Below are 72,089 nucleotides of genomic sequence, written 5' to 3'. Positions count from 1 at the left end.
ATCAAAGCATTTCCAGTAGAAAATATGTATATGCACAAGACCTAACAAACTTGTCCAGATTATGCTCTCATGTGTAGTGATGGACGAATTTGCGCCATTTCGCTTCGCCGGAAAATTCGCGAAACGGCGCCGGCGTCTCGTTTTTGAGGCCGGCGTCCATTTTTTTCGACGCCGGCGAATTTTCGCGGGCGTTTCGTGAATTTATTTGCTGCCGGCGAATCGTGCAAATTCGCCACAAATTGGTGCCTGGCGAATAAATTCGCCCATCACTACTCATGTGCATAGACACTGTCAACATGATTACAATTTAAAGTGTTTACATTCTTATTTCTATGAAAGCAATACATTATTTAATTTTAATGCAGAAATATGGCACTTACTAGTCTATCTAAAAAGTAATAGCTTGGTCTGAAGCACAGGAAAAAAAAGTGTATACAATAATATTTTGTTTGCCATTATTATTCCCTTCTTCAGTTCAATATAAAGCAAAATAAAGGAAAACCATTCCTGTCTTCTTGTAAACGTTCTTATATTTCAACAGTACTCTCCACTGATTGGTGCTCTTCCATCTTCATGTAAGCATACAATGCCGAGAACATTTTGTACATATCTGGAATAGGCGAGGAAGGGAAGGGGAAGGCAAAAATAGAAACACTTGTAAATAAAAGCAACAAGAAAACTAACCCAAATTTCAATACTCATTCACTTTTCCATCTTTTATTAGCAGATCATTAATTTTACAAATCTGTCAAATGTCCTTCATGTTTCTGTTGACACATTTCACTACAGTATTGCAGCAATCAAATAGTTTAATGATTAAAATGTGCATCACTTGGTTTTATCAAACAGAAAGGTCCAACACCAGTTGATCAAAATAAAATGGCATTAGAAAATGGTTGCAGTGCTTGATAGCTGGACACAAAGATACCAAAGTCATAAAGATTGCATAAAGCTTTTTTGCTTGACTCTACAGCAACCCGAATAGTCTCTGAGCGATGAAAAAAAAAGAATACACCCAAAAAGTCAGGGCCTCTAAGAAAGGTGTTAAAAGGGGCCTACCAATCTGTTCTGGTGCATAAATTGGACTTCCAGTGTGCACATTCCAGCTAGGTGATCACCATCATAGAGAGAAAGCACTAGCTATGATATGGGCAACCATGGAGGCTACTAATACTGTTGTGCTGTTCTGCATTTCCTAAAGCGGTCAGAAAGAAGAGGAAGGAGAGGAAGAAGGGGGTACATCTAAGTCACCCAGATGGTACAGATCCGGAAGGGACAGACTAGCTAAACTATTTCACTTATAGGAAAAATGCTAATAAAGTACTTTATGCAAATTTAAGAAAAACATGATTCTGTTCCAAATGGAATGTTCCGTTTCTATCTGCTAATACTCCTATGTGATTCTCCATAATTTATTATTCAAGGCACTTACCACTTAATTACCTAGGGTTTATTAAAAGCATAAGAATAAATGTGGGGAAAGCATTTTGAGCAGATTTTTTCCTACAAACATTTTCTCTTGCGGATCAATTTACTTCATAAGGATCATTTCTGAACATGGTGCAGAATGTAAAGTGGGATTTTTGGACTCAGATCAACAGCAGTATTTTCCTTCCAAATGCCAGCATAATTGCGCCCTCACTTGCACCCGATGCATCAAAACAAATTCACAGTGCGTGTTTGCACGGCTGAAGCAAGTTGCTGCTAACATTTTTAAATTTGGGATCACGCCACTTCTGGGGCTCAGTGTTAAAACAACATTAACATGTGATTCTTATACCACAAGTCTGCGGCACCTATTGACTCAACCAACTTGTCACGCTGGCAAAACCTCCAGTATTCTCTGACACACATTTGCCTAGGTTGCATGGACACAATGGGGCAGATTTACTAAAGGGCAAAATGGCCGTCGCTAGCGAAAATTCACCAGAAATCCCATCCACAGGGACATTGCCAATTTACTAACAGGTGTAGAGGACAATTCGCTAGCGAAAGAGACCGCCACAAAAGTGGAATTTTACAGACCATTACCAATTTCGCCAGAGTTCCCTTCCCCAGGTTAGCCCTGGCGAACTAATAAGATGAATTTACATTCTCCTCAATCTTATGTCAGTGACATCATGCATCCTGTATGCCAAAAACTCATAAAAGTTTTAAAAAAAAATGTTAAACTTTTTTTTACCATTTGAGGTTCATGCCACATTTGTTTTAGGGTGGGATTATGTCTAAGGCATAAGAGGATCTCTTTTGCCTTTATTTTGCTTCCTTGATCATTTGTAATAATAAGTGGGCACTAGTGATGGGCGATTTTTGGGGCATTTCGCTGAAAACTTTGCAAATTTCCAGCAAAATTCATGTAAATGGTGAAAAATTTGCAAAACGGCACCGGTGTGTAGTTTTTGACGCCGGTGTCTGTCTTTTGGACTCCGGCGAATTTTCGTGGTGGTTTCGCGAATTTACTGCGAATTCCATCACTAGTGCCCACTTCAAGCATTTGCACCAACATCTTTAATAAAGTCATATATAAGAGCTATATGAACCCACCCTATTCAAAGTTCGCTCTGAAATGCTTGCTCTGATGAATTAATGCTAGCGAAACTTTGCCAGCGTTCGACTGCAGAGATGCAATTTAGCATTTTAGTGAATTAGTGTAGTGGTAGCCAATTTGTGCCTGGTGAAGTGGTGCAAAGTATGGCGATGCCTTCGCCCTTCAGTGAATTTGCCCCAATGACTCTAAGGGGGGTATATATTAAAACTAAATTTAAATTATTACAATACATTTTTCTTATTATTTTAAAAATAATAATTAACTCCCAAACATGATTTGGCTTAAATTACAAAAAATAAAAATAAAATGAAATCGTGCAACTTTTTCGAATTGTCGCCCAAAAACGACTATTTTTTCAGATATTCGAACAAAAACCAGAGTCAAAATGTCTGAAACCCATGAAGATCATGAAGGCAAGAAACATCTTCCAATTGTAAAGTGGACATCTGCCATTGACTTCTACGTGGCCTTGACAGGTCTTAGCTGCAATAGTTTTGGATTTGGATTTTTAGCAGCTTTGAAGCATTATAAATCTCAAAAACGTTAGTTTTTTTTTTCCTCTAAAAATTCTTAGAAGAGTAATTCTTAATGAAGAGTAATTACTTACATTGTCATCAAACAATTTGGAAGTTGCCTTTAGCTTAATTAACCTTCACATATGAGCCTTTAACAAGATGCATTTCTAGGAGAACACAACAGCAAACACACTTTATTAATCTATGGATGGAATTTCAAATAGCATTGAATGCTTTACAGATATGGGATCCGTTATCTGGAAATTTGTTATCCAGAAGGCTCTGACTTAAGGTCCCCATAGACGCAAAGATTTTCTTGGTGAATGACAGATTTTAGCAAAGTCCGGCCAATCCGTCAAATTATCGTTAAATTAGTGGGATTCGAATGATCGAACATCTTACGATTTTTCGGCCGACATCTGTCAGGAAATTGATCGGCCAGGTCAAAAAATCTTTGTCGGTCCCAGTGCAATCTATCTATGTTTGCAGGGCCAAGCAGGCAGCTCCCCTTCAGTTTTGCTGGTAATATCGCCTGAAATGGACTTTTTAGTTGATGAAACAGCTAACACAGTGTGAATGTTGTAGCAGGCAAAACAGGTACTGTATGTAAGCCAAACAATCTTCAATTAGATTTAATAAAGCAGCTGTAGCAATTTTTTCTTTGTTTTTGCACTGTTTTTGTCGCAACTCATTATTTCACTCTATTGCACTTTAGTAAATGGATGCCTCAGGGGCACATTTACTAATTGTTGAATTTTGAAGTGGTAAAACTTCGAAATTCAACCATCGAATTGTAGACATTCGATAGTCAAAGGTTTTTTTTGAGTGAACTTAGCCGTTTTCGATCGAATTCAAATAGTTCAAACAATTCGAACGATTTAATTGATCGAACAATTTTCAAAGAAAAAAACTTTGACTTCTAAAAACTTAGCCAAATACTGGCTATAGGTTCTAGGAGGTCCCCATAGGCAAACAAAACAATTCGGCAGGTTTAAGGTGGCAAAGTGTCAAAGTCGAAGTTTTTTAAAGAGACAGTACTTCGATTTTCGAATGGTCGAATATTCAAAGTTTTTTCAATTCAAATCGAATTTTGGCCTATTTGATGGTCGAAGTACTCAAAAATTACTTCGAAATTCGAAGTTGTAGAATTCGAAAATTCACTTCGAATTCACTTCGACCCTTAGTAAATGGGCCCCTTAGTGTCATTTTGAAATACAACAGGACTGCCTTAATTTAAATATCATCTATAAGGCCATGAATCTGAAACTGAAATCACCAGGATCACTGCTTTTCTCTAGCATAGCCCCTATTACAGTTTTCGGACTAGAATACCTTAAAGTTAGCATACATTATTTATCTTTTATTACTTGTATTTCTCTCTCTCTCTCTCTCTCTCTCTCTCTCTCTCTCTCTCTCTCTCTATTATAACTGCCACTGTAATCTACAGCACTTTTAATACCCCTCCAAATTGTGTCTGTAAGTTACCCTCCGATTTAGACTGTAAGCCCTTCGTCCTCCATCCATCCTCTGTCTCCTTGACACTGAGCACTTAATTTGTATTGTAATTATATTTTATATTTATGTGAATTGTATTTCTAATAATGCACTGATTGTTACTTATTATTGCAGTGACCCTTTGTTTGTTACTACTCAAGAAGCGATATACAAATAAAAATATACATACAAATTATTCCAAATTATGGAAAGGTGCCAGGTCCCAAGTATTCTGGATAACAGGTCCTATATATATATTGGCCAGATATGGGATGACTTTGACGTAGTTGGCCAGCTTAAATATATTGCAATATATGGACAAACAATCCCTGTTTTGCTTAAAGGGTAAGGCATTTTTCAGTAGCAGTATGCACAAAATGTCTGTCTTAAATATATTAATAATGGGTTGAGTGCAGAGGACCTCTTGTCTTTGTCTATAGATATATATATATATATATATATATATATATATATATATATATATATATACCAATAGTTTCCAAACCAGCACTTCCTTTAATGAAAAAATGTTGGAAGCAGATACTATGTAACAATAAAAATTAAAATTTTTCATTAAAGGGAGTGATGGTTTGGAAACTATTGGTGTATGCAAAATTACCATGCACCCCTCTCTTTTCTGTATTGCCTTGGAGTGCGGATACTCATTGGAGAATTATATATATATATATATATATATATATATATATATATATATATATATATATATATATATCTATAAAGTCAATTTTGGTGAGCGCACTCTTACCGGATTTCTTAGATGGTGGGTGTGTTGGTCAAGTTTTTGCATACATAGTAGTAAATGGACCCGCACTCCAATGTTCTTAGTGAAGAAAAGTAATGTGCTTTATTCACAAATGCATATCCAACGTTTCGGTCCACACTGGGACCTTTCTCAAGGATAAATGGCATGTGCACAGACAAGTGCTTAAATCCCTTTTGAAATTGGCGCCAAGTATGACGTCATAGATAGGAAAAACCCCATGTTAAACATTCAGAACATTCGTATGGTGGTAAATACAAAAAATGTAATACATACAATTCACCACTGGCTGTCACCATAGTGTCGATGGTGGTGTGCTCAATTTAAGCACTTGTCTGTGCACATGACATTTATCCTTGAGAAAGGTCCCAGTGTGGACCGAAACGTTGGATATGCATTTGTGAATAAAGCTCATTACTTTTCTTCACTAAGAACATTGGAGTGCGGGTCCATCATTTACTACTATATATATATATATATATATATATATATATATATATATATATATATATATATATATATACGCAAATAGTTTTAGTTTTACAGTATTTCATCCACTGTGCATTCCACTGGCAAGTTACAATTCATTGCAACCTCCAGCTTTACACAGGACTCTTTCTATTAGGTGGGCTCAAACTGACTTTACATGCACCAAACTGATTTTTGTTGGGTGGCAGTGGTTCTTTAAAAAAAGTTGCTGGAAGTTTGTCACAAGTTACTCTCATTTGATACAGAATACGATCACTTCATTTATCAGTCACAGGCAAGGCATTGGCAACAATCACAGGTAATACTCACTAGCAAGTTCCTACTCCTCAGAGCACAAGGTCTTCACAATGGTGCTTCTCTTGGGAAGCCAATCCACTTGAGTACCTATGCTAGTAGGTGACTCCCAGGGTAGTCTAACCCTTTTGCTTTCCTTGGTGGACCCTTTGGCTGCTCTGCTAACTAACCTAAACCTCTCACACCTATTATTAACTATAGCAGGATCTAACCTCACTCTAGCTTGTATTGCTCCTAATGAGGCCTTAGGCTCTGCAGCACTCTTCAACCTCCACCAATAAGTGGGGTCCAAACAGACACAGAACAAAATCATTTCTTCTTTTCTTTGTCCTTAAGCTTTAATATGCAGTGGTTCATTTTCCTCTTGCAGTAGCTAAGTTTTGCATGTAATGTAGCTAAATAAACCATTGTACATCTCCCCACATTATATTTAGCATTTGACTCTAAATATAATAAATCCGTGGATTTTAAACAGTTAAATTTGCGACAGTTAAATTTGAAGGAAACTCTGAGTGTCCTTCATGACAGATCATCTATAGTGTCTTAATTGTGCAGATCTTGCTAATTAACAGTACTATATGTAATATGCCCAAAATATGTATTAGGAAGCTGTTTATCTCTCTCCTTCTGTCTCTCTCCCCCCATATATATCTTCATATATTAAGGAACTGTATTTCTCTTGAGAATATGCACTGCATGTTATGTAAAAGAAACTTTAAAATAATTGTTATTATACTTTTATGTTTCTTCAAACACAGAAACACACACATTTCCTGCTAGTTCACATTAAAGAAAGTTTAAAAATCATTTTAACAACACAACTAAGACATACTCCTAATAAACTCCTCAGAACTCTGAATTCTTGCATACGTGTTTTATTCACTTTCCTCTCTCTTGCTCTAAATGACTGAGATTTAAATTGTGCCAATAGTTTGTTTATAAATAATGCATTCCAGAAAATATTAGGTGTGTGGCTATTGCCATCTAGTGGACTGTGAAATGAGTGCTATTTGGTAAAGGATTTCAAACTAGCACACTGGAGGACAGACAGGAAAGAAGAAAAAGGATCATTCACAAACGCAATGTGCAATTTTGAAATGCAAATCACTGTTTTTTACCCACTATGCAGCATCTTTTACAGAAATCCAGTTCAATTGCAGCCATGCAGGGAGTTGCGTCTGATGAGCCATAACAAACAAAAGAAAACAAAATTTTTACAAATCTATGCAAATTGTAGCTAACATTTTTAGAGTGGAGATTGTGTCATTCAGGGGCAATACTACCCCCTCTGCCGCCTCAGGTAGCTTTCCTGCTGTCGCCCCCCCCCCGCACTCACCTTTTCAGTCCTGGAGGGGGTCCAGGGGGGTCAAGGCCGTTGAACAGGATAGACACAATGGAGGACTATTCAATTGTAGAAATGTGTGTGCTTCAACCACCTCACCTGAACCCCTTTGGGCAGAGTGCAGAGCAGTCCAGAGACCCTTGCCAGGGGTCAAACATATACTAGAAAAGAATTGACTGCAGCACCTCTTCGTTGCAAAAGTGAAAAGGTTGTGTTTATTGGTCAGAAACCAACAGGCAACGTTTCGGGCTTCCTTTCGCCCTTTCTCAAGCCTGTCTGATAGTGTAACATACACAGCATTTATCCCCCACATTAGGAGGAGTGTACCATATCAGGACCCACCCCCAATCAAGTTCAATTCAATCGTGTGACAGTAGTGTTCAAATTACAACAAAGTCCAAATTGTTTTTCTTTTCGTGTATACCATCAGTCCATAGTTCATGTGTCGTGTTTTGATGCTAATGAAGAAATCTAAAATGTAGCAATAGTAAACACGGTTAAAAAACAATTATATAAGGTCATAGCGATTATGGTACCTTTTACCCGGAGAGGATAGTTCCTTGTGGAATCTACTCACTGCAGTCCGGGATCTTGTACCCATCCTCTATTGTATGTTTAAAAAAAATTAATTCGTTTAGAACGAAACAAAAAACACCAAGACAAATTATACTTTAAAATCACAAAGTCTTTATTAAGAAATAACTATTAACAAAACTCCGCTTCCGCTCCTCTTCAGAAAAGGGGATAGGGCGACCTGCGGCTTTCAACTTCTCCTCCCTGGCAATTCTACTGACAGTATGCTGCTGGGAGAGTCTGTGCGTCCCCTTGTCAAGCAGCGGGCTTCTTGCGGCTCTGCAGGATGGACATGGTGATCAGCGTGATGTACCAGTAGGGGGGCTTCACCAACGTGCTCCTGCCAACCCCGCCACCTTATACAGGGGTTATTCTTGCCATTATGCCACCTGAGGCAGCCTTCTTTTGCCATCCCCACCCCTCCCCACGGCACTCACCTTTACAGCGCTGGAGAGGGCAGGGGCGGTCCACTTCGCTTAGTGCAGAGAGCACAATTGCGCTCTCTGCACTAGAAGAGCCAAATTTCTCGGGTTGAAAACTGGAAATTCGGTTCATCTAGTTTTTTAAAATCATGCTTGAGAACTTCCACTACCCCTTCCTCTAACTCATTGGTACCTATGTGTACCCAGATAGCTAGATCTTCCCCAGGCCCTCACAATAATCTCTCTTCTTGTTCCACCACATGCCAAACCTTAGTACCAGGCAAGCAACTAACAGTTCAGCATGCAGGGCCCTTGGGACACATTATTCTATCCACCTTTCTAATAACTGAATACACCATAACTAAAACCTGCCTTTCCCTCCTAATCCTACTCCATGCAGTAGAGATGCTGCCACCCCCCCCCCCAGGATGCTCTATAATGCCAGTTCCAGTGATTTGACTAAGTTGAAAAACTGGGCAGCAAACTGGAAAATGAGGTTCAATGTTGATGAGTGAAAGGTTATGCACTTTAGCAGAAATAATATAAATGCAAGTTATACACTAAATGGCAGTGTGTTGGGGGTTTTCTTAACTGAGAATGAGTTGTTTTTTTTTTGTAGATAACAAGTTGTCTAATTCCAGGCAGTGTCACTCAGCAGCACTTGTGTGACAGTTAGATCCAATGTATTTTATAGGGAGGCTTCCTTTTCTATCAGATGTGTAAGAGCTCATGCAAATAACTGATTCCAGTACAAAGAAAAAATAACAAAATAACTGCCTTTTGCACAAATTCAGCATGTAGAGAGAGAGAATTTCTGGGGATTTTAATAGAGTGAGCTAACATAATTGAGCTTGCACAAAAGTCGTTATTGTAAATATGAGTATTAAAAAAATTGTTAAAATGCCCTGTCTACTAACACACATAGTTTGCTGATAAATGATATGCAAATATCTGTAGAACTGCATATAAATCATCCTCATAAATTAACAACTGTTCAAAATAGATATACAAACATTTGTGTATTTGAATATACATAGATCCTGAAATTACAAAACCATAGGAATTGTACTCATGCCATATCACTATGTAAGAAATCTTCCTAGCCACTCATTAATAGCAGAGATGTCCGAGCTTGATTTCCTCTAGTCTCAAGTTAATTACAAAACTCACCCATGTACACATCTATTGCATTGCAAATAATGTATTTTTAGAATGACCCAGTAGCTTTAAATAACATAAGGAGCCAGTGTTATAAAAATCTCTTTTTTCTGTAATAACTAAACACTGTAGTGATAAGCGAAAATTTTCATGCCCATAATGGTTGAAAAAAAATTGTTGTACTGTAATTCTTTCCTTGAGATGAATTAAAAATAGGAGTGTACCCATATGCACTGAGAACTCAACTCTTCATTTGCCAAAGAATTCATTTCAGTTGTCTAAGTGCTGCTAATCATAGCATGCTCCTATTATCCTATATTTAAAGAGCTGGCCATTCTCAAGTTCCCTGAACATGCAGGAGAAAGGTGTTTTTGTGTAAGCCTTTCCCATGTCCTTTTCACTACATTTGGGTCAAACAAATCCAGAGATGCAGCTCTCACATATTCCCGTAGATTTGCAGAACAAATAGCTTTTCCAAGGTTACTGAGTTTGGTAGTTGGAAGGAGTTCTTTATTTTAACAACTTAGAAACCCCATGTACTTCTGTTTTTGGAATAAATAGATTTATACAAAGGCAGAATTAAGTTTGCATCCCTTGAACCAAATGCCCTTTAAACATTCTGTTTGCATTCACATGGGCACCTTGGCATTGGTTGCTACAACCATGTTTGTTACCTTTTATTTTTCCTAAATAATGTTGATTCAAGAAATGTACAAAATAGAGAACTACAGTATCTATACAAAAAGAAACATTACTTTCTATACATATGTACAGGCATGTTTACTAAAATTTGAATTCTAGCATTTTTGAGTTTTTCCGAATTTGAAATAACAAACGAAAAAATAAATCGTTTTTCTCGATTGATAGCTTATTTATGAAGAAATTGTGCATTTTTAAAAATTCAATTGTGTAAAATCACATGGGATGGTAAGCAGTACCAAATAAAATACTGTAAACACACAATGCACCCCCTTCATTTGAGGAAAAGGCCACAGCCTGATTTATTAACCTAGCAATACATCTTTTAAGCTTTATATACATACATATATACAATTCCATAAACTTTTGTCACAACCAGCCAGCCTGGTACCATTGTTCCCAGGCCACCTTAAAGGACCAGTAACAACATTTTTTTTTTTTTAAAAAAAAAAAAAACAGTATCCGTTGAAAAAAAACAGCAAGACAAATTCAACTTTAAAATCACAAAGCCTTTATTAAGAACCTAAACTCTGCTTCTGCTCCTCTTCAGAAAAGGCGACAAGGCGATGATACATTGTGCAGTGCTCCATTTCCCATATTATACGGACAGCATGTGAAGGAGTGTGGGCTGGGAAGAGGAACAAGGGACACCAAGCCGTGCACCCCCGGAGCTGGATAGGCGTTTCTCCGAGGCACGATGACACCAACTAGCCATTGGTCGGGCAACTCCAAGGAGCTGTACCGTAAGCGGCTGCCACAGAGGAAGGCAATGTCAGCGGGCTCCCCATTGGCTCCACATTAGCTCCCAGGTGTCCAACAGCAGCAGTAGTGCAGGAGAAGAAGGTAGCAGCACCGGTTCGGCCTCGGCTCCCCCCACAGGCTGCACGTTCTCCAGTGTCTGCACAGTGTCTGGATGGGCTCCGGAGACCCTGGATTTGATTGATCCCTTAATTCCTCAGTTCTGGTTACAGTCAGCTTGGATTGTCATTCTATGAGCCGCTTTGGGGATGCTCTTCTGATCTGTGTCAGTTGCTTGTAAGCTTATCCTTCGCAAGTACCTTTCTGTGCCCTAGGAGGGTGGTTGTGTACCGTGAGCAGACCAGAAGGCAACACTGTGCTCGGCAGCGCCCGTGACTCTCCATGCATTGATATGGTTGGGAAACCCCCGGGGTAGCGCTTGCACTGGCCAAGGCATGAGCTTATTCCCCAGGAGAGATGGCTAGCGGCGGCTCCAAGAAGCTGCTGACCATCTGCGAGCAGTGTAAGAACAAGATGCAGCTGGTGGCCGACCTTCTTCTTCTGTCCAGCGAGCCACGGCCTGTCAGCCCGGAGAGTTTGCTTCAGTTCGGAGAGGTCTTTAAAAAGTGCCAGGACACCGTGATCGCTTGCACCAAAGGTCTGTCCATCTTAACTCACGATCTGCAGAGTCAGTTCAACATGGTGTCTGATCAAGCTGTCGGTGCACATTGCTTATCTGGCTGCCGTGGAGGTGTCTGGCTCTGAGGCCACTCAGCCCGGGCTTGTGGATCTCTACAAAGTGACCCGATTCCGGCACGAAGTGGACCAGAGCTGTGCCAACCTGCGGAGCACGTCCTTGGCTGAATAACCCTGCAGCTGCTCGAAGTCTCCCAGAACCTGTCCAGGAACCTGAAGACTCTGACGAATGCCAGCCTAGCAGCCAGCAACAAGTCCCAGGACAAGTTTGCTAAGGAGCAGTTCAAGCTACAAACACAGATCAGAAAAGTCTCCCAGAAGAGGCTCATAGAATGACAATCCAAGCTGACAGAAACTGAGGCGCTCCTGCCTTCCTCGGAGTGGCCCAACCAGTGGCTAGTTGGTGTCACCTTGTCTTGGAGCCAGGGGCGAATTTTCAATAAGGCTTGGGGAAGGCTTAAGCCTAAAGTCTGATATTCTCAACAGCAAATCCAATTTCCCCTCCATGGAGAGTTAAACTATGTGGACAAAATAAGTAGCATTGAAGCTGTTGCAGACGAGAAAGAAGAAAACTGACCTGTTCTGACGTATATTTAAAGTAACACACACTAACAGTCCAAGCACACATATATCTTAGACTAATAACTGCAGCAACCAAAATACTCTTATTAGATTTTTTTTACCCCCAACAGCCTTTGCACTAACAGGTCAGTTAAGGAGCAGTCAGTGTCAAAATAGAACACTATGGGGGAGAAGAGACGGTAGGGTAGAGAAAAACATTACAAAGAGCAGAAAAAAGTAGTATACGGAAGAGGAAGAAAATGAGTCACAGCATGTTATGGAAACTGCAAAGAAGTAATTAAAATACACAGAAAAGGAAACACATTTGTGCAAAGAATATGAAATTGAGAGTGAGTGGATTTGGGAAAAGTGGCTGATAAACTGGCAGATGTGAGAGGAGTAGGAGAAAAAAAAGAAGGGAGGTTCTTGTGATGTGAAATATAAAAAAAGCACAAAAATTAACAAAAAAATGCTGTAATAATTAATAGAAAATGAAGTAAAACAGGAGAGAATATGAAAATAGGGGGCAGGTAATAAAGTATGAAGCAACAAAACTGAATATGAGAAGGGTCATCTATATTTTTTGTACATCCATAAATGTATATGGATGTGGGCCTATGATTCATGCCTAGCATTGGCTGTGCTGTGGTGTTTTAGGTATCAGTAGTAGTGATGGGCGAATTTGCGCCGTTTTGCTTCGCCGAAACCTCATTTTCCAGTTTGCTGCCAGTTTTCCAATTTAGACAAATCACTCTGCAAAATGGCAGCATCCTGCATGGAACCTATAGTTCTGCACAATTTAGTATCATCTGCAAAAATAGAAACAGTACTTTCAATGCCCACCTCCAGGTCATTAATAAACAAGTTGAAAAGCAAGGGACCTAGTACAGAGCCCTGCAGTACTCCACTAACAACACTGGTCCAATTAGAAAATGTTCCATTTACCACCACTCTTTGTCTATCTTTTAGCCAGTTCTCTATCCAGGTACAAATACTATGTTCCAGTACAACATTCCTTAATTTAACCAGTAACCTTTTGTGTGGCACTGTATCAAATGCTTTAGCAAAGTAAATCACATCCACTGCCATCCCAGAATCAAGGTCCCTACTTACCTTCTCATTAAAAGAAATTAAGTTAGTCTGGCAAGATCATTACACATAAAACCATGCTGGCACAAACTTTATTTATAAAGTTTATTTATAATGTAATGTTTACACAATTGCTAATTGATCCTACCATCACACATTTTTTTGTGGTCTCAGGTTGCATTTTTTTAGGTTTATAAATAAAGGAGGGGAAATTATATAATTGAGGGTTTTGTATAGTCGTGAAAGCAAATTTACTAGATAAAGGGTCAACAGAGACAGAAAATTTATTGTTAGGAAAGATGCTACTGATACATCTTAGGAAAGATGCTACTGATTAGTGATGGGCGAATTTATTCGCCAGGCGCGATTTTGCGGCGAATTTGCGTGATTCGCCGCCAACGAATAAATTAGTGAAACGACCGTGAAAATTCGCCCGAAAAATTCGGGCGTCAAAAAATGGGGCGTCGAATGGGCGAGAATATTTGTGTTATTATTATAAAGTAATGACATTTGATGTGTATATTATACTATACTGTTTCTAATAGTAATCACTTGTTATCTATGTGACACGAATATTCTCTAGTTATGCCATTGTAGCCAGTCAAAATGTTACAGGCCAACTCTTACCAAATAAAAAAATAACAAAAGGGGTATCTAAGATAATCATAGAACACTTTCAGAACATTTTAGTTCCTTCTTCAAGCTGAATATGTTTCAGCAAAGCCAGCTACATCACATTTCTCCTCCAGAACCATTACCTCCAGCTGTGATTTTAACAGTCAGGCTTCTCAATTTGTAAACATAAATTTAAAACTGGTACCAGCTTGTAAATTTTGTACATAAAACTTGAGGCCCTCCATGCCATTATTGATCTCCCTAATCAAATCTTCACCCCTATTTTCCCTTAGTATAGCCACTACCTTATCTAACATATCTTCCACAGAATTTTTCACAGTACCTCCCCATGCCAAGTTTAAAATCGCCTCCAGCCATTCTCTCCCCCAAAGCAGCTGCACCATCATCATTGAGGTGCAGCCCATCCCTGGCAAAGAGCTTGTAGCCAATTAAAATATCAGCCTAGTTCTCCAGAAACCTATGCATTAATCTTCTTATGCTCCCACTGCCTTCATAACATTGCTCATGGCACAGGTAATATCTCTATCATTACATTGGAACATTGCCCTCCTTCTCTAACTTTTTCATTGGTATTTATGTGTACCAAGACCCCTGGGTCTTCTCCAGCACCTCACAAAAATCGGTCTACATGTTACACCATATGCTGAACCCTTGCACCAGGCAAGCAACAGACAGTTCAGCATGCAGGGCCCTTCAGACAGATTACTCTATCTACCTTCCTAATAATTTAGTCCACTATAACTGTAATCTGCCTGCTCCATACAGGGCGGTTCCAAGAGGAAATCCCACCTGCATCACTCCCAAGTAAATGCTCCATGGAACTGCTGCTCCAAGATTACATACATGCTTAGCAGCTCACTTAGAAATGTGAGGCAGAATCATTGTATTTAAGTAAATAGCTCCAATGAAGAGGCTAGAAGGGTTGGTACCCTGCAGTGTCACCAGTATAGGGACTCAAATGGTTAGGCTATCATGAACGGCACCCAGAATCCAGAACCAATGCTAGGCTCCCTGGTCTCGGCTCCTGCTTCCGTCTTTAACAGCCACCTTTCACCTCGGGAGGAGCCCTCGTGTTCCTGCTGGCCCACTAGACCACCAGGGTGAGTTCTCACATTACCCCTCAAGCAACTTAAGACGAACAGAAGAAGGGTTAATAAACCTCAACAATAGGATACAGACCAATAAACTTTGGACCCAATTTGAGAGAAGGGACCCTAAGTTTAATATTTTTTGTGGACAACCAAACTGGGTCTCCTACCTGATATTTGGGTGCCTCCCTATGAGACCTATCAGATGCCCTCTTTTGAGCAGCCGTAGCTGCAGAAAGGGAGTCATGTACCCCAGACCATATCTTGGCAAAATGTTTAACAGAGGAATTAACAGAAGGTACAGGGGATAAAGAACCACAATAAGAAAAAGCCTTTGGATGCAAACCATTAACAATAAAAAATGGAGATTGGCCAGTGGATGCATGAGATGCATTATTATAGGCAAATTCAGCCCAAGGCAACAACTCAGCCCATGAGGATTGATTATCAGCAACATAGCATCTTAAAAATTGTTCAAGGGACTGATTAAACCTTTCCATTTGCCCAGTGGTTTGAGAATGGTATGCAGTGGAAAAAGACAATTTGATCCCCACTACAGAGCAGAAGGAACAATTCAGCCAAAGTTTTAGCAGAAGGAAGGTGTGGAAGAGGAATAAAATGACTCTCTTGCTGAATCTATCCACCACTACCCAAATTACAGTCTTCCCTTGAGATGGAGGAAAGTCAACAATGAAATCCATTGACAGATAGGACCAAGGTCTTTCAGGAACAGGCAATGGCCTTAGCAATCCATGTGACAGGTCTCTAGAGGATTTGACCTTTGACAGACAGGACAAGAATTAAATTTTTTGACATCTTGTTTAAATGAAGGCAACCACACATTACGAGACAAAGTAGAAGTTTTAGAAATACCAGGATGTCCTGCCATTCTAGAGTTGTGAGCCTCACTAAGAACCTTTTCCCTTAGATCCTCAGGCACAAATAACCTCCTAGGAGTATCTAAAGGAGCAGAAGTTTGGACCTGAGATAAAAGTGTGGCAAGATCTGACCCTAAAACTACCACAATCATCTCTTTGGATATGATAGACACACAAGGTTCAGACATGTTTGACTCAAAGCTCCTAGAGAGTGCATTTGCTTTAGTATTTTTGGAACCAGGCCTGTATGTTAAAGAAAAATGAAATCGGGTAAAAAATAAAGCCCATCTAGCCTGTCTAGGATTCAACCGTTTTGCAGACCCAATATATAAAAGGTTCTTGTGGTCAGTATAGAACGTTATAGTATCTTTAGCCCCCTCCAACAGGTGTCTCCATTCCTCAAAGGTCCATTTAATAGCCAACAATTCTTTATTACCATTGTCATAATTGGCTTCAGCAGACGAGAATTTACTAGAGAAAAACGCACATGGATGCACCTTGTTGGTTATTGGATGCCTTTGAGAAAGAACTGCCCCTGCCCCAACTTCTGAGTCATCTACCTCTACAATAAAGGGTAAGATTGTATCAGGGCGACAAGAATGGGAGCAGACACAAATTATTTTTTTAAGAATTCAAAGGCTTGAATAGCCTCAGAGGCCATTTGGATCAGCACCCTTCTTGGTCAGATCTGTAGACACAACCAGAGAAATTTTTTTTATGAACTGACGATAATAATTCGGAAAACCTAAGAACCTTTGGGTTGCACATAAAGAAAGAGGCTGAGCCCAGTTCAATATGGCCTTAACCTTCCCAGGATGCATTTCCAACCCCTTAATAGAGATATTAAACCCCAAAAATTGGACAGAAGAAACCTCAAAGGTACATTTCTCTAATTTAGCGAACAAATTATTTGTCCTTAACCTGAGTAGAACCTCCCGAACATGTTGCTGATGGTCGCCCAGGTTAGAATAGAAAATTAAAATATCGTCAAGATACACCATTACATATAACCCGAGTAAATCCCAGAAAATGTCATTGAGAAATTCTTGAAACACTGCGGGAGCATTGAATAAGCCAAACGGCATGACCAATTACTCGTAGTGATCATCTCTGGTGTTAAAGGCCGTTTTCCACTCATCCCCTTCCCTAATACGAATGAGTGTGTATTAGAGGAATATTGTACCTTACTGCGAAGGCAACATCTAAGAAATTCCCAGCAACCCAAGAATCCACAAAAGCAGAGATTTTAACTGAACCTGTAGGCCAGGATAGAATGACAGGTACTAAGATCTTAGAGGAAAATTGGGAAAAAGAAACTTCTTGACCCAAATGGAGCTCCCCTCTCCATTTAGGCTTTGAAGTTTCCCGGCCTCTTAGGACACTGGTTAAGAAAATAGACATACATAGACCCTGAGACCGCCTGTAAGCCTTTTCCTCAGAGGATAAATGAGTAAAACCCAATTGCATGGGTGAGGGGATAGAAAGCTTATCACTAGTATACCCAGTAAGAATAAGTACGCTTTTCAGCCCTTCTCTCCCTTTGTCTTCGATCAACCTGGATGACTAAACACATTAGATCATCCAGAGTAGCGGATAGAGGGTAATTTACTAGGCTGTCTTTAACAGTTTCAGAAAGCCACAACTGGAATTGGCTGTAAAGATCCATATCGTTCCAACCGGTCTCTACAGACCACCGGTGGTACTCCTTTAAGGCCCTTTTTCCCTGGTGTAATTAAGATTCATGGTATCGGCTGAAGATGCACGATCCGGGTCATCGTAAAGTATTGCCATACAATTAAAGAAAGTTTCAAGGGAAAAACGGGCAGAATCAGAGGAGGTTAACCTTAGCGCCCATATTTGTGGGTCGCCTTGTAATAGGATGTTGGAGGTGCCATCCTCCTATGTCTCATGCACCGTGAACGTTAAAAGAGGGACCAGGTGTGCATCTGCACTTCGTTGGCTGAAGTCGTCAGTTTCAACTGTAAGAAATGTAATCAGGAAATGGAAGGCCACAGGCACAGTTGCTGTAAAACCCAGGTCTGGCAGGCCAAGAAACAGACAACCCAAAGATCACCTTCAAAGACCTGCAAGAACATCTTGCTGCAGATGGTGTATCTATACATTGTTCCACAATTCAGCTCAATTTGCACAAAGAACATCTGTATGGCAGATACACGCCACAAACAGAGTCACTTGTTGTATGCAAAAGCTCATTTAGACAAGCCACAGTCATTTTGGAACAAAGTGCTTTGGACTGATGAGACAAAAATGTAGTTATTTGGTCATAACAAAAATTGATTTGCATGGCTGAAGAAGAACACCGCATTCCAAAAAAATATCTGCTTCCTACTGTCAAATTGGTGGAGGTTCCATCATGCTGTGGGGCTGTGTGGCTAGTACAGGGACTGGGGCCCTTGTTAAAGTCGAGGGTCGGATGAATTCAACCCAATCAACAAATTCTTCAGGATAATGTTCAAAAATCAGTCACAAAGTTGAAGTTACGCAGGGGTTGAATATTCCAACAAGACAATGACCCTAAAAAAAGTCAAAATCTACAAAAGCATTTATGCAGAGGGAGAAGTACAATGTTCTGGAATGGCCGTCACAGTCCCACAACTTGAATATCATCGAAAATCTATGGGATGATCTGAAGCAGGCTGTCCATTCTTGGCAGCCATCACATTCAACTGAACTAGAGAGATTTTGTATGGACGAATAGTCAAAAATACCGCCATCCAGAATCCAGACACTCATCAAAGGCTATAGGAGGCGTCTAGAGGCTGTTACATTTGCAAAAGGAGGCTCAACTAAGTATTGATGCAATATCTCTGTTGGGGTGCCCAAATTTATGCACCGGTGTAATTTTGTTATGATGCATAATGCATATTTTCTGTTAGTCCAATAAACTTTATGTTACTGTTGAAATACTACTGTTTCCATAAGGCTTGTTATATATTAAAAGGAAGTTGCTATTTTGAAAGCTCAGCCAATTATAAACAAAACTCCAAAGAATTAAGAGGGGCTCTCAAACTTTTTCATATGACTGTGTGTGTATATATATATATATATATATATAATATATATATATATATATATATATATATATATATATATATATATATATATATATAATCAAACAGAATGGAATGCACAGCCATTAGTATGCTAGTCTGAGAAGTATGTAGACAAAATACAGGGATTGACAGCACTCCAAGGAAATACATCAAGTCAATAGTTCACATGAAAGTGGAGATTTATTGGTGATCCAAAGTTTCGGCTCCGCACAGGAGCCTTCGTTAGGGAAAGAAAAAAAGCCCTGACGAAGGTTCCTGTGCGAAGCCTAAACATTGGATCACCATTATATATATATATATATATATATATATATATATATATATATATATATATATATATATATATATAGATATACATATATATACATTCATATACACACACACATTATATTCTGACATAACAAGGCCACTACAATTGTACTCATGCATATCCCTATGTTAGAAGTCTTTCTAGCCACTCGTTAATTGAGATTTACACAGAGATGTCAGAATTTGTTTTCCTCTAGTCTCAGATTAATTACAAAACTCACCATTGTACACATCTATTGTGTTGCAAATAACAATGTATTTTTAGAATGACCCAGTAGCTTTAAATACCATACAGAGCCCATGTTATAAAAAAATCTTTTTTTCTGTAATTTCTAAACAGTTTTGTTTGTCATTTTATCTTGAGATAAAGTAAAAATAGGATTGTACACATATGCACTGAGAACTCAACTCTTCATTTGCCTAAGAATTCATTTCATTTGTCTAAGTGCTGCTAATCATAGCATGCTCCTATTATCCTATATTTAAAGAGCTGGCCATTCTCAAGTTCCCTGAACATGCAGGAGAAAGGTGTTTTTGTGTAAGCCTTTCCCATGTCCTTTTCACTACATTTGGGTCAAACAAATCCAGAGATGCAGCTCTCACATATTCCCGTAGATTTGCAGAACAAATACGTTTTCCACAGTTAATGAGTTTGAAAACTTTGAAGGAGTTCTTTATTTAAACAACTGGTAACACATTACTCTTACAAACCCAATGTGCTTCTGTTTTTACAATCAATTAGATTTTTACAAAGGCAGAATTAAGTTTGCATCCCTTAAACCAAATGCCCTTTAAACATTCTGTTTGCATTCACAAAAGCACCTTGGCATTGTTTGTTACAACATCCATGTTTGTTACCTTTTATTATTCCTAAATCATAAAAACTGTAGGTAAACTTAAATTTTCAGAATGAACCTCATATTCCCTTTCTTTGCCAAATTATTTTTGCTATCCAAGTCTCTTTGTAACAAGTAAAAACGACTTTGATTCAAGATATTTACAAAAAAGAGAACTAAAAAGAAGCATTACTTTCTATGCAGTAGTTTATGCAAAGGCATGTTTATGAAAATTTGAAATCAAGTATTTTTGTGTTTTTCCAAATTTGGAATAACTATACAAAATAGTTTTTCTCAATTGATAGCTTATTTATTTTTAAATACAACTTGCATTGTGAAAATTCAGTTTTGTAAAATTACATTCATCCATTCACTTTCAAAGAGTCTTTCAAATCTTGAAATTTTCTTGAATTGTAAAATAGCTTGAATTTTGAAAATACACGGAAACTCGATAGCTTTTAGATACGAAATGTATTCATACGAGTTTTTGAATTTATTAAATCTCGAACATTTGAATTTGGAAAATATGTAAATATAATATATCAATACAACTGTATTTTTGGAAAAAAAAACAATCTTGCTGTAAAGCCTCAGTCTCACATTTTGATAAATCTGCCCTTTTGTTAGTAATAAAAACATGAAAAAAAGGAGCAGGCTCTAGTACTAATCCCTGCTGAACTCCACTTACTACTCTTGGGTAGAAGGTTTCAGAGAAGTGATAGTGCTCAGTGTCACTTTATAGTACAAATCTGGTGCAACTGCCGATAGCTGTAATTAAACAATTCTGAAGGATTGACACAGGTATAAGCTTTATCATATCAATTCATTAAAAAGTGTCAGGAAAATATTCTGATTGCAGGTAAAGTTGCTGTCCCGTGTTAGCCAGTAAAAATGTTACAGGGCAACCCTTTTAAAATAAAAAAATAACAAAAGTGGTATAAAGGTGATATCTTTATTGGCTAACTAATATAATCATAGCAAGCTTTCAGAACGTTAGTTCCTTTTTCAAGCTGATTACAATGAAGCTGTGGTGTTCTCTGGTATAAATCTACCTCTTAATTCCTTTACAATAAAAAAAAATTCAAGTTAAATGACTGATTAATCGACTATACTGGTCAATAAGGTGCCAACAAACCATCTAGTTGGTTCTTCTACTTAGACAAGTACCTTTAAACTGCTTCCTTTCACTAAAGATCTAGTTTCCTTGTCTCTTTTCTGGTAGTTGAATACAGCCATAATTAAAAGTCTGCACAGTTTTGCATTAATAACGTTGGCATTAAAGTGTTTATTATTGACAGTGTGAAGCACATCAGGCCATACCCTTTTACTGAGCTGTATAGGTTTCAATTTACTTTTTGCATTTTTTGTTGCTGAGAGATATAAAGCTGCAATAGTGTTTGTAATAGCTTTTTAAAAACATTACACTTAGCCTTTGCTTGGCTGGTGGATATTATTCCAATATGTTGTGTGTTCATTATAGTTAGATTTTGTAAAATTTGTGTTTTCCTGTTCACTCACAATATTTGAAATATTTTTCAAATGAAATTACATTATTATGACTATTGATTAAATACAGCTTAGGGTCCAATTTAAAATTGCTAGTGTCTTTTGTGGTGCCCAATCTTTAAAAACGACCTGAATGTTGACCAATCATGCAGGGGTTCATGCTGAAGAAACCACTGTAATCTTCACAACTTTTAGGTGTGGAAGTTCTTCTTCGTTCCAAAAATAAAATGACGAAGATTGTTTAGGTTTATTGGCATGGACCCTGTGTGATTAGTAAACTCAAACAGAGTTTGACCTATATATTTGATGTTATGCATTTTCTACAAGCCCAATAAACTAGCTTACTTACTAACTTACTGCCTCCACACAAATTAGATTTTCTTTAATTTCTCTAATTTAACTTTAACTAATTTCTTCACCATAGTGCTAGTTTCTATGTTCTTGTAGCATAGCATAGAATTTTTAGTCTTAAATCGGTGGCTCGCTTTTCAGTAGACTTTTAATATATTATAGAATGGCCAATTCTAAGCAACTTTTCGATTGGTTTTCATTATTTCTTTCTTATATTTTTTTTAAATTATTTACCTTTTTCTTCTGACCCTTTCCAGCTTTTAAATGGGGGACCTAAAAAACATATCCTCTGTACGGCTACAAATTTGTTGTTATTGCTGCTTTTTATTAATTTGTATTCAATTACTCTCCTGGTCATATTCCAGTCTCTCATTCAAATCAGTGCATAGTTGCTAGGGTAATTAGGACCCTAGAAACCAGATTTCTGAGATGCTAAATAAAAAATTAAATAACTCAAAACCCTCAAATAATAAAATATGAAAAACAACTGAAAATTGTCTCAGAATATCACGCTCTACATCATACTAAAAGTTATCTCAAAGGTTAACAACCCCTTTAAAAACACTTGATTTTCATAATTCTACACTCCATTTCCCATCTCAGCCTATCTTTGTGTTAAAACATTATTTATCATGCTCTTCTTTTATTTAACCTGTCCTGCATGAATATTGTACTGTTATTTTTTTTTTTACCACCCAGTCTGTAATCCCCAACAAATTATATTGCTCCTGAAATTAATTCTTGTAGTCTGCATGCATTCAAATGCATCTCAAATGTTTTAATAAATTGGGAAGATACCGTTTTTACAGACAATTCCCATTGATTTCTATAGAAACTTGGCAGCTTCTATTTGTCAAGTTTCTTCATGTTTTTTTTTTTTTAATAGATCTATTCAAGGTTTCAGAATATTTACATTCACTTTTTTCTTGACAACCAGAAAAATCACCAACTCAATTCATGATAATTCCAATTTAAAGTAGAAAATGAATCTTAAGAAACTGATATAACCCACAAACCATACAATTTTAAGATATTCCAAGTCAATGTAAATGTAAAGAGATGATGTAAAGCACGGCTGCAAACTTGGTTATTGCCAATGGACTCAAAAGATATACAGCATCCAAAAAATAAAGCATCTATGAGGTTGCCCACTACAAACTATGCGAGGGAATTTCTGCAATTATAATTCCCTTTCACTCCATAACACGGTTTGCAATCATGGGTTAATTTATCTGATAAAAAGGCAGCAACACAATGGTTAAGATCCTAATTTCATTCACACTGATATATATCAAACGTGATATTGCCCAGTTGTTAATTAAATGGTCAGCACCAAGATATAGTAACAGCAGCAGCAGAAATTTAATTGCATTTTCCTAGCAAAAGGATACAGATTCTTAAAATAATGAAGTAGGTACAGATCAAACTGTCCTTTGTAAATTGCCTTATAACACATACCATGTACTAAACTAAAAACACCCAGAGTACAGAACTGGATAGAAAGCATTTGGACTTAAGAAAGTATAACTTTTATTATAGTTAAGCATTATTAAAAACCATGGAACTTGCATAAACAATTTATGGTGCTAACGAATATATGAAAAATATGCTACCAAAAGACTTAGATCCGAAGGGCTAGGAGATCCTACATACTCCTACATTCTCAATTTATGCCGACATTGCTTATCCACATCTTATATGATAAATGGGCCTCAATTGAGTCTGGATTTATACCACCAAAATTAAATTATTTGGACCTAAACTAGAGATTATAGATACCCTCACTCTATTTACTCAAACATTAAAGGAATAGTTCAGGGTAAAAAAAAACTGGGTAAATAGAATAGTATGTGCAAAATAAAAAATGTTTCTAATACAGTTAGTTAGCCAAACATGTAATGTATAAAGGCTGGAGTGACTGGATGTCTAACATAACAGAACACAACTTCCTGCTTTGCAGCTCACTTGGTTTCCACTAATTGGTTACCAGGCAGTGACCAATCAGTGACTTGAGGGGGGCACATGGGTCATAACTGTTGCTTTTGATTCTGAGCTGAATGCTGAGGATCAATTGCAAACAGATATGTCCCATGTGGCCCCCCTTCAAGTCGCTGACTGACTCAGAGTTAGAGAGCTGAAAAGCAGGAAGTAGTGTTTTGGCTATTATGTTATACATCCAGTCACTCCAGTCTTTATACATTACATTTTTGGATAACTAACTATATTAGAAACATTTTTTATTTTGCAAAGCCTATCTATTTACCAATTTTTTATTTGCACACTGAACTGTACCTTTAAAGTATCAAGGTAGCAGACAGTTATACAATAGTGAAACAAAAGCCTATTTGTAGATTTTGTTCAGTGAAATTTGGGATTCAGTTTCATCATGCATTCTATTTCATCATAAAAAAACACAGATGCCAATATTATGTGAAACTTTGGCTTCCACTCAACCAATAGGATCAGAACCCTCTCCAACCTACTGCAGTCTATATGAGGAGCTGTGTGAAAGACATTAGCAATATAGGGACCATTTTATCTAGTTATGAGTAAATCTGTTCGTTTTGCCAAAAAATTCATGAAACTTTTTTTTGTGCATATTTTGTTATGCAACAATTTTTTTGGAGCAAATTTTACTATTTTAAAGTGTAACAAGTATTGCTCCAGGATATTGATTATTATGATCTTTATGATCTAAAGAGGGAAGTAAGAAGTTCACAGCTGACCAATGTGCAAATATCTGAAAGAAAATATCTGAAATATCTACCTTAGCTATAAATTCTACATATAGAGCCTTGGAAAAGTGTTATTCTGTTGGCCAAGTCTCTCATGTTACTGAATAATAAATATTCAATAACTCAAAGGTAAGCCAAAGAGGTACATTTTACAGCAATCGGCTGCTTTTTTGTCCAAATGCAGTAAAGTCAATTGGCGTTTTTTCTTATGGTGACTTTTTTTGTCTTGACGACTTTTTTGCTCTGGCAAATTTTTCCAGGAATTCATAACAGGTGAAAAAATTTGATCATTGCTAGGAGTTTTCAAGCCATGGTATACACAGGTTTATGACAAGATGGATTATAATGTTTTCATTACAACTTGTTTCTGCTTAAAAATTTAAGACGTAATCTTGAAACCCAGATCAAAGATACACTTTTAACAATGACTGCAAATCTAATTCCACTAAGTAACTAGATGGTGAGAGTTTGTGACAATATACTAAAATGTCACCCAAATAAACTACTGCTGCATGAACCAGGGGAATGATAAAATCTTGGTACTTGAAAATGGAGAAGGCATTTGTGATACAAATGTGACATGGCAGGCCATGTATGAATGTGAGTGTGATCAAGTGCATTCAATATGGACTTATTACTTATTAGTTGTAAAATGGATGTACTGATATTAGCAGGAGAACAGGGAATAGTAGGAGTTAAGGTAATAGACTCATAAACATATAGGTATGTTTATTAAGGAGGAAGCTCATATCTTATTCACATAGTTATAATCAAAATACACAGCAATTATATACAGCAATTATTTTCATTCACATGGTTATTTCCATTTTCATGGTCATTCTCATGGCCATGTCCTGGGCATGTAGCCATTATTATTATTTTATATGTCTATGTGTAATGATCTATTACTTTGTTATTGTACCAATATAAAAAGGAGCTCAGCTGGGGGGGGGGCTTCGGGACTTCATCTACAAGCAGACGTGTTGTGTAGAATAATTGGTCTTGTAAGGACCATTGGCCGATTGATGTGCTCTGGGAGTCGCTGTATTTGATTTGGGCCCGGGGTCCCCCAGCTGATGTTCCTCTCAGAAGTCTGCCAAGGGAAGCTCGGCTAGACGTTGCGTTGTCTTCAATCGGTATTGTATTACTTTTCTTACAATATATTATTCTGGTTTAATGATGATCAATGTGTGTGTGTTTTATTTCCACCCCTATATTTGATAAGTATACTGGGGGAAGTGCTCAGTTAGACATTTAGTTTGTGATAAGTCTGCCAAGGGAACTTGTAGCAAGACAGCATTTTAGAGATCAAAGACCATGAAGAATTGATCTCCTCTTTCTTGTTTAAGGATACTTAAAACAATATCAGTGCCATAGAAATAAATCAAAGTTAATATGAAATCCTCCTTTAACTAGACAAAGTGCACAGAGATGGGTGGAAGAAAGTCTCTATTCTAACAGTTATCATAATAATTGATATCTATCAATCTATCTATCATAATGGACACTCTATATTGATTATGCTCATGCACAGGCAGTGGTGTTACTACTGGATGTTCAGGGAGTGTGATTGCACCTGGGCACGCACCCCCTCCAGCCAGAGAGGCAAACCTAAAGGGAATATCTTTACACGCATGTGTATCCGTGGTTGCGCATCCTACACCCAAGCGAGCCATGAATCATTACATTACTATGCACAGCACAAGTCACAGATAGGAAAGTAAGCAAGTGCAGTCCATGGAGACCACCATGGAGCTATGCTGTAACAGTCAAGAAGGCTAATTTGCTAAAATAGGTGATACATTTTCCTTAGCAGTTTCCCATAGCAATTATAAAGAGCTTTTGCTCTACTAACAGTTAAAAAAGAGAAAAACATGATCTGGTTTGCTGCTATTGTCAACAGCAATGGTACAATTTAACATCTATCTAGTAAATCAGCCCCAAAGCAGTTCATAAAATATTTTTTAAAGGGGGTGAGGATTTACACATATAAGATGTCATTTACACAATGTCTGATGTAATAAGCATGTGTTTTACTGAGAGTTCAGTGTTTTTTCCCCATAAATCTAATGTCATCGCAGTCACCAGGTTGGGTTGAGCCTGACACATTTTCTGTCTATATAATGATGAGGGGGTACAAAGGGAAAAGGGGAATAAGGGAAAAAATATCCAGTATTCTTGACTTGTAAACAGTAAGGTACACTTACCAATACTAACAGGGGGTCCAGGTGCTCACGCCCCAGACCTTCAGCTTAGGGAGGTAATACCATACATTTTTGATTCATTTGTGGACTGGCACATAAACTGGACCTCACTCCAAAATATGATGCAAATAATAATTGTTTTATTACGCAAAAAGGAACATCTCAGAGGGTGGCCTTACGCATTATGTGCCTTGTGGGCTTGGGATATTGTGTACAATCAGTGATATTTAAATGATAATCCACCAATCAGAGAAGTGCTTTGGACAGCCAATCAGAATGCTTAACACATAAATGATTTGTTTGTCCAAGAGAAATAAGATACATATAGAATTTACATGTTAAATTGATTAAAAATACATAGTTTTCCATCTGGCATCACTTCTGTGCTTGCTGTCAAAATGATGTCTGTGCTCAATTCTTTAGCGCAAGTCTGATGCAAGTCTGATGCATCTGTTGACGCAGCCCACACTATAAACAGTGGAGTGCGAGGGATCTTCTGTGTTAATAGACACATTATTATTAACATGTATTTATATAGCGCCAACATATTGCGTAGCACTGTAGGGGGTTATTTATAGGGGGTTATTTATCAAAGTCTGAATTTATCTTAACATTTTCTGCTACAAACTCCGATCAAATCCGCTCAGGTTTTTTACACTTATTTATTACTACATTTTCCTGAAAAAAAAATTCAGATTTTTTTCATCCGATTTTCATGATTTTTTCAGAATTTTCAACCGAAAACTTTGGGGTATTGCAGAAAACCCAACGCACATCAAAAAATGATTGGGACTTCTCCCATTGACTTATATGCATGACAGGTCTGAGATACCGGATTTTCAGATTTGGACTTTTCCATCCTCGGGTTTAATAAATTCTGTAAAATTTTTGATTTTTTAGAAGTCCAATTTTATATAATAAAAAAAAGGAATCACAAATTTTTCGTGATTTTTGCATTCTGAGTTTAGTAAATAACCCCCATACTGTATGTGCTTGTAGAAGAAGGCTGGACAAAGAATGCTGCATCTGGACCCCCTTTCTAACTTGGTGATTTTTCTACTTTTGAATATGATATTTGATCCAGTTGTATATTTGGTTTAAGTTCCTAAATGAACCAGTTGAAAAACATCTCTGTACAACATCTTTCTGACAGTTTTCTGCCTTATTCATGTAAAGGTCCCTTACCAATTGTGTCAAATTGTAACATAATAATTTTATGGGATTATATAAATTAATGCACATTTTAGAAATGATCATGGGAATTTCACTAATCTTAGGTTATGTTTATGTCATTAAAACAGAATATAATGTATACAAGTGGGCATTAACTTTTATTCATACTGCAATAATAAAAACCTCAACATTTTATTAGGCAGTAAAATCAAATGTATTCATAAACTGCATATGTGTTTGAGGAAATATTGAAATAGTGGAAAGGCTGAATAAAGTTGTAGAAGTATAGACATCATCTGTGGCAAAAAGGCTTATAATTATAATATATGGGGAGAATTCACTGTCTTGATAAGGAACATGCCATGAAAATGTTGTATAATAACGTCATAATTGCACTAACATATTCACAGACTATACATTTTTTGCCTTTCCATCAATTTTGAAAAAATGATCTCCTAAATTGGATGTGGTTATCTTTGTACACAAACAGAAGAAGGATAATTGCCAGCGCAAAGTTCTGCTAACAATTATTCTCCTACTTTTTGTGTACAAATAACATTTTATAATTTCTAGCAACTTGTTAACCCCCAGAATTGGTTAAACCAAGCACTGGCACAAAGGTGATTCTAGCAGCTGATCAACACTACAACGTGGATATGAGTGCTGGTGGTTTATTTTTGCCATCATTATTTACACCCAGCTTTTTCTACCAAAATGAAAATGTTGGGGAAATTTTGCTAACTTAATTTGGCCTACATAGTGCAATAATTAATTTTTTTCACCATTTTATATGACACTTTTTAAAATTTGTCAACATTACAACAAATCTACAAAACTATCAGTTAGAATTTGGCAATTTACCCCTTAAGAACTCTGTGCCAATACTTTAGTGAATTTCTCCACCATAAGTAAATAACTATTATTCATATGATTTTAACCCCGTCATAAAATCCACATTAACACCAAAAGCAATGAGAATGATGTTAAATATGGTCAGAATATAGTGCAAAATATACAGAAAAATATATACAAAAGGAATGGTACTTTTCATAGAGAAAGGTGACATTTTAAGGAACGCATTTCAGATTTTAGCACAGATGGAAGTTTTTAAACTAAAACAAAGAAAATTTAGCTATGCAGTGTGCCATGTTTTCCCTCAAAATAAGTATGAATGATATTATGAATTTAATTACTCAACTCTTTTTTAATATCTGCCATCTGTAGCATATTTAAAAGAACAGATTTTTACTTTTACATGAATACAGTTTGGTTATGACTAAACTTCTTTTTCTTCATAGTTATACACCTACTGTCTCAGAATTGCAAAATAATCAAATCAAAATAAATACGATTGCAAACCATTCATCACTCTCATATTGAAACTGGATGAAATAACCTTGTAGCACAATTTTCTCTGTGATTTGAGATTTCAGAATGTTGCTGAAAAGAAAAAAGAAAGCCAAACAATAGCAAATAGAAAAGAGAACACAGCCAGTATAATTCTTTTTTAAAAAAACAACAGTTTAGTAAGAAAAGTGCTATCCACATAAACATAAAATATATGTCAAATAAATATGTATTATACAGGTCTGTGTTTTTTTTCCAGTTTTTTTGGATGCTAGATTCTGCCAATAATAACAGCATCATACTCATTAATAAGTGTACTTGAATGTGAATCTGTGGAACCACTTAATTAGGAAACTACAAGCCAGTCCTTACTTTGCTGATACAGTGAAGTATTTCTGATTTGCATTTGGCTTGTCCCTTTTTTCACTTCCTCCCCTTTTTTGACACTTGAAATCCCAACGAATTATATTTAAGGGCATGCTCTTCCCAAGACTACCTAAATGGAGAGAAGCAGCTTGTTTCTGTGCACACCTTACATATTTTCAAATCTTACTTAAATCTTACCATCTTCTTTTAATCAATTATATTGAAAGATTTCTTTAAACAATGAATCTTTACTTACCTTCACTGTTACCTGGCAGACTTTCTTTAAAGACTACTCTTATATCTCACTTTGTACATTATCACACACCTTCTGAATGTCTTACCTTACCAAGACAACCCTTGCCTTTCTGCTCTCTCCCAGGTCCTGTTGATTATCCTGGAATTGGAAGTATTCTGAATATTCTGTGGAATGGAGGATTAAAAAACCAGCATGAAATCATGGTAAGTTTGCAGCACAGTTGTTATAGAATATCATAAATTGTAGGCAACTAATGTTTCATTTTATATTCTTCACATTATGTTTCTGCATAGTTCAAATATCACAAGAAGTTTGGAAAAATATTTAAAATGAATCTTGGATTTTTTAAATCAGTGCAAATTGGAGATCCAACTATGCTAGAAACATTTTTAAGAAAAGAAAGTATTTATCCAAAAAGAATGGAGATAAAACCCTGGAAAATGTACAGAGATTACAGAGAAGAAGCATGTGGTCTACTTATACTGTAAGTATATATATTGTCCTACTGTATATTATTTATTACAACGTTTGCCAAATATTCTTTTTGTAATTACATCAAAATTATTTTTAGTAGTAATAGCTTTGGACCTGGAGTTGTCTGTTTTCAACAATGTAGCACACCACAGCTCAAGCCAATTAAAATAGATTTACACTTTCTGCCCTTTTTTTACTTCTTATTTTCTTCTTATTTATTTTATTCTTATTTTGATTTTGTGATTTGTCATTGTAAAATTGAGAAAATCATAAATAAAGTAAATTGTACTGAATTATTATTATTATTACAGAGAAAAAGCAAAAAAGTGAAACTGGAAAATGTGATTCTGGCTAATAGAGCTAATATCTGTAATACTGTAATAACAAATAATTAGCATTTTGTTGCTGTGTGCTACAATTGCATTGCAAATTCTGCAAGTTTACCTTGGTCAAAAGCAGCAAATCTGGATATTTATATAATATAGATATTAATTAGAAGTGAAACAGATAAGCTCTCACTCAACCTGTCTAGGCTTGGTTAGATGTATTAGTTTGGGATATTTTGTGAAAGGAAATAATTGAATATCAAGTGAATATGTTCTATGCTCCATGTCACAAAGTATGACAAGTAATTTTCCAATAAAGATTTTAATAATATAAGCTTTGCTTTAACTGACGCTTAGGGGCAGATTTATCAAGGGTTGAAGTGAAAATTCAAATAAAAAAAATTCAAATTTCGAGCTATTTTTTGTGGACTTCGACTAGGGAATAATCCAAATCTGATTTGAATTTGAAAAAAATGAGAATATCGAAATTTATCATGTGCTGTCTCTTAAAAAATTGACTTCGACCATTCGCCATATAAAACCTGCCGAATTGCTGTTTTAGCCTATGGGGGACCTCCTAGAACCTATTTGCAGTCAATTGGTGTGAATGTGCTATTACTTTAATTTGTACAATTCAAATTCGAACGAAAAAGACCTATTCACCTGAAAAAAAAAAATGTTAATTTTTTTAATAAATTTAGGTTGGTCTTTTTTTTTCTCGAATTTCGAAGTTTTTTTAATTCTAAATTCGATCCTTGATAAATCTGCCTCTTATCTTCGAAATCCAAATTAAAAAAGACCAACTGAAATCTATCAAAAAAAATCTACGTTTTTTTTTCTGGGTAAATCTGCCACTTCATATACTGGTGGGAAAGGGAATGGCTCGTACTTTCTAATGCAGATGGGGCTAGGAAGCAATGTACTAACAGCATGACAACAGCATTTGTGACAAATACTTGCAGCTATACAGATACATATGTGTTTCTTTCCAAAAGATCAAACTAGATAACTTAAACTGCAAAATCCAGCCTGTTTTTTTTTTTTTATTCTCTGTTTTTTTTTTTGGAGCTAGATAATAAGAGAATTGTACTCTTTACAATGTGTACTTGAATGTGAATCTGTGGAACCAGCTAATTAGTAAACTACAAGCCAGTGCTTACTTTGCTGATACAATGAAGTATTTCTGGTTTGCATTTGGTTTGTAATTTTTTCAGTTCCTCCTTTTTTTGACCCTTGAAAACCCAACCAATAATATTTAAGGGGATGTTCTTCCCAAGATTACCTAAATGGAGAGAAGCATCTTATTTCTGTGCACATCTTGCATACTTATACATTTTCATTTGAAAATCGCACCTCTATATCTATTCGCATTGAAGGATTTCTCTAAACAATGAAGCATTATTTACCTTCTCTGTTGCCTGGCAGACTTTCTTACTCAGAAAGGCTTCTATTATGCTTATGGTGTTATGTGCCCTAGGGGCATGTTTACTAACATTGGAGATAAATATCTGGAGAAATTTCTGGAGATGTTGCCCATGGCAACCAATCAGCAATTAGATTTAAACAGCCACAGCCAAGTTAGAAAACAAAAGCAAAGATCTGATTGGTTGCTATGGGCAACATCTCCAGAAATCTCTCCAGATATTTATCTCCAATGTTAGTAAACATGCCCCATAGTGTGAAAAAATAGTCAGCTGACACAGTGCTAGACACTTGTGATTTAAAAAGACTGCTGCATTTTAGTATTGGCTTAGATCAATGGTTCCCTGTTAATTAAGCATAACTGAGTTACTGGTTTAGTATGATAATGCCATACAGGCTGCCTAACTTTTGCCTACTGCTTGCCCACATTTACAAATGCATACAAATGTTTGTATGCAATCACAAAATGTAAAAGGTTACTTGGACACATAGGGCAGATTTATTAAGGTTTGATTTGGGTTTTCCACAAAAATTTGAGTTTTCCAGGGTTTTTTTGGTCAAAAATCAAGTTTTCTGCTTAAAAAAACACAGATTGTTTTTTTTTTTTAAACGTAAATTTTTCAAGATTTACTATACCCCGACCCTGGAAATAGCTTGAATCCAAAAAGACACCATATAAATCCTGTCAAGGTCATGTAGGAGTTAATGATATAGGTCCCTTGAACCATTTGAAGATATTAATAGCCTTCATGATATTCAAGGTTTTTTTCAGAGGGTTTTGCCCAAAAACTCAATCAATGCAAACGATTCAAGTTTTTTCCTGCGGAAAACTCAAATAGTTTGAGTTTTCGGGTTGTTGACCCTGAACTGCTGATTCAAGTTTTTTTTCATTCCAGTTTTTTCTTAAATTAGATACCATTTGAGTTCTGAGTTAATTCAAGGTATTAAAAAAATCTAGAATTCAACCTTAGATAAATTACCCCCATACTGTAGCCCTCCCCCATCACAAAATGCAGTACAAACATTTTACACCTTTCTAAAGAAAATATGGGGGACAGGTTTGGTGACAGACCCAGGCTGTCTACCAGTAACTATCACCATAATTCTCTCTTACCCCTAGCCTCTAAACTTCTGGAACGTCTTGGCCTAATGTATAGTATCAAATGATCTCCAGACTATCAAACAGCACTACTCATTCTCCTGGACTTATCATCTGCTTTTGATACTGTTGACCATTCTGTCCTTATGCAAATTCTCTATTCTCTGGGTACTATGGATCAAGCTGTATCCTGGTCCTCTTCTTACCTAGCTAACTAAACCTAGTTAAAACAGAGCTCATGGATTTCACCACCAAAGCCTAGCCCTTCTCCTCCTTTCACCTTTACCATTGAAGGCATGGCCATTAACCCTGTTGATTTATCTCTCTGCCTGGGGGTCATCTTTTACCAGTCCCTTGCCTTCTCCAATCATATTAATACTAGTTCCAATATATGCTGCTTTTTCCTCCGCAACATTGGCAAGATACACCACTTTCTTTTATAAGTAACAGCTAAAACACTTGCATTTAGTGCTGTTCTAACAGAAATCTGCAGTGAAATTAGTTTTTCAAAAGAGCAAACAGATTTTTAATTTTTATTTAATTTTGAAGTCAGACATGGAGCTATACATAATGCCCATTTCCCAGGTGCCCCCAGCCATGTGACTTGTGCTCTGATAAACTTCAGTCACTGCAAGTTGGAGTGATGTCACTCCTCCCTCCCCCCCACCCTCCAGCAGCCTAACAATAGAACAATGGGAAGGTAACCAGATAACAGCTGCTTGTCACAAAATAACAGCTCCTTGGTACATAAGAACTCAATAATAAAAATCCATGTCCCCTTCAGTTACATTGGAGTTGGAGTTGGAGAAACAATAGCCTGCCTGAAAGCAGTTGCATCCTGACGTGCTGGCTCTTTCTGAAAGCACATGACCTGAGATGGCTGCCTACACACCAATATTACAACTAAAGAAAAATATACTTGTTGGTTCAGGAATTAAATATTACATGGTAGAGTGAATTATTTGCAGCATAAACAATGTTATTTAGAAATAAAAACTACACCCAAAAAAGTTCATGACAGTATCCCTTGAAGCAAAGTCTTAGGGGCCAATTCACCAAGCTCCAGTGAAGGATTCGAAGTAAAAAAACTTAGACTACGACTTTGAATCTAAGGATTCAAACTAAAATTCGTTCGACTATTCAATAGTCTAAGTACTGTTTCTTTAAGAAAAAACTTTGACCCCCTAGTTCGCCATCTAAAACCTACCGAACTCAATGTTAGCCTATGGGGATAATCCTTCGATCGTTGGATTAAAATCCTCGAAGGATTTAATCGTTCGATCGAAGGATTATTCCTTCAATCGTTCGATCAAACTATTTGCGCTAAAATCCTTCGACTTCTATATTCGAAGTCGAAGGATTTTAATTCCCAGTCGAATATCGAGGGTTAATTAACCCTCGATATTCGACCCATGATGAATTTGCCCCTTACTGTACATTCCTGGCTGTCTCCTCCATTCCTCTCAGAGCAACCATCCTTTTACACTATCCATACCCATTGCTATCTCTTGTCTTACACCTTTTTATCTCACTGCTCCTTACCTCTGGAATTCCGTTTCTGAATGCCTTTGTAGGGACTAGGCTGTGTGGTCCCGCACTACCTCACGCAGGAGCAAGAGCGCTGGCCTTCAAGCGCTGGAGCACTGGGGAGCAGCGCGTCCCCATGCTCCCCACAGAGCAGCTGGGCGGCATGCCGCCCCGAAAAATGTGCCGCCCTAGGCCCAGGCCTATGTGGCCTCACCACAAATCCGGGCTTGATCATGCAATGATAATGCAGAGCAGTGTGACAGGGGCAGACAGTAAATTCCACTGACCAATGAACTGACTGACTGATTAGCACTTTTTATTGTGGCAACCCCACAATAAAAATGTGCTTAATAAAATAAAAAAAATTTCTAAGCAGTGGAGTAACAAGATGTTACTGGGCCCCACAGCAAATTAATTTTAGGGCCCCCAATATATCCAAAGATTGTCCTATTTTACCAATATATGTGGAAACCGCTCATTATTTGGGCTTCATGGGTCCCCCTACACCTCCTGAGCCCCCCTGCAGCTGCAGGGTCTGCTTCCTCGACACCCTGGACGCAACTTCCCAATTTAGTGAATTGGCGGTTTCCTAGCGAATTTATGCCTGCCAAAGTGTTGCGATGGCTACAAAGCCGTCTCTCTGGCGAATTTTTGCTCGTTAGGGAATTTGCCCCAAGTGGACTGTGGCGATCTCTAACTTCACTCTTTGATAAATCTACCCCTTAGGTTCCCAGCAAAGACAGGTCTGAGCCATCAAGACAGAGAATAGAAAGGGGCAAACACTGCTTTCAATAGCAATACATATACAAATAACTTATAAACCAATTTGTAATGAATGTATATTGCAACATTGCTTAGAATTATGTTTTCTTTTATTAGGCTAAAAAATATTTTTTGAGTTGATTCCCTTTAATTAGACTATTTATATAATCTATATATTATAGAGTAATATCAGTTCATATTGGGATCTATTTAATAAATTCTATAAGTATCTCCTACATGAACTTGCCAGCAGTGGCAACTTTGGGAACATTATGTTCCATAGTTATATAGTTCCTGCCTCCCTGGCAGTAGCAGGGCCTATTTTCTTTATAGTTAAATCCCTGCTCTGTTAGTAAAATGCAAGTGGATAAGGTAATATTCATTCCCAAATCAAAGCACAAATATACACCACAGAACAAACAGCTTACCCCAAAGACTGTCTTCAAAGTACAGGTGCTACTGAATCAAGTTCTGTATATTACTGCAACTATTTTACAAACAGATCCATAGTAAAGTGTTGGTGAGTATAGTGAGTTCAGAACATTATATACAATGACGTTCCTAAACAATGCTACACTGAGTCCTGTAGAAAGGATCATTTCACAAGAGTTTGTAACTATCTTATGACAGGATCATTAGCGAATTTACATCTAACAATGCTTCCCTTTCACTAAAGGAATGAGCCCAAGTTCACTGAGTGCAGTTCACTGAGTGCAGTTTACAAGGGAAGTTCCAAGCCCTGAATGATTTTTTTCCGTTACAACCATAATGAGCATGTAAAACTAAAAAATAAAACTTGAAATTATTATAAAACAAGATTGATTATTGTATTCTGTTTTACATATACTGTATATATGTTAATTTAAAAAAAATCAGGACATAAAATATTTAATGGACAGTATTATGCCCCTTTTTTCTGTTTTGGTGCTTCACAGAATAAAATACAGGTTGTATATGGGATGGGTGGGTACTGTAGTTTAAAATATTTTTGATGGTTTGAACAAAAAGAGCTGTATACTAGTTCCCAATGTTATCATTTATTGTGGTAATCCTATTTTAAAAAATGTCTAAGTTAAGATTCATATTTTTCCACGACTCACTTTAGCCAAAATATTATTAATAGTGGCAATGTACCTTATTTACATTTTTCCCTTATGGCAAATGACCCAGGACTGGTCTGGTCAGACTGCATTCAGCTCAAGGTACAACAGTAGAAGGTGCAGGAGGACAAACCAGTAAGAAGCCCTGTAATTAATTAAGTGCATTGAAAAACAGAGGCTTTTGTATAGGTGTTACATAAACAAGCGTGCCCTACTCTAAACTGGAGTTGCCAATGATAATGTTCAATATTTGTTAGTCCTATGTTTTAGGACTTTTACAAAATAATACAAGTGATAATATTTGGACAAGGTTTAGTAACCCATTTATCAGAATATGTCTGTATTCTGGACTGTGTGATAACAAGGCAGTGCATTACCTTGTTGCGCCATTCTATGTTCACACTTACCTCCTCCTCTCTTGTTTAGTCCATATTCCTGAAGTTTAGCAGTTATATTGCTTTATACAAAAGTGAGTTGCTTGATCATCCACTGTTTTTAGCTGACAGAGAAGCAAAGAACGTGGTTGTGCAGCCTGTCATTTTTTTTTAAAATAGAATCCATCTGTGTGTTAACAGCATTGACAGGAACATTTCTGCCAGAAACTGCAATATTGTCAAGCAAATTCCATTCCAGTACATGACAGGCTATCCGACCATGCGGCAACACTTCTCCACCAGCTAAAAAACAAAAGTAGAAAATATGGATGGAGACGGGGTTGTCCCAGGCCTGGTCAAATTCTGATCTGAAGAGACACACAGCCACGTAGTGCAAAGTTGCTTAACTTATTAACAAATGTATGTTAAAATTTAACAAGTTCAACAACTTGCCTACAAACTTAAGTAAGAAACATGGATACTTACATATCACACAATGATAATGCACAGCAGTTTGACAGTGGCAGGCAGTAAATTCCACTGACCAATGAACTGACCGACTTATTGGAATGTTAATTATACTATTTATATGAACTACGTATTATAGAGTAACATCAGTTTATATTGGGATCTATTTACTAAATTATATGAGTATCTAGCCGCATACAACCGTGAGCTCCCTAGCCTGATCCAGCCTGCATTGTTTCTGTATTCCTGAGATTCTCTTCCTGGATCCTGCCTTTGTTCCTGAGTTCCTGTCTGGTTCCTTTGTTTGTGTCTTTGTTTCATGCTCAAGTCCCAATCATTGCCCAATTCCTGTTGGATTTTCTGTTATTGACCTAGGCCTGTTTCATTGACATTTCCTCGGATACTCCTTGTATGCTGCCTGCTCAGACCTTCTGCCTGTATCACAGACTTGTTATTGTTAGCCATTTGCCTTCAACCATTGGCATGGTTTAAGGACTTGTATAATCTTTACACTGTGTTGTTTTTTATTCTTCGTTATTAAATCATATTTTTTAACAACATGACTTCTGCCTTTTATCAAGCCAAATATGTTTTACCTGGGGTATTCAGCATTAGGGATGTAGCGAACTGTTCGCCGGCGAACTAGTTCGCGCGAACTTCGACTGTTCGCGTCCGCCGCAAGTTCGCGAACGTCGCGCGACGTTCGCCAATAGGCGTTCGCGTCAAAATCGGTCGCCCATTCGACCATTCGATCGCTAAAATCGAACGATTTTCGTTCGATTCGAACGAAAATCGTTCGATCGAACGATTAAAATCCTTCGATCGTTCGAATCGAACGATTTTCGGATGATCGAAGTTCGCGAACAGTTCGCGAACAGTTCGCAAATTATGCCGGTGTTCGCGAACGGCGTTCGCGAACACATCGGCGGCGGTTCGCTACATCCCTATTCAGCATATTGACTGCTTCCTGACAGTCACTTACCTTTGGCTGGACCTGACAGAATGATGAAGCCAATAATTAAGGAGCCTGCTGGTAACAACTCTGCTGTTCAAGGTAATGCTAAACTACATTTTACAGAATGGCTTTCCTCCATTAAATGGTATGAGTATAAAGAAAAGGATTCCTTCCACAATTTCCTTGACTTACAGTATATAAAACATTTTCTACTTGTCCATGTTTCAAGGAAACCTCTGGCAATATGAATAGCAGGCTGGCTATTTTGTTTCTTTAGAGAGATATGGCCTTGGAGTCAGCTGAGGCATGCATTGATGAAAAAGGACCTGTGTTGTTTCTTGTCATTCTTGAAGGCAAAATTCATGGGAGATTTGTGGCCAGTTACCAATTTATTTTCAAGATTTTCTAATACTTAACCAACCAAAATGTCCAAATGTACCACTCCAGTTCTGATGATGTATTCTCATTTTGAAATGAAATATTTGCTAACCTGTTAACCAACTTAGGGGTAAATTTACTAAAAGGCGAAAATTTGCCAGGCATGGTAGGACAACGATAATTTACTAAAATGCAAAGTTGCGTCCAGGGCACCGAATGCTGGCAAATTTTTGCTACTGTTACTTCGGCAATCAAAGTTAAGATGCACTAGTGTTCAATTCTGCCTAGAGCAACTTCGTTTAGCTCTTTGCTCAGACTAATTTGCATACGGCGGAAAACTTAAAGTTGAATGGACATTAATGTTGCAGCAAATACATTACATTACACAAGTCCAGGGAACCTTAATAAAGAAAATAGAGTTGTTATGTCCTATACATGAGCCCACTGTATAGTTTATGTTCCATATGTTAGAAAATGTATCGCCTGGCAATAGAGTGCGAATGACCGGTAGCGTCTGTCTATTTCGCTAGCGAATTTACTCCTGCGCCCGATAATAAAACGTTGAAGTGGCTGAAAGCAGTAACGCAGGCAAATCTTCGCCAGCATTAGTCACTTACCCCATTAGTAAATCTGCCCCTTATTGTGAAGATAAAGAGGTAGAGAATTCCTTTGTGGAAGGTGACAGGGTGGATATTTCCAAATGTTTGACTTCAAAATTCCAGTACCCATATTAAACCACACAGGGCTGCTTCTAAAAATGTCTAATATACAGTGTTTCCGCCACTTCATATGCATTCTCATTTCATGTGATAAGGAAAGCAATAGTACTACTTCAAGGATACACCAAGAGAGTACTGTTCTGGTGTGCATTGAGGACACACACTTGTGCATATGGAACAAGTGTCCCAGAGGCAGGACTCAGTCTCAATCAATATTCATATTGTCTATAATCAGTGTGACATGCATGTACATATTGAGAGTGGACCTTGGCTTTGGCAAACTTGTTAATTTTGTAAAGTAAAACAAGTCACTGGTTCCAGCATATAAATTCAGGAGGTATATCGCTGTAAATTCCATTAAGCCTGTGTCACACTCCCAAAAGTAATAGGATAATGTATAAAGTCGGAAAAAAACAGCTTCAAGGCAGTATTTTCAAACTGCATGCATTTATTTTATTAGCAGTGCAAAACACTACGGGCACATTTACTAAGCTCGAGTGAAGGATTCGAATATAAAAAACTTCGAATTTCGAAGGTTTTTTTGGGCTACTTGACCTTCGATTCGAACGATTCGAACTAAAAATCGACCATTCAATAGTCAAAGTACTGTCTCTTTAAAAAAAACTTTGACTACATACTTCGCCATTTTAAACCTACCGAGCTCCAATGTTAGCCTATGGGGACCATCCCCATACGTTTTCTAAGCTATTTCTGACCGAAGGAAAATCTTACGATCGATGGATTAAAATCCTCCGAATCGTTCGATCGAACGAACGATTTTTCCTTCGATCGATCGAAGTATTTGCGGTAAATCCTTCTACTTCGATATTCAAAGTCGAAGGATTTTACTTCGATGGTCGAATATCGAGGGTTAATTGACCCTTGATATTCGACTCTTAGTAAATGTGCCCCTACATGCTTCGGGTACAACCCTTTTTCAAGTGTGTAAGGAAGTGCAAGTTAACATGGGATTAAATACCCTCCTCCTATCCAAGATCCTCTCCCAATCATGTCATAAATTCCAAGATTCAACAAGCTGTAAAACAATAAATACATTTTGAATATAGAATAAAAAAGTCCATATGATCAAATCCTGTGTGTTTTGGTGTTTATCTCATTGTGCAAGTGATATCCAAATGTCCAGTAAGATTTTTAAAAAGTTCATAACCGGGAAATTGCATTCTCAGCCTATCCCTGGTGATAAATACAAGAAATCAAAAGTACTGCAAAACAATGCCTACTTAAAGGTTTGTATTATTTATAATTGGTTAGACAAACCAGTACCAGCATAGTTAAAGCACAACTCTTGTATCAGTACTTCGCACTAATTAGTATGTATCAATTATGTAATCAAATTACTTACACGGCAGGAGTTCCGTGAAATTCAAAAAACAGCTACCGTAACTGGTATTTAGTATCTAAGGAAAAAGAAGAGAATAATGAATAACATTAATTGAGATATTAAACAGAGACATTGTTACAAAAAACACTTAAGGCTGTTATGATCATTCATACCTCTCGGTTGGATACTGTCTAATTTCACTATCCACCGCGCTTCACATTGATGCAGAAGTTAGTCCCAGTTACCTCCTCTTGGGGGTCTCCTCGCTATTTCAAGGACTTTCCATTTTAACTGGCTCACATTGTGTTTAGCCTCAAAAAAATGCCTTGATACGGACGAATCAGTATATGTATCAGAAACACATGCAGTTTGAAAATACTGCCTCAAAACTGTTTTTTCCAACTTTTTACATTATTTTGTTAATTTTGTGCAGTTGCGGAAGATTTATCCTTGAAGCACAGGTATGAAACTTGTAATCCAGAATGCTCAGGACTTGGGGTTTCCTAGATAACAGATCTTTCCTTAATTTGAATCGTCATACCCTAATTAAATTTCAGTATGTCATAGAATGGATAATTCTAAGTAACGTTTCAATTGGTCTTTATTTTTTCTTTTTCATAGTTTTTGAATTCAAGCAAGCTCCCATTTCTGATTTGGCCTTATTTATTATTAAAATAACTCGAACATATCTGATCGGGAAAAAAAATCAAGGGAAAACCTAAATCCCTCAAAAGTAATTTGGAACCTAGCAACCAAATTGTTGAAATAAGTCGATGAATAAAAAGCAAAATATCTAAAACAAACCACAAATAATAAAAAATGAAAACCTATTGCAAATTCTTTCAGCATGTCACTCTCTACATCATACTAAAGGTTAATTTAAAGGTGAACAACCCTTTTAAGTCTAATAAAAAATCATTTAAACATTAAATTAATGAATAGGCTTGTTTTGCCTCCAATAAGGAGTAATTGAGAGCTTTCTGGATAACAAGTTTCTGGATATAGGTTCCCATACCTGTTGTACATTTGTATTATTGTATCCTCCATCTGATCTGTGAGATCTGACATTCCACAGCTGTGGAAGGGGGGGGGGGGGAATTTTTAGTGATAGAAGCTATTTAACCTGTTATAGCCAGCAAATCCTATTATATGGTTTAACTCTTTCCCTAGCAATGAGGTAGATTCTAAGTAGTTGGCAAGGACAACCTGCCAACAATGTAGAAACTATGTTTCTGGGTTTAAGCTTACAGTACACCTAGCAGCATGTTATTCCTTTAGCACACTAATGCAAGCAGAGCAAGGAAAATACACACTCAGAACAGAGACGCCCAAATCAAGGCATAAACAGTCACCATAGAACAAATAGCTTTCCCCACAGTAGCTGCACCTCTTTATAGAGTGCTACTGAATCAAATTCTGTACATAGCTGCAACATAAATGCACATTGTATATACAATGACACATTCCTAAACTATACTAACTGGAATCTTGCAGAAATCATGATCATTTCTAACTATCTTATGACAGAATGATCGGTAAACAACTTACATCCGACAATGCTTCCCCTTCACTAACGTAATGAGCACAAGTTCACCGAGTACAGTTTACAAAAGGACATTCCAATTACTGAATTATTCTTTTTTGCCACCATATACTAAGTATGTAAATAAAAAGGTAAGATATTAGATATTTATTTTAAAGAAAACAAGATTGTTTGTTGTATGCTCTCTTTACAGATATATTTTTAATAAAAAACGAAATTGGGACATGGAATATTTAAATGGGCAGTTCAAGTGCCCCTTCTTTCTGTGTTGGTACACTCCTTGACGTCACAACAGCTTTACAGCTTCAGGGTAGAAGATGTTGTGAATGGGATAGGGGAGCATTGGAGGTACATAATCAGTAGTGAATAGTTTAATGTTTGCTATGTTCTGAGCAAAGAAGTGTAGCAGATAATTTCCCAACTTTATCATTTATTGTGGCAGTCACATTATCAATATTTCTTCAAAGGATTTATTTGTCATTTATCTGTAATATAAGATTCATATTTTCTGTACTACTGCCAGAATGTTGTAATAAGTGATATTGGAGCTAATTTACAATAGCCCCTTAGCGCCCATGCTCCTACCAGGGACAATAACCCTTTCAGACTGCCCTTTGCACCTTGTGGCAGATACAAAAAATTTGTAAGGAAAAAAAAAATCTGATTTTCAAGATTTTTTTTGTAATTTTCACCCGGAAACTATGAAAACTTTGGGGTATTGCCCGAAACCCAGAGCACATCAAAAAATCTTGACTTATATGCAACTTCAACTGGTCTGAGATGCCGGATTTTCAGATAAAGACTTTTCCTTCCTCCGGGTTTAATAAATTCCGACAAATTTGTGATTTTTTAAAAGTCTGATTTTATGACCTGATTTTTACTAACAATCGGATTTAGATTTTTTCCACAAATCTTTAAAAAATTGTGGTTTCCTCATTATTTTAAAAAGCTCTAAAAATTCTTGATTTACCACAAAGACAAAACTTCACCAGGTAAAAGTTGTCAAGGTCCTGTATAAGTCCATGGGAGCTGCACTGATTTTTTTGTACTGGTCTAAATCAATTTGGTCTTTTAGAGCAGGGTCCCCAACCGCCGGGCCGCGGACACTCCTGCACTGTGCGCCCAGCCCAGCCCACAAAAATGAGGCACGCCAAATTGGACACCGTCATGCTCAAATTGGACACCTGCGCACCCAAATTGGACGTCGGTGCGTCCAAACTTGCTGCCGACCCCTCCCCTGACCCCGCCGACAACACCCCCCAACTCCACCTCTGGTCCTTGCAAAAAAAAATTTTGCACCATTCCCTGGTGCAAAAAAGGTTGGGGACTGCTGTTGTAGAGGTTTTCGTATTTTTGTTTTCTGAAAAACTAGTTTTATATAGGTTTTCAAGGTATTCAGAATTTTTAGAGCACAGTTCAGCGTAATTTTTTGTTTAGACTTTTTTTATTTGGATTTTTTAATAAATCTCATGACATTCAGAGCTTTAGAGTTTGTGAGTTTGGTCATGCTTTTAAAAACCACTAAAACCACAAAAATGAGACCTAAGGGTCCAATGTATCAAAAGTTAAGTTGTGAGTTTCTTTCACGGTTCAGGAAAAAATACCGCAAAAAAGTGCAAATGATAATGTAAATTTGAGAATATTCTTTGTGACCTTGAATAGTTGGGATTTATTAAAGAATAAAACCACAAAAAGTCACCAGAAAAAACAAGCAAGCAATTGTGGTTTCAGAATTTTATTACTATGATTAAACTCTATTTCTTTAAAATCATGAATGCCTTGTAATTTATTAAAAGAGCCAAATACATTTTTTTCTAAAAAAAACTCTAAAAGTCCAAATGGCTAAAAAAGGTTGAATGGGATCAGCGCCATTTCCTATTGTCTTCTATGATCCTCATTGATCCTCCTAATTCTACACTCTAATACTATACACTAACCCAGGGCCGGAACTAGGGGTAGGCAGAAACGCATACGTCAGATCGCTTCACCACGCATGCGCGCACACATCAGATCGATTCACCACACACAGTGTCGGACTGGCCCGGCGGGACACCGGGAAAAAACCCGGTGGGCCCCGACCCTCGTGGGCCCCCGCCGGGCCAGGCCCCCTCAACAGATATCTTGTTTTTTTAAATAAAAAAAAAAATCTTCGTCGATGCGCAGTGTGCGCATGCGTGCAGACGCAGCGCCGTGCGCGCGTACACACAGAGGGTGCCACCGTGTGCGCATGCACACTGAAGGGCGCCGCACGGCGCGTTGCAGCAGGGGGACGGGGGCCTGTAGGGGGGCCCTGGACTGGAGTCCCGGTGGGCCCCGGGCCCCCCAGTCCGACCCTGACCACACATGCGCGCTTACATCAGATTACCAGCGCCAGATTTCATGGGCAGGCACCCCTAGGCCACGTGGTCCTAGTGCCCACTGTCAGGGAGCCGGGAGCTCCCACAAGGGAGGTAGTCAGGATCGATGACGAAGCCCTCTTGAGGTATCAAGATCGCGGTGTCCAAGGGGGTAATCAAACGGATAATCAAAGTTCAGGCAGGCAGAAGAAGCAAGATCCAAAGTCCAGGCAAAAGGTCAGGTTAACAATCAGGAACAAGATTCTGTAATAACAGCACACAGGGAACCCAGGATAAATGCAGGAAATGAATCCTATACTTGGGCGCCATTCTGGCGTCTTGGTAGCGTTTATATATTTGAATTTGGCACCAAAGTGATGTCACTGGTGTTCTTGTGCCGACGTCAGCGCGCTGGCATCATTGCGCCACCGCCAATACCCACGTGGCGGCCCTGGGCGCCGCCATTTTGGGAGCAACGCCGGCAGGGGAGGACACGTGACACCCACCCGCATGGTTAATTTTGTGGGCAAAAAAACCCCCCCCGCAAACAAGCTCCTATTGACTTCAATGAAAAAAGTCCCTGGGCTGTGGTTAGCTATTTGGTAGCCCCTATGTGGACCGGCAGCCTACAGGCGGCTCTACTTGACAGTATACTTTGTTTTTTGCTTTTGTTTTTTTTTTTTCAATGGAACTGGCTTCATTTTGATAAAGTTGATAAAGTTGTATTTACTATTATTGCTCTATGCCGGAACCAGTAAGGAATATTTCCTTTTATATTTATGGATCTGGATATTTAAGATAGAGTTAAACTGATGCTATGTGCTGTGGATTTCAACACGCAGTTGGGATGAGATTCTTGTCCTTAAGAGCTTACAATTTATGAGAAAACAGTGTGTAAAGTATTAGGATTATTACTTCTTAATAAGCAAGAGACTGTTTATATGTGGTTGCTGGATTGGAATACCAACAAAGGATAAATGCCTTTCTTCACTGCACTAAGGGGGTTATTTATCAAAGTCCGAATTTATTTTAATATTTTCTGCTACAAACTCTGATCAAATCATACTCTTATTATTAAATTTTCCTGAAAATTTGCTTTGCGGGAAAAAAAATCAGATTTTCATGATTTTTTTCTGATTCTTTCATCCGATTTTCACTATTTTTTAAAATTTTCACCCGAAAACTCATCAAACTGCGGGGTATTGATCAATAAAATCATTGGGACTTCTCCCATTGACTTATATGCAACCTCGACAGGTCTGAGATGCCGCATTTTCAGATTCTGACTTTTCCATCCTCAGGGTTTAATAAATTCCGAAAAATGTGTGATTTTTTAAGAGTCAGATTTTATATAAAAAAAAAAATCTCAAAATTTTCGTGATTTTTGCATTCAGAGTTTAGTAAATAACCCCTAAATCTAGGCGGTTATTTATTAAAGAACGAATGCCAAAAACTTCGAGTTTTTTTTAACTATAAAATCTGAAGTTTTAGTGGAAAAAAATTAGTTTTTCAAAATCCATTATACCCAGAGGATGGAAAAGGTCATAATTTGAAAAACCGGCATCTCAGACTTACCCAGGTCGTAAATAAGTCAATGGAAGAGGACTGTTTCTGACTTTTTGAACAAAAATAAGAAAAATTCAGGCCTCTCGGGAAAGATTCAGATTTGCACTCAATTTTTACATTTGTCCACGATCCAATTAAATCAAGCTTTTTTATTAATAAAAAGGACTTTTTAAACTAAATTAATCAGAAAAATTCGGATTTTTATAAATATGCCCCAAGTGTTCAGTCCCACATGTGTTTCTGTGCCAAAGGTAAAGGTAGATTATGTTTTCTAAATCTGATAAAAAGAAAATGTGCTGCAGGTGATACCATTAAGTGGAACTTGTTGGTAGACCCACATTTTTAAATATGGATTTAAAAATGGATAGTAGCCCAAAGTTGCCTCAGTGAGGCAACTTTGGGGGACTATTAAAAACGCATCGCCGCGTGTGCATTAGCGCAGGCGATTTTGCGCTGTAGCCTATGGGGAAAAGACACTGAGGCAGTTCGGGGAGATAGTCGCGCAAAAGACGTGGCGATAAGTCGCCAGGCAACAAAATCTCCCCGAATCTCCTCGTCTGGCCTTACCCTTAGGTAAGTATTGTGATTTAAATGCTTTGTTTAATTTGTTAATTAATGTAGTTAATTTGAGGATTTATTTAGTTTAATTCAATATTTATTTAAATGTAATCTCTTTGTTAATGGATTATTCTCAATCCTGGTTATTTGCTTTTCAGGGACTGTTATACAGTATAAAGGGACTTTTAGGGTATTTAAACCAATAATGCTATAGTGGGTAATCTCTATTTCCTCTTTGTTATACGTGTAAAGTAATGCTCTCTCTTTTTGTGGAGTGCTCCGAAATCCTGACATTGTAGGCAATGCCCAAACAGGTTTACAGTAATATACAGCTGTAATTTTGAAAAAAACTTTCTCCTGTTGGCTTAATAATAATGGGTATAAATATGGGATTGAATATCCGGAAACCTGTTATCCAGAAAAATCATAATTACGGGAAGGCCATCTCCCATAGACTCCATTTTAATCAAATAATTCAGATTTTTAAAAAAACATTTCCTTTTCCGAGAAAACAATACCTTGTACTTGATCCTAACTAAGATATAATTAATCATTATTGGAAGCAAAACCAGTCTATTGGGTTTAACAAATGTTTAAATTATTAAAATTAAATTATTTTTGTAGACTTTTTATGTGCCTTATAGGTATAGTGCTCCAAATTATGGAAAACCCCAGGTTCAAAGCATTCGGAACAGGCCCCATACCTGTATTGCTAAGAAATGAGTATTATACATTGCTGTCTTCATTTAGATTAAGCTATTATTTTATCATAAAACTTTTTTTTATTTTTTTTACAGTGATGGGCAAGAATGGTTTAAGATGCGCCGAGCAACACAAACAAAACTTATGAAACCTAAGGAAGTATTTCAAATGGATATGAAAATCAATGAGGTATTGTATTGCTCTTCAGATTACTGTAAAGTTTATACAATGTTGTACATAAATTCAAAATAGTTTTCCTCATAATTACTGCTGGTAAAAATGAGTGAAGGATTCAAAGTAAAATAACTTAGAATTTCAAAGTATTTTTTTGGGTACTTCGACCATCGAATAGGCTACTACGACCTTCGACTTTGATTCAAACGATTCTAACTAAAAATCATTTGACTATTCGACCATTCGATAGTCGAAGTACTGTCTCTTTAAAAAAAACTTTGACTACAATGTTAGCCTATGGGGACCTCCCCCATTACTTTTCTAAGGTTTTTTTGATCGAAGGAAAATCCTTTGATCGTTCGATCGTAGGATTTGCGGTAAATCCTACGAATTCGATATTCAAATTTGTAGGATATTACCCCGAGGGTCGAATTCGAGAGTTTATTAACCCTCGATATTCAACCCTTAGTAAATGTGCCCCTCAGTCTCACAAGGGTAGTTTTCTTCTTTGATTCAGTGATTTGAGACATTTCGATTCTATTTAGAATTATATAAAAGGTTGCAGACTGTAGAATAGCATTCATATCTTGATATTGTACTAAATGATATTATATTCTGGGTAGCAAAGGGCCAACCCGAGAGACTGAAATCAAGGGCCCATCCAATGGAGCCCTAAAACCTTTTCTTCTTATTAAGAAAAACCTTGGTATCCCCATGTTTGAGAAGTTCAATGCTCAAATGTACAGTAACTAATTAATAGACCCTGTTTTTTTTTTTGCCCAATAGATGCCAGTTCCCTAAAAGTCTGTGGGAACCTTTTTATTGATAGAGATATCACAGCAAGGCTACTTCCAAAAATATACATTCAGGACTAATTCTATGTAGCTATTGGTGTCCCCCTACATGTTATGTTGGTTGCATTATTATTAGTACAAGCTGTGTAGGTGCCCAGAGCAGTACTATGGATATAGACAGACTGCAGAGGATAGCACAGACGGAAAATTTCGCGAATTTTCCGCAATTTTGCGAATTTCGCTAGTAATTTGCCCATCACTAATCAGTTCACTCTTGTTGTACCAGATATGCTGTGCAGATTCTTCAAGAGAAGCTCACCCTGCCAGCTTTGTATAATTAATAGCCTTCCTGGATTCTCCTGCTTATTTGTGGCAATAAATTTGGCTTCATCATTTTCCCTGACCTCACAGACTCCTAAACTAACTCTTTACTATCTTTTGTCACTGTTGAGAATAAATAAAATAGAACCAGAACCTGGAAATGGAAGAAAAGAGTCAATGACCCATGCTCCAGAAAGGGCAACAGGCAACACTAGGCTCAGGGCCCACTAAGTTCAGGGATAAGTCTGACACAGCTGGGAAGCCTGGCTAGGTATGGGTTTCTTTAAAAGTCTGGTACAAAGTACCATACAGGTGCCATACTTGCTGTATGTATTCAAAGGGTGAATGAGGCACTCTCTGTACTAGATTTTGTAATTTTCATTGTTACATGACATTTATTTTACAACTGCTACAGCAGATTAGTGCCAGAAGAGTTATGTTTAGATGTGATTTTGACGGGGTGCACCAAAAATTACACAATCTAGTATGTGCAAATCTCAAAATCTATACTCTAGCATTATTATGCAAAAATGATTTACTAAATGCCATAATGGTGATTACGTTTCTGTCCGCGCCGTCATCAATAAACAAAATTGACAGCTATTTAAAAATAAATAAAAAAAATAAAAGTAAATACTGACGTGCAAAAAAATAACAAACTATATGACATTTTAACATCTTTTACTGCATTTTTTAGGTCATGGCAGATTTTATAACGTACATTGATAACAAATGTGATGAAACAGGAAGTGTTGCTGATTTATATGCTGAGCTAAATAAATTGTCTTATGAAAGTAAGTAAATTGAAATAAACATGCTTGACTTGTGAATAGTGATGGGCGAATTTCTCCCAAAACAATTGCGAAATGTGAATTTTGACGCCGGCGTCAAAATATTTTTGACGCCAGTGACAATTCTGCCATTAAAGACAGTGGGCGTCAGAATTGTCTTGGGCGTTATAATTATTTTTCCCTGCAATTTCGTGAATTTATTCGCAGGCGGCAAAACGCGGACTTCACGCCTGGCGAATAAATCTGCCCATCACTACTTGTGACGTGTCTGTTTCAGTATCAGATGGTTCCACCAAACTAAACTAAGCTATATTTCTCTCTTTAGCCATCTGCTATGTCTTGTACAATGAAAGATCTGGGCTTCTGCAACAAACTTGTAAAGAAGAGGCTTTTCTTTTCATAAAATCTGTAAAAGAGGTAATTTAGCTAGATATAATCTTCTAAAAATCCATACATACAATTTGTAGCTGGTAAACTTTTGCACTGGTTTTGTGGCCTTACAGTTATGCAACAATTATTCCTTTGCTTTCCTCTGCTGTGCTAACTCAGCACTTGAATACACCTCATGTTTAGCTCATTGTCCATGTCCACCACCATTCCCTTAAAAAATCCAAAATCTGCACCCTGCCTTCCCATGATAAAGTTTAATGTAAGTATCTGCAGGCCGATCTTCTCAGTTCTGTTTTAATAACAATTTGCTTGCTTCTTGACCCCATCTAATCACTGCCTGTCTTGACCTTTGCTTGTTTTTGATGTTCTTGATTTCTTGAGACATTTTTATGGATAGGACATAAATCACAACAGCAGGATTTGGCCACATGCATTTCTTATCATTAAACCCAAGTCAGGGAAACAAGTAAAAATATACTGATAAAATAAATCCAATTTCAATTTTAATGAAATGTATATTGTGGAATAAAGAGGTGAAAGTTTTGGGAGCCTTCCTTTATGTGTACATCAGAAAGAAAGATGGAAGTTTTGGCTATCAATGGTGGTTAATAGCTTTTCAAGGGGAATATCCATTGGTGCTTAAGAGGAAGGCAGTATGTTATGGGGTAATAATCCAACAAAGTTAGAGGCAGGTAGCAGATACTGAGGAAACATGGAGTGGTGTGGGGTGTGGAACTAATGAATAGCAGTATAGGGGTTATTAAATTATTGGAAGGCTGATACAGTACATTAGGGAAAAGTACATGTTATTTAAGTTGAGAATGAAGAAATTTACAAATAGCAAGCGGTAACATGCCATCTGCAATATGCTCATAGTCTTGTTTTGTCAACTTTCGAACAATTTCTTAATTATTTTTTTCTGCTAGATGATGTACTACTTGGGACCCCTGATTGTCACTTCTGCAGAACTCCACAAAAAATTCAATTCAAGGCAATGGCAAAATCATACAAAAGCTTGGGATAATATATTCCTGACAGGTAGTCAGCATGTGATAATGACTGTATATATGTAAAGAGCAATGGTAAAAATATAATAAAGTCAAGGTATGTTCTTTAAGTTACAAGTGAATGGATCCAATATTGGTTTCCAATCTAATCATTAGGGTGCAGTGAGAACAAACTACACACAATGGTTTAGAGAGACTTGTAACTGTCTGTTTTTCATCTGATTTGGGTATGTGGCCTTTAGTGATGAGCGAAACGGCAAAATTTGTAATGGGCGTTTTTTACGTGAGACAATTTTTTTCGTGCACAACAATTTTCTCGCTCCAAATGCATCAAAGTCAATGGGTGTTTTTTCTTATGGTGACTTTTTTTGTCCTATTGCAGGTATGTCCAAAGTCAAGCCCGGGGCCAATTGCGGCCGTTTTCAAATTTACACCGGCCCTCAGCCTCCATCATGAATCGCGTAGCCATAGTAGTGATATTTGGGCACATTAGTGAAATGATTTGCCACTTGGTCTATATTGCTGCTAGGGTTGCCACCTTTTCTGGAAAAAAATACCGGCCTTCCTTTATTCTTGCCATTTTTTCCTATTAATAACATTGGCATCAAGCATCATTTTTACCGGCCAGTTGGCAACCCTAACTGCTGCCTGTGTGCTGAAGGTGTTAGTAATATACACGTACTGGCACGTAGTGATGCACCGCTCTCACATACTTCTTTAGGGCTGAAGGTGCAATAGACATACTGACGTGCCAACACTGTAAACTAAAGGCGTATGCGAGAGTGGTGCGTCACTATGTGCCAGTACGTGTCTATTACCTTCAGCACACAGGCAGCAGTATAGACCAAATGGCAGATCATTTCACTAATCATGTGCCCAAATATTACATTATTTCATGTTAAAATGAGGTGCGGAGAAGTCCAAACAGACTCCACTTCTCCACTTCCTAAATGCTGTGTACACATCCATCTCTAGGAGTGAATGATCCTGATCACAAGCTAGCTACCTCGGAATGGATGTCGGGCTGAATGGTTGGCCCCCACACATTTTCACCTTACCAAATCTGGCCCTTGTTGCAAAAAGTTTGGACACCCCTGTCCTATTGCATTAAAGTCATTGGGTGTTTTTTCTTATGGCGACTTTTTTTTGTCCAAATGCATTACAGTCAATGGGCGTTTTTTCTTATGGGCGTTTTTTCTCTGCAAATTTTCCTGAGACAAATTTTCACCACAGTTTCATGAAAAATTCCGCAGAAATGTCGAAATTTGGAATTTCACCACGAATCCATGGCTGGCAAATAAATTCGCTCATCACTAGTGGCTTTATCTAGAGACCTAGCCATAACAAGTATAGCATACATAGATAATAAATGTCAGGCTTCTAAAGTTTAACAAAAGCCAGTACAGGTACAGTGATCACCATAAGTCTTTAAATCAGCATGATACATAGTTTCTTTATGCTCAAAGCCCATTTGTACAAGATATTTAGAGGCTGACTTCTCACTTTCATCCATTTATAAATATCCCCCTAAATATCCCATACAAGTGTACAGAGAAGTAAAATTTCCTTCAGATGAACTGTGCTCTACTTCACTATTTAAACTCTTTATACTCTGTCAGTGATTAGGTAGTTGGGATCAGTTTTCAGGGGTTAAACAGCCCACAGCACAATCACAACTCAGGAGAGTGTAGTTTCTTTTCGGCAGTTTATTTTCACTTGCAGCAACATAAACAAAATAAACAGTTCAAAATAAACTTCTTGACACTTAGCTTCAAATGCAAAAATCAAGAAATGTTTCGGAATTTATTAAACCCGGAGGATGGAAAAGTCGGTATCTGAAAATCCGGCATCTCAGACCTGTCAAGGTTGCATATAGGTCAATGATTTTTTGATTTGTGCTGGGTTTCGTGCAAAACCCTGAAGTTTTCGGTTGAAAATTCTGTAAAAAATCGTGAAAATCCGATGAAAAAATCCAAAAAATCATGAAAGTTGGATTTTTTTACACCATGCAAATTTTTGGAAAAATGTAATGGTAAATAAGTGTAAAAAACCTGAGCGGATTTGATTGGCGTTTGTAGCAGAAAATATTGAGATAAACTTTGATACATAACTTCCTTAATGTGTTTCACAAACACAGGTCAGTTTCCTAACTAATCAGGAGGAGGCCTACAGCCTGTCTCCCCAAAACAGAGAACATTCAGGAAAATACAAAATCTCAAACCTCAATCCTCTCAGTGAGCTCACACAGGCAGCTTTTTTGTGTCTTTCCCCAGACTGGAGTTCTCCATTCTGGCTTGAGCTGCCTTTTTAATTATCAACCTGAGATGACTCAGGAAAACACAAAACACCTGGGCTGGACTACCAGTCCTGAAACCGCTCTGTTAGGAACCTGGGACATAAATAAGCTCCGTCCTGGACTTTCCCAGGTATCCTAGTTGTGACCTCACCACAACCCATAAATGTCAGTCTTGTGCAAGAGACTGTAATCCCTGGGCTATATTCAATTCCAACCAGGGGCAGATTAATGCACAGACTACCCTAGACTATAGTAGGGGCTCTGTGTGATCTGGGACCCATCAGCTTTTTTTCAATTATTATTTCTATTTTCTTTTTCTATTAATTTTTATTTGCGCTTCTGGGTCTGGCTGATGGGTCTGCTGGGAGAAGAAAACAGGCAAAGCACCCAACCCAGAATAGAACTGAACCAGCATAAAGAGCTTGGCTGCACACATGCCTGGATCTGCACCCATATGGACCCAGCAGTAGCCCAGAAAGCAGGCCCTGTGTGATAGTAGCCTAGGGGCCCAAGATATTATTAAATCACCACTGATTCCAAGACGTAGCTCATGGTTTATCACATGAAAACGCAACTGAAGTCTATGGGCAAATAAGCAATTAGGATGTTTCTCTCATCAAAGTGAATCTGGTGCTGGTACTGCATGCAAAGGCCCTGGGGAACATCTAGTTAGACCTACTATTTTGTATTTTTTAGTTTGATTTTGTTAGTGATGCACCAAATCTAGGATTTGTTTCACTATTTGGCCAGGATCTCGCCTTTTCAGAAGGATTAGGGTTTGACTGTATCTAAGTGCCTGGCCGAGCCGAATCCAAATCCCGTGCCCGATTCTCTTTTGCCATTTCCACACCTCATTTGCATATGCCAATAAGGGTTCATAATTGGCTGAATCCCAAAAATGTGGATTCAGCGTATACGTAGATTTTGTCTGATTTTTTTGTTTGCTTATTATTACTACACAGTAGTGATCTATATTAAGCATTTAAATCTAAAATACTGTTTTCCTTTGCATATTTTTAGTAAAACATTGTATTGATAAAAGCCTTGAACAGAGTTCCACTGGAAAAAGAAATGATTTACTTAGTGTAATTTGTTCTGACAATTTGCTGACGAAAAAACAGTTGTACGGTATCTTCGCCGAACTTCAAATTGGAGGGGTAGAAACTGTAAGTATGCGTATACCTCCTAAAAACATAATTTATTCTGCTTTACTGTACAATATAGTCAATAATAATTGTAATTTAACAAGTAACCCAAACAACCATATAGTAGTTGAAACGTTAAGATAAAAAGGCAGCAGAAGGCAAACCATCCAAAACTATAAAAATGAAGACCAGTAACATAAAATAGGTTATTAAAAATGTTTTTTCACATTTAACACATATAAACTATTAATTGTCAATTTAATTGTTAATTTTATATGTGAAAGGTCTACAGTCCTGTAGAAAGCCACAAATGATATTTGGTACTCTATGCTATTTAGCCTGTTCAACTTGATTGGCTGCCCCCATGGCTACAAGCAGTTTATTTGTATACACTACAGTAGCCAAACACACATGTTAGGCAATAGTACATTATATTTTAATTATTTTAATTTACTGGTGTTACTGTTCCTTTAAAAAGCTAAGTAGAGGTCATTCTGTAACATACTGTAGTAAGGGGCATATTTATTATGCTGTTTAAAACGAAATTCAAAAAAAAAAACAAAAAAAAAAACCTGTGAAAATATTGCATGGTGTGTGTAATTTTAGGCCATGTGAACGCCAGATTTGCTGCCATTATTTTACATTGCTTCTGGTGGAAGTCACTCTAAGAAAAAATGCATACAGTTTTCTGCCATTTTTTACACGGCGAACCCTGGCAATGTGTGGTGTATTATTCTGCAGTTTTTTACGCCGCATAATATATACATAATATATATGCCCCTGAAAGTTAAGGTGAACTACCGCTTTAGGCATGAATTATCGTTATATTGATTGACCCACATCCTCTTGGTTTTATGGTTTTAGAGCAAAAATCTGAGAAGTTAGGACAGTGGATCCCATGGCTACGAATTTGTGAAAGTATGGCTAGATGCACATACTTTGAGTTGCTTTACTATTAAAATACTTTTAGTGCTAGGTAGTGAAGCAACTTGAAGCTCTTTCAAGGACTTGTAGTGGGATCAGTAACTTGGCACCTCAGCAACAACAGAGGGTGCCAAGTATAAAGGAAAAGAGGCAAAGGTAAAGGTAAAGGTTATCATCCATGAACATCTTCTACTACTGCCAAGAGAGCACGTTAGTGCTAATCAAGTGCTGCTTGTTATGAACATTGTACTGAAATATGCTTTGTTTTGTCTGATCATTAGTAAGTCTATATACTTTTTATTCAATAAAAAAGAGCATCCATTATGTTTTTAATTTTAATAATAGAAACCCATTTGAAAATGAGAATAATATGTAATAGTATCTACCAAAGAATAATTTCAACCATTTATATTTCAGTTGACTTAGCATTTAACCCCTTATGTATAAAGTGAATATCATTTTCCTCTCTGTTGCCTTTTTTGTAATGAATACTTCATACATCCTATTTTACTTTACAGACAGCAAATTCTCTATTGTGGATAATGCTCCATCTTTCAAGAAACAAGGATGTTCAACAACATCTTCTTCAAGAAATTCAGAGCAAATGCCCTTCAAATCAGGCACCAACTGCATCTATGTTGCAAAGCATGCCCTATCTGAAGTCTTGTATAAAAGAATCGATGAGGTCAGCTTATGGCATTGAATTAAAGGGGCAGTAAACCCCCTTGCTCTACATGATTTCAAATAATGTGTGGAACATACTTTTTGCCTATTGTTGTCATCACAAAACAATCTATAGTTTAAGTTATTTCTTGAGGTAAACAGAGAGACTGAAGCTGCTCCATTTATGGCCCTTGTGATGTAGATAATTAGATACCAGGTATGCAACCCCCTCCTTTCCCCTTTGTGTACTGTTTTGGTAGCAGGAGTAGCTCCAGTTTCCCTCTTTGCCCTGTTTAGCTGAAAAATTACATTTGAAATTATTAAAATAATAGGCAAAACTTATGGGGGGTGTTTGGCCTATATACCTCTTAAATCTGGTATAAGGTTTCTAATTACCTTTATTAGTGGGGTTACCATACTGAAACAGTGGATGTGTTTTTGCACTTTTTTACTGAGCACATTTGTATCTGGATATTCTTCACCGGGAGTTTTCTTGTTTGCGCTTCCCCACAGAATATATTTTCAAGCCTATGTGTTAGTCCTGCAAGGTGGACACATTTGGTAGGAGCAGCAATCAAACACTTATAACTCTAATACAACACCGATTGGACGATTGGAAATCCCCTTTGCTTAAAACTTATGGGGGGTTATTTTACTGAAACTCAAATTTATCTGGTCTGGCTTTTTGAGGTAAAAACTCGAAAACAAAATCTCGAGACTTATTATACCCTGCAGAAAATCTAAAACTTCACCATCTCAGATCTGCCGAGGTCCTGTATGGAGGCACTTATCTCAATTTGAAGTTATCGTTGACTGCTCTGAGTTTAGCCGAAAAAGTCGGACTTTTTCAACCAAAAACTCAAAAAAAAATGAGCGATTCTGGAAAAAAGCCCCCAAACAATTGAGGCTTTCGCTGGATTTTATCACATTTTTCTATGATCCAATTTGGGTTATTTTATTAATAAATAAGGTAAAATCAAGCATGGCAGTTGGTTGATTGTGGTGTTTCATAATAAAATATGAGATAAATTAGAATTTTAGTAAATAATAAAGTGGTATAGCGCCCCTGTAAGAAACATTCAGGACTGCTGACAAACAATGTATTGAAACTGAATGTATTTTAATATTTCAGATTAACCCCTACGGTTCCCTTTACGAGTCGGACATTGGAGGAAGATACAAACTTTGGAGGATATCTAATTCCTCAGGGGGTACGATTTATTTCTTTATTAAATGAGAATTACATGAAAATATACTGTATAAAACTTCATTATAACCATTTACTTTCTTAAATATTCCTCATTGTTTCAACTTACCATGTAGTGCAAACAGAAACTTGGGGCTGATAATCAAAGATCAAACTAGGGAATGGAAAGGATTCCCAGAAATTCAATGTATTGTAGGATCTTGCAAGAGTTTTAACAAACTCTATGAAGATACATGAGTCAATTCTGCATTCTTCTCTATGGAGTGGCTGTGTGTACTATAAATGTACAAGGCCTTGCTCTACTATGTGTATTACATCCTGGGAGAAAGGATTTAGACTATTCTTATCAGTGCTCTAACAAATTCATCCAGCATAGTGATGAGTGAATCTTACTCATTTTGCTTCAGCAAAAATATGTGAAATAGCAAAAAAGTCGGCAAATGTATTAAAGTCAATAGGGATTTGTTCGAGCGACAATTTCTCGCAACATTTTTAAACTATACATTATAATCTATGGGCGATTTTTCTTGACGAATCGAGGTGAAATATTTTGCTCATCCCTAATCCATCATAAAAAAATAAAACTTTTAAAACTTATATGCTAAATATTTCGTTAACAATAAGCATTGATAAAATAGCCCTTAAATCTCTTAATCCACAAATAATCTTTTATGCTCCTGTTTACTTTTCTTTAATGCAAAGATGATCATTGGTCATTCATTCATGCTGGACAGGCTTTGCATGCTAAGGGATGGGTAGTATATAACTTACTGCATCTTTCATCCACAGGCACTCATTCTAGTACCCAATCATTGTTGTGCTATTATGGAACATGCATATTGAAGCCTATGGCTTCCCTTACATGGCTGGGGCAAGTTGTTTCTCTTTGAGCTCCATTTGTCGTCAGCTGAAAATATTTTGCTGATTTTAGAGTTGCAAAACTTGCCCCTGTGGCGGGAGTGAAAGATGCATTGTAGACAAAAACTTCATTTGCACTTATATCTTGCTGCCTTAAGGAAACAAGACCTATCAAATTGTACAACACACTTTTTTGTTTGAAGGAAAGATACTAACAGCAGATATTCTGCCCAGGAGACCAAAAAAACATGGAGACCAAAAAACCATGGTAATCAATATTTTCCAAGACCACATTACACAATGCATCAGCCCCCCTGGGATGTATGAAACTGAAATAACAGAGCACACACCTATGTTTGTGTGTGTTTGTGTTTTTGGGAATATCAAATCTTTAAACAAAAATCTTTGCATTTTATTCAATGATTTGTAATATTGTTCTTGCACAGACTATTGCAATGATTAACTTTCACGCAATGACATGGAATGATGAATTTTTTCCTGATGCTCGAGAATATAAACCAGAAAGGTGGATGAAAGACAAGCACTCCATTAACCCATTTGCACACACCCCATTCGGAATAGGAAAAAGAATGTGTATTGGGAGAAGACTTGCAGAGCTGCAGCTTCAGTTGGCTCTGTGCTGGGTAATGTTTGTTCAACTGTTTTTATCTGTTTTTAAAGGAATGCTGAGGTTGATTTTTTATTAAGAAAGATGCTAAATTACACCAGCCCAGCTAACCATAGCAACCAATCCGTGATTAATTTGACTGCTACAAATTACAGAACAACAAAGATCTAGCACAGTCTTGTTAAACGTTTTCAAGAAAAACTCTAACAGGGGAATGTAATAAAAGTCGAGAAGAGCAAAACAATTAGAATAAAAATCCACATCTCGCAATGTAATATTGTTTCTTAAACTGTTATTACATTGCAAATTTTAATTGCGCACTCTTAAGAAGTGTTTGAAGGTGTCGTAATCTTTTGGAGCAAACATAACTTTTCCAGTAAGAAATTTTTTACATTGACTGCGCATTGGCGCAAACTATAAAATTCGCAAACGGTCTTCCACTGTCAGAAGTGGTTGCCTAACAGTTTCCGGGTTCGCAAAAGCTATATTAAATTTGTGCAAAATTTTTTCGTGCAAATTTGTTCGCATTGCGAATCGTTATTCCTTTACCGACTTTTATTACATCCCCCCCATAAATGTCCAGTAGTCTTTGACTTAATTCTACTAGATACTGTATATCATGACCTGGATAAATAAGAATCTTCATAGACTTATATAGGTGCAGTTTCCAATAGCAACTATTTATCAGATGTTTGTTTTGGGTAACTGCACTGGTGGGATTTAGCATCCTAATTTGAAAATCAACCCCAGTGTTTACACATATAGATAAAGCATTGGTACTTATTTTAAGTTGGCTCCTCTTTGATTATTGGCTGCTAAGAACACAGTGTGAATTGATATGTACACAGATACAAAATAATCCAGATATTCATCACATTGGGTTGACACATGCAGCTTTTCCAGGACATTATTCCCTATTTACTTTGTAGAAAATGCCTTTGTGCACTCATATCTTTATAATGACAGTAGTGATGTGAAGGTCAAAATGTTGATGTCTAAATAAAAAAATGTTAAAATATGATAAGCAAGTGCCTTAAGTGCAGCAGCATTTCACTCTCTCTATATCTCTCTTTCTATGTAAATTCACACACACACATATATATATTTATACATTTAGCATTCTCCAAGGCGCAACAAATAATAGTAATGTAGTGGTACTGTAGTAAAAGTAATAGGTTTTGGATGGATGCTATTTGTATATTTCATGGGGCTGGGACAATGCTACACTTTCCTAAGATCTACAACTATTTGTTTTTTAGTTAGTACAGAATTTCCAAATTGATTCAAGTGATAAAGAACCAGTGAAAGCCATTGTCTCTGGGCTGATGATTCCAACAAGGAAATTGCCTGTCTCTTTAAAAAAGCGGTAGGTATATACACTGTATATTTGTAAATCCAGTTGTAATCTAATAAAGAAAACTTATTTGGCCAGGGCTTAGAAAAGATGACATAATTTTCCAGTATTCCTTAATGTCATATACTACATTAACAGATACTGAAGATGTTGAAGATGAAGATGTTAGGCAGTCAAAAGTCCCATCCAGACAAATATCCATGATAAAGATAGTCATAATTTTTATTAAGATCCAAACAAACTGAATTCACAGTTTAACAGTAGAGGGAAAATATATTTTGCATGCGGATTAAAAAATAAAACAAGTGTGGTATCAACTGCTACAATTAATGGCTAACTGAATGACTGAATGAGATCATAAATACTGTATACTTTCCAATACTTCCAGCTTATTTTGGAAAATAAAACTGTAACCTATGGATAGTGCAGGAGAGTACAGGGTGAATAGGTCTGGGGCTCTTGACTATTGCCTGTTCCTGCTCTTGTTGCCTCCTCTGCCACTACAGCTCTTCGCTCACCGGCTGCTTCTACACTTCCTAGACTTGTTGGTGATGTTATTTTTGCCCTTTCAACCCTAAGCAGCACTGTGCTATTCAGTCCATTTTAAACTTTACTCGTTGTACAGTACATTGTATGTGTTATTTTGTCTGAATGTTACACCCAGTTGTTCTTATTGCGATATGCAATAACAATGTTATATCCCAATTGCTTTGCAATGGCTAGCATTGGTTGCTTTAAGCAGGCTTCTAAGCTGTGGGGGAGGAGATATAATAAAAGTTATTAACAGAAAAATATTTACAATGTTAAAATGAACAAAATTTATTTTGCATGAATTTGATAGAGCTTTTTTAAATCGAGGAAACTGTTTAACAACCACGTCCACCACGGGGAGGAAGATCGCAAATTGTACACCACCTACTAAGGCACATTAGAAGTAGAGTATGCATAATTAAAATTTGCAATGCAAGTACAGGTATGGTGTTGGATCTGCTCTATTTTGGGGTGCCAGACTAATGACATGAGACAGCCTGATCTGTAAATAAGTGGTATTTATTTACACAGGAATAGTGCTGGGCAAATTTATTGGGCAGACGCAAATTCACAGTGAAAATTTGCCTTTTTCTGATGCCGGCGACAATTCCGATGCTGGCGGCAATTTAGATGCCGGCAACAATTCAACGGACGCCCATTGACTTTAATGCCTGTCAAATGATGCCGGCATCAAAATTTTCACAAATTTTCCGTCTGTTTTGCAAATTTCGCAGGAAACTGGACAAATTCGCCCATCACTACAAAGGAATTAAAAGGTGTAAAATAAAAATGGAACTAACTAAGATGGAGGAAGGAAGAAAGGGAAAGGTGCAATGGAGGGGAGTGGAAAGTTCCTAGTTAACAAATTATTTACAATGAGCTTCATATAAACATAAGGAAGACCATTCAAACAAGCATACTACCCTTTTCCCAGGACAGCCACAACCAAAAGACAGTCCCAGCCAATGTTAGCTGTTTTTGGAGATGATTCATCTCTTCTTAGATAGACAAGGGAGTGAAATCAAGTTAGGATGCACTGTGGATGAAATCCCATAATCCAATGCTCCAGGTGTTCCTTTGTTGATCCAGCAGACACTCATTCCCTTGGGAATTCTTGCTATCCCTGCACCCACACTAGTGTGTCCAATTATTTGCATCTCTTTGATATAGACATTAATGTAGCTGCAAGGATTGTTTTATGGCAGGGTGGCTGTTGTCCAGGCTTGCACCTTCACAGTTGCCATTGATAGAAAGGCAGATATATATATATTAACCCATTGTGCGTATGAGGCTTACTGTGAAATATCTAAAATTCAGTATTACATATGGGATCTATTATCCGGAAATCCACTATCCAGAAAGCTCGTATAGACTCCATAGACTCCATTTTATCCAAATAATCCAATTTTTTTATAAATAATTTCCTTTTTCACTGTAATAATAAAACAGTACCTTGTACTTGATCCCAACTAATAAAAAAAATTATTGGAAGCAAAACCAACCTACTGGGGTTATTTAATGTTTACAAGATTTTATAGTAGCCTTAAGTTATGAAGGTCCAAATATATGGAAAGATCTATTATCTGGAAAACCCCAGGTCCCCAGCATTCTGGATAACAGGTCCCATACCTGTACTGTTTAACAAAAAATATTACCACTGATCAACCTCATACCCACACAAATGTCTTTCAGGGCAGCCAGGAGCCCTCTAGAAGACCTAACACTACATGTTTTTCCCTCCATATCTCTGTTGTTTCTCTCATAAAAAAATGGCATAACAATTTCCTTATTATACAGGCATACAAGTGGTTGAGTGAACAGGAGTGCCTACTCACACCTGGGCCAAACAGAAATGTTCCTCTTATGTCTGCTTTGGGTTTAGGCACGGGCCCAGTTAAAGTTTGGGTACAGGGCTCCTTTGTTGAAATAGAAACTGACATGGCAGGGCCTATTTATCAAAATTTTTATTTTTTTGATGTTAGAGTTTTTTTCTAGTTTGAAAAATTGTTAAATAATTCAAATGTTTATTTACTGTATAATATTATTAAAAAAAATGATTGACTATAGTCTTGAAAAAAACTGAAATACCTCATTTTCAATATTCGAAAAATATGAAAAGCTTGCATTGATTAAATTGCTTTAAATTTGCTATAGACAGCTATTAAAGACTTTTATATGAACTCGACAGCTTTTAGATACCAACCTTTTACATTAGAATTTTGAAAACATAATTCAAATTCAGGAGTTTTAACTCAAATTCAGGAGTTTTAAATTTCAAGTAGAATGTTGATAAATTACCCCTTTATTGTCTTTTAGAAATTACGACCTGCTTTATATATAAGAAAAGATCAGGCCCTTAAAGAACATTCACAGATTTAAACACTCAAAGGAACTAATGAGTCATTTTGTTTGTTCATTGTAGTTATTAGAACTGTTGCAAATTCTGTCACTTTTATTAAATTATACCTAAAATAAAACATTTTGAGACATTTAATACCGTCTTTCCAATCTGGGTGTTTGAATTTTCTCCCTGTGTTGTTGTTTGTATCCTTCTACAGAACTGACTATTAGTAAAGAATGTTTTATTGTTTTGTATTCTGTTTATGTGTATAATGTTTCAGATCATATATATGTTTTTTCATAAACTTTCATTGTTGCTGTGAGTATTTGAAAGATGAGTTAAAACTGAGAAGTATTTGAGAAGTAGTCCACTAGAGGTCACTGGTCCATAAAGAATAGAGAATGGTCCTGGAAATAAAAGAATATGTAAAAAGTTAAAAGGAAAATAAACCACTATTTTCTGAAAGTAATTTAAAATAATTTAATGCAACAGTATTTTATCATGAGTAAATGCAAATATGATTACAGTGATAGGCAGTACAATATAAACTGGCTTAAAAAAAAGACTAAAATGCCTATAGTAACACAGTCCCTGGAAGACAGTAAGCAAGCAGGAATGTGCATTGGGTATTACAGTGGTGGTTTGTTTGGGAGGCTGGTTTCGGCCCTGATGTTTGCTCACTTGATGTTTGTTCATGCAATATTTTGAATATTATGAATATTTACATTTGTTAGGGTCGCTGTCCGACAAATTAATTAAAAGTTTCAAGAACAAGAAGAAAGAGGCCTCTCACGCAGCACCCAGTGCTTGTATTAGCTGCTCTTAGGCCTTTTTACTGCTCTTTAAATTTATTTCATGATAAAACATATTTCGTTATTAACCAAAATCATGTCACCAAAAAATGCACATATATCAAATTCATGACCAAATATTTTTACAGCTGTCAAATCTAAGCAACCAATATAAATAGAATCAAACATAAGATAGCTTTAGTGAAGAAGTTAGTGTCCCTAATCCCTTCCTTACCTCATGCATTGTTGTGGCACAAATAATTGAAGTTACGCCTCACCTTTAAAGGAGAACTAAATCCCCCTTTATGCAAGTCCCCACTGGCCCCCCTCCACTGAACCCCCTCCCTGCCTCCCCCCTACATAGTGCCACAACAGATTATGTGTCCCCTCTAGGAATACTGACCTGCACCTGCAGAAGAGCGCAGCGGAGCTCACTGGCGCTTCGGTAATCGTTGGGTCTTCTTCCTTACCTTTGGCAATTTCTTTCTTTCGGCGCATGTGCAGCTGTAACTAACTGGAAGATTGCTCCAACTGCGCATTCGCCAATACGCCGCTCACTTCACGAAGATTAACAAAGTGACGAAGATGGCGCCCTTGAGCCTGACCAAATCCTAATCCAAATCATCATACAAACAAGGAAGTAAAAAATATTTTTTTGGCATGCGGTTCTCTTTTCCCCTCATTTCCCTAATTTACATATGCAAATGAGGTTCTGATTTAGTTTGGTATTCAGCTGAATCTTTCACAAAGGATTCGGGATTCGACTGAATACTAAAATAGTGGATTTGGTGCACCCCTGATTAAAACTCCAGCAACTTTAGCCAGGAAGTTTTATAGTTACTATATCTGCTCCTTCAACTCTCTCCTGCAACATCTCCTGGTCACTAGCCTCCAGTCTGTTTTTCCAGCATTACGGCTTTCCTCCCTTCAGTTACTTCCTCTGGCCAACACGCTTTTCTCCCCTTCAGTGGGTGGGGGTTCTTCAGGATCACTGCCATTAAAGGAACAGTTCAGTGTGAAAATAAAAACTGGGTAAATAGATAGGCTGTGCAAAATAAAAAATGTTTCTAATATAGTTAGTTAGGCAAAAATGTAATGTATAAAGGCTGGAGTGACTGGATGTCTAACATAATAGCCAGAATACTACTTCCTGCTTTTCAGCTCTCTAATTCTGAGTTAGTCAGTGACTTGAAGGGGGGCCACATAGTACATTTCTGTCCAGTGAGTTTGCAATTGATCCTCAGCATTCAGCTCAGATTCAAAAACAACAGATTTGACCCATGTGCCCCCCCTCAAGTCTCTGATTGGTTACTGCCTGGAAAACAGGGTAACCTGTCAATGTAAACCAAGAGAGCTGAAAAGCAGGAAGTAGTGTTCTGGCTATTATGTTAGACATCCAGTCACTCCAGCCTTTATACATTCCATTTTTGCTAACTAACTATATTAGAAACACTTTTTATTTTGCACAGCCTATCTATTTACCCAGATTTTATTTTTACATTGAACAATTCCTTTAATATTTTGGGCACATATGGAATATGTACCCAGATACATGTAGGATGATTCATACCACCACCAGTTTCTTTGTTTTGTGCACTATGCTCTCTTGAGTCTGTAATCTATTCTTCTTTTTATTCCATTTATTATTTTAACTCCATTGTTGTTTATTTATTATACAATACTGTGAATTAAGTGAGCTCTGTCTTAGGGAAGTTGATGGATCTGCATCCCATTGTCTAGTATCTGGCATTAGTCCTGTAACCCTGTGGCTAGCCTACTATTTGTCTGTTATCACTTTCATCTTAAGCATCTTCCCTGGTGCAACCTGTTGCTCCTCCTGTCAGTAGACACAGCCTGAGTGAATTATTATTTGACTGGTTGAAAATGCTGACTACTAATATCTGAAATATATAAATAAATGTAAACTACCCACCAGCAACAAGGTACATTCTTAAACAGACTTTTAAACACACCAAAATGTGTTACTTTTTGCAATGACAAAGCATAGTGCATAGATATTGAGTGAGTTGTAAGATACAGTATTGCATGTTTACTAGTTTACTAGTTTGGCTCTTTAATTACAGCTCAAATATATCTTACAGAGACCGTTTTCAGGAGAACTACACCCAATGATCTTGATATGGTGAAGCGTTCCTACGATATAAAAATAACTTTGGCTTGGGAAATCTACTTGCCTTGCAACAATGATAACACAAAAAATGTCTCAAGAGAAGAATTAAACTGATTTTTTTTGTAGGAATGTGAGCTATTAACAATATAACAGTTGGATACATTCAATATATTGCCTTTTACAGTTACAGGAAACAATGGAAAGCACATGGAATTAAGATTTAAATATAGAGCTGGAATCTTCGGCTCTAACATTGTTTTACCAATGTTTCCATATAGGAGTGCATACTCAGTTGACTCAGCAGGAATTCTTCTTATTTACTGTATGTGATGACCAACTGACTGTTCCATGTTGTTCCCTCTGTGGAAAAGCCATGGGCATATTGATTGCAAAATGTCATTTCTAGATGTTTAAGCAAATTAATATAGCAAAATGCTCACATTATATGAATTTAATGAATTACTTATGTGTCTATGTATATATTGTATTATGTACTAGCCACTGTAGTTAGTGTGAAGCCAGCACACTATTTATATAGAGTATTCCAGTATGTTGAATGTGTGTAACTTTAGAAGTACTTACAAAGTATCTTTCTACATCAGGTAATCAGCTAAAAATAATGTACATATAAATAATTCAGGCCATGACATGGAATTGTATTTCCTTTTTTATATGTATAAATAATATAGTGATCTACAACCACTGAAATAACCACAAATGGTACATAAAGTAGCTTTTACTATAGGGAAACTTTTGGTGGACACCGTTTAGCCTGATCATTGTGACTGGTTCCTTTGTGTTGTATGGATGACCTCTGAGCTTTTTTGTCCTCTTCCTGTTACAAAACTGTTACTTTTTAAACAATATAAATAAAATGCTATATTTGTTTTTGAAAGCAATGCATGGAGTTGTGTATCTACTTTTTCCAAAAAGTTTGGCAGCAGAGAAAGAAATGTGCATTATACATTTTGCCTAGGACAGTTCCTATTGACTTCTACATAAATTTACAGTACTAGCCTTCAAAAGCTGAATTTTTAAGTTTGAGTTTGTGCTTAAAGCTCTGAAATTTGATTATTTTGAAAGTCAAATTCAAATTTGTGTGTTATAGTGCAAAAAATATTTCAATAAGAACACTGATAAATCAGCCCTTAATATTTACATTAGATGAATACAAACTGGAAAAACTGACAGCCTTCTAGTATCCTTTATATACCTGCATATTGGATTCAATCCTAGATTCATATTTGTATATTATTATTATTAATAATAATAATTATTATTATTATATTACAAAAGGGTAGAACTTGGAACACTGAACGTGAACTGTTTTTCTTAAACATTTCCTATAGCCAATATGCAAATATATGTGTATTAATAATTAAATGACGGAAATGATAAATAATTAGACGATCACTGTTACAAACTGCAACTTTAATTGAATTCTGCTAGACTAGCGTAAAAAATGAGCTTTGTGATTAATGGGAACATTTCAAGTTAAATAGAAATTTCTGTGTTAATCAAATTATCATAACTGCATTATTCAGCTCATTAATGAAATGTACAGTTATTGCATGTAAAATGTGCTTTTGATAGACCAGTATTAACAGGAATTATTGCTGTAGATTAAGCATATAGGAAGATAATTTGAGATAAAGTAGATATTGGAAGGCATCAAGTATATGGGCCTTTTTTCACAGCTAATTTTCTCTGCTTTGAGGCTACCGGAAAAACATTTTTTCCCTTATTTTTAAGTCTTGTTGACTGTATCGATGAGCAAATCTGCAGTGTTTTGTTTTGTGTCCATATTCACAAGCTGGCATCAAAATTATAGGAAGGTGAAATTACATGTGTAATTACATTGCTCAGTATACTGCTACACACATGCTCTACATTGTTAAAGGACCTTCTAACCACTATGCTACAATTGCTTTTTCAGTAGAAAAAAAAACTTCCATGTTGCTAATTTCTTAAAAACATTACCTCTGGTCAACTGGTAATGGTAACGAATACTACACTAAAGTAATGAACTTAAAGTGATACTGACACGTTCCTATAAAAATATGAACTTGTTGGTATCAGTGAAAAGAAGCTGCACGCAAACTATAAGCAGCTAAAAGCTCCCCAAAGCCACCCCCAGCCCAGAGAACCTTAGTAACGGCAACCCTCCGACACCATTAAATCATCTTGCTGAGTTGTTTCAGTCATGCTGGGCTGGGGGCGCTAATTACAAATGAAAACAGGACTCCATCCTATAGAGGGATCACGTTGCCCCCACCCCAGCATGACTGAAACAACTCAGCAAGATGATTTAATGGTGTCGGAGGGTCGCTGTTACTAAGGTTCTCCGGGCTGGGGGCGGCTTTGGGGAGATTTGCTACACAGCAGCTTATTTATATAAACAATAGTAGTGTTTCTGAAGCAAACACAGCAGTTTTACTAGTGCAGGGCAACACTACATCATATTTTTATTACTTTAAAACAATTAAATTTTGGTCCTTTAATCAGGTAAATTCTCACCAGGCTTGGTGTTCTTTGGTTTGAAACCTCAATAAGTTTCTAACTGCACAGGTAGTATGGGGGCTGCTAAACAAGTGTTGCATGTGATCTAAGGGGGTTATTTATCAAAATCTGAATTTTTTAAATAAAAAAAGTATGACCAAACTAGAATTCACTATTTACCCTTATTAATCATTAAAAAAAACACAAAAAAATTGGACCGTAGCTTTTTTGAATTGTTGCATGATAAACGCAACTTTTTCAGATTGTCGCGAGGAAAATCCGAAGATTTTTGAGGAATTGCACTTGGAAGACTGTAAGTACCCAGTATAAATTGAGTGTGATTGGATTTGCTGGTATTAGTGATAAGCGAATCTGTCCCATTTCGCAGAAAAAGTAGCAAAACTGGAAAAAATTTGCAAAAGGCATTGAAGTCAATGGCTGTCAACCTTTTTACATGCAACAATTTTTTACACGTGCAACAATTTTTCTCTCTCCAAATTCATGAAAGTCAATGGGAGTTTTACCATGTGGCAACTTTTTTATGTCTTTTTTGTCAATGGGCATTTTTTCTTATGGAAACTTTTTTGTCCAAATGCAAGAAAGTCAATGGCCATTTTTTCTTATGGCGACACTTTTGACTCGGCAACATTTCTGTCTCTGCAAATTTTTTTGTGGGTGGAGTGCAAGGAAGGGTAGGCAGGTTTTAGTTATAGGGGATTCAATTATGTGTATAGGGTAATCTGTTGAAAAGACGTTTCATGCCAAAAGTTCTGCTGCTTACCTGGTGCTTGGGTTTGACATGTGGTGAAACAAGTGCATAGATTATTGGGTGAGGCTGGGGAAGACCCAGCAGTCTTGGTACACATAGTTACCAATGACAAAGTTAGGGGGGGAATACAGAACACATTTTAGAACATAATCATGAGAACACATGCTCCTGCATGCACTCTCGTAGAAGAAGAAGTGTGCAGACTCGTCTCTTATTCTACTCACTTATCTGAAGAAACTGCAGTCATGCCTCCATGCTACCCACATTTGCTGTTGCAATTTCCCCCCTCGTGGCTCATTCCTCAGCCCTCCCTCCTCGGTCCTCAGACCCCCTCCTCAGTCCTCAGCACTCATTGCAAAAGCCCTCCGTCCTCAGCCCTCCCTCCTCAGCTCTCAGCCCTGCTTCCTCAGCCATCCATGCTCAGACCTCTGCTCATAAGCCAGGCTGATAGCTGGAGAGGGAGGGCTGAACTTCTATTATGCCCAGACACCCACTTAATGCCTTTGCCTCTCTAAGGATATTGAGAGGTGTAGTTCAACACCAGCTTGGGGCTACAGGATGAACACTGGAAGTAGCTGCATTTTAGGGGTTGGGTGGGATCTAGAACACACTGAGAGTAATAGCTAAAGACACATCATCGATACTTAATATACTTAATAATGTGAGATCAGTTAGTTCTCTAGCACACTGTTCAACAAAAACAAACTAGTGAGAGGCAGTGGGTTGAGGACCACAAGGACATAATAAACATTGAATGGCTGTGGGTACTGACACTCCAGGCACAATATACACAGTAAGAGACAATGTTAAATGAAGGGGAGGTGCTTTTGACTCAACACTCCATTTTTCAGGATGCTTCCTGTATTCTGCTGGTCCCATGTATCCTCCTATTTTTACCCTTTTGCTCTCTTACTAGTTTCTTATCGGCAGGTGCCTCTACTGTATTCCTCTTTTAATTTTTCATTTGCACTTTGCATTTGCTACTAGTAACTTTGCATTTTGGTGCCCCCTCCCCCCCATATTTATGTGCTCTGATATGTTTTCCTAACCTGATAGGCATACTCTAGATATTTTCTACTGTTTCCAGACTGGTGGGGAAAGGGGCAGAAGGGGATTTAAACAAAGCCCAACATTGAAGAAAAAAGGTACCTGGGTGCTGGCCCAAACAGGGACTAATCTTAAGATTTTTTCCCCTCAAAGTGCAAGTCCTAGTCCTGCCACTAGGGGATTGGCTAGGCTACAGGAAGCTTCCACCAGCCTAGCTATTTCTCTTGAGACTGTACTGAGACTTACATCTTGAGGGGAAATAACAGGAAGTAAAGTTTTTTCATTTATTAATTTTTTTCCTTCTCTTGATTCTTTATTATAAGCCAAGTTTGGGAAGGCTTAACCTTCCCTAGCCTTAATGAAAATCCACCCATGCTTAATGAAGTCATTTGCTCATGGATAGGAAACTGGCTACAGGATCGGGTACAGAGGGTGGTTGTTAATGGGACATTCTCTACTTGGAGTAAGGTTCTTAGTGGGGTCCCTCAGGGCTCTGTATTGGGTCCACATTTATTTAACTTGTTCATTAATGACTTGGGGGAGGGTGTTGTAAGTAATGTATCAGTGTTTGCAGATTACACAAAACTATGCAGTTCAATTAATTCCATCCATCCTTGAAGCAGGATCTTGACAAACTGGCAATCTGGGCTGGCTAAGTGGCAAATGAGATTCAATGTCGATAAATGTAAAGTAAAGCAACCAGCAATGCCAGTCAGCAGCTTCAATGGCAAATAAGGTCTTGAGCTGTATTAAAAGGGGCATAGATTTGTGGGAGGAGGGAGAAAAATCTCAGCTATAAGGAAAGATTCCCCATGTTGGGGTTGCTCACACTAAAGTGGATCGTACAATAAACTCTCTAATTCTTTATTTACCAGAAGGTCCTTCCATCTGACAAGGGGGCACCCATTTCCGATTAGAAGAAAGGGGGATCTGTCTAAATATTTGGGAGTGATTTTTTACAGTGTAGCGGTGAAGATGTGGAATTCGCTCCCTGAATCGTTTGTGCTGGCTGATTCATTAGATAGCTTTATGTAACAGTGGCACAGCTCAAATCCCATTGGATTATGTGGAAGTCGAGAGGATAAAATTTAGCTTGTGATTTTTGAGTGCACCACACAACTTTTTTTTTACTACGAAACTGACTTTGTTGCAAATTATTGGGATATTCTCCTGAAACGTTTATCCAGCAGTAAAACATAAAAATTCCCAACAAACTTTACATGCTGTCAAATATATCAAGATATTGAAGTGTTCTAACAATGAACTCTACACACTAAAACAAAAATTAAGATACTGTACTTGAGTGATATAAAGTTGCCAAAGAATTAATTTTTTGGCAATCTATTTTTCCAAATACATTGTACAGGTGTTGGACTTATTATTCAGAATGCTTGGGACTTGGATAAGGATTTTTTTTAAATTTAAGGTACCATACTATACCATACCATAAGGTAGTGTACTAAAGAAAATTTGAAACATTCAATAAATCTAACAAGATTGTTTTGTCACCAATACAGATTTAAGCAGATTCATTACCACCAAGTATAAAGTACTGCCTTATAATCACAGAGAAATAGGTAATAATTTAACAAAAATTATAAATTATAAACTCTGAGGCA

The 72,089-nt window shown here is 37.2% G+C and overlaps 1 protein-coding gene and 1 long non-coding RNA gene across 2 annotated transcripts; one reads left to right on the top strand and one right to left on the bottom strand.

Moving 5' to 3' along the window:
- The first annotated feature begins 30,123 nt into the window (after nucleotides 1-30,123).
- LOC108718538 (1,25-dihydroxyvitamin D(3) 24-hydroxylase, mitochondrial) lies at nucleotides 30,124-67,050 on the top strand. Its single transcript, XM_041566346.1, has 12 exons — nucleotides 30,124-30,361; nucleotides 30,452-30,642; nucleotides 47,905-47,998; nucleotides 49,796-49,892; nucleotides 50,215-50,306; nucleotides 51,206-51,317; nucleotides 54,603-54,748; nucleotides 56,170-56,336; nucleotides 57,447-57,525; nucleotides 58,826-59,023; nucleotides 60,267-60,373; nucleotides 66,127-67,050. The coding sequence occupies exons 1-12, from the start codon at nucleotides 30,143-30,145 to the stop codon at nucleotides 66,155-66,157; spliced, it is 1,533 nt and encodes a 510-aa protein (XP_041422280.1). The 5' UTR covers nucleotides 30,124-30,142; the 3' UTR covers nucleotides 66,158-67,050.
- On the bottom strand, nucleotides 30,242-54,422 carry LOC121394705. Its single transcript, XR_005961953.1, has 3 exons — nucleotides 53,508-54,422; nucleotides 41,126-41,180; nucleotides 30,242-30,322 (listed from the first exon to the last, which is right to left on the bottom strand). It is a non-coding gene; the product is annotated as an uncharacterized LOC121394705 (long non-coding RNA).
- Nucleotides 67,051-72,089: the final 5,039 nt, after the last annotated feature.

Source organism: Xenopus laevis, chromosome 6L (genome assembly GCF_017654675.1).
Source record: "Xenopus laevis strain J_2021 chromosome 6L, Xenopus_laevis_v10.1, whole genome shotgun sequence".
NCBI lineage: Eukaryota > Metazoa > Chordata > Amphibia > Anura > Pipidae > Xenopus > Xenopus laevis.
The sequence above is the reverse complement of the archived record's forward strand: the minus strand, read 5'-3'. Positions and strand labels throughout refer to the sequence as shown.

Bases quoted from the DNA above. Each gene is read 5' to 3' on its own strand.
- LOC108718538 (XM_041566346.1), top strand. From the start codon at position 30,143: ATGAATCTTTACTTACCTTCACTGTTACCTGGCAGACTTTCTTTAAAG. The intron at 30,362-30,451 runs GTAAGTTTGCAG...GTTTCTGCATAG, and splicing joins AAAACCAGCATGAAATCATG to TTCAAATATCACAAGAAGTT. The intron at 50,307-51,205 runs GTAATTTAGCTA...TTTTTCTGCTAG, and splicing joins TCATAAAATCTGTAAAAGAG to ATGATGTACTACTTGGGACC.